Consider the following 72,089-nt stretch of genomic DNA (forward strand, 5'->3'; position numbering starts at 1 on the left):
AGGGTGGTAAACCTTTAGTGCACGTTTAGTCTTAACTGGCCATCAAACAGTTAAGACATATAGGAGAGAAACTTTTTAAATGTATGTGGCAAAGCCTTTAGTTACAGATTTTATTTTACAGTTCATCGGAGAATTCATCCTGGAGAGGAACCATATAAATGTGATGTTTGTGGCCAGCGCTTTACTCAAAATGCGAGCCTTGGAATTCTTCAGAGAGTTCATACTAGAGAGAAAACTTACAAATGTAATGAGTGTGATCAAGATTTCAATGCACGTTCAGCTCTAACCAACCATCAAGCAGTTCATACAGGAAATAAATCGTATAAATGTAATTTATGTGGCAAAGCCTTCTGTTACAGGTTTTATATTACGGTTCATTGGAGAATTCATACTGGAGAGAAACCATATAAATGTGATGTGTGTGGCCGGTGCTTGACTCAAAATGCACACCTTGGAATTCATCTGGGAGTTCATCCTGGAGTGAAACCATATAAATGTGATATATGTGGCAAAGCCTTTAGTCAAAATGCACACCTAACAGTTCATCAGAGAATTCATGCTGGAGTTCAGTTCAGTTCAGTTGCTCAGTCGTGTCTGACTCTTTGTGACCCCATGAACCACAGCATGCCAGGCCTCCCTGTTCATCACCAACTCCCGGAGTCCACCCAAACCCATGTCCATTGAGTTGGTGATGCCATCCAACCATCTCATCCTCTGTCGTCCCCTTCTCCTCCTGCCCTGAATGTCTCCCAACATCAGGGTCTTTTCAAATGAGTTAGCTCTTCACATCAGGTGGCCAAAGTATTGGAGTTTCAGCTTCAACATCAGTCCCTCCAATGAACACCCAGAACTTATCTGCTTTAAGATGTACTGGTTGGATCTCCTTGCAGTCCAAGGGACTCTCAAGAGTCTTCTCCAACACCACAGTTCAAAAGCATCAATTCTTCAGTGCTCAGCTTTCTTTATAGTCGAGCTCTCACATCCATACATGACCACTGGAAAAACCGTAGCGTTGACTAGATGGACCTTTGTTGGCAAAGTAATGTCTCTGCTTTTTAATATTCTGTCTAGGTTGGTCATGGCTTTCCTTCCAAGGAGTAAGCGTCTTTTAATTTCATGGCTCTAATCAGCATCTGCAGTGATTTTGGAGCCGAGAAAAATAAAGTCAGCCACTGTTTCCACTGGTTCCCCATCTATTTGCCATGAAGTAATGGAACCAGATGCCATGATCTTAGTTTTCTGAATGTCGAGCTTTAAGCCAACTTTTTCCCTCTCCTCTTTCACTTTCATCAAGAGGCTCTTTAATTCTTCTTCACTTTCTGCCATAAGGGTGGTGTCATCTGCATATCTGAAGTTATTGATATTTCTCCCAGCAATCTTGATTCCAGCTTGTGCTTCTTCTAGCCCAGCGTTTCTCATGATGTACTCTGCATATAAGTTAAATAAGCAGGGTGACAATATACAGCCTTGATACACTCCTTTTCCTAATTGGAACCAGTTTGTTGTTCCATGTCTAGTTCTAACTGTTGCTTCCTGACCTGCATACAGGTTTCTCAAGAGGCAGGTCAGGTGGTCTGGTATTCCCATCTCTTTCAGAATTTTCCACAGTTTATTGTGATCCACACAGTCAAAGGCTTTGGCATAGTCAATAAAGCAGAAATAGATGTTTTTCTGGAACTCTCTTGCTTTTTCGATGATCCAGTGGAGGTTGGCAATCTGATCTCTCATTTCTCTGCCTTTTTCTAAATCCAGCTTGAACATCTGGAAGTTCATGGTTCACGTATTTCTGAAGGGTGGCTTGCAGAATTTTAAGCATTACTTTACTAGTTTGTGAGATGAGTGCAATTCTGTGGTAGTTTGAGCATTCTTTGGGATTGGAATGAAAACTGACCTTTTCAAGTCCTGTGGCCATTGCTGAGTATTCCAAATTTGCTGGCATATTGAGTGCAGCACTTTCACAGTGTCATCTTTCAGGATTTGAAATAGCTCAACTGGAATTCCATCACCTCCACTAGCTTTGTTCATAGTGATGCTTCCTAAGGCCCACTTGACTTCACATTCCAGAATGTCTGGCTCTAGGTGTGTGATCACACCATCGTGATTATCTGGGTCATGAAGATCTCTTTTGTACACTTCTTCTGTGTATTCTTGCCACCTCTCCTTTAATATCTTCTGCTTCTGTTCGGTCCCTACCATTTCTGTCCTTTATTGAGCCCATCTTTGCATGAAATCTTCCCTTGGTATCTCTAATTTTCTTGAAGAGATCGCTAGTCCTTCCCATTCTATTCTTTTCCTCTATTTCTTTGCATTGATTGCTAACGAAGGCTTTCTTATCTCTCCTTGCTATTCTTTGGAACTCTGCATTCAAATGCATATATGTTTCCTCTTCTCCTTTGCTTTTTGCTTCCCTTCTTTTCAAGGCTATTTGTAAGGCCTCCTCAGACAGCCATTTTGCTTTTTTGCATTTCTTTTTCCTGGGAATAGTCTTGATTCCTGTCTCCTGTACATGTCATGAACCTCCATCCATAGTTCATCAGGCACTCTGTCTATCTACTGGAGAGAAACCATATAAATGTGATATATGTGGCAAACCTTTAGTCAAAGTGCAAATGTTGTAGTTCATTGGAGAATTAATACTGGAGAGAAACCATATAAATGTGATATTTGTGGCCAGTGCTTTACTCAAAATGGAAACCTTGGAAGTATTCAGAGAATTCATACTGGAGAGAAACCTTACAAATGTAATGTTTGTGACAAAGCCTTTAGTCGGATTTCTGGCTTGTAGTTCATCAGGGAACTCATACTAGAGAGAAATCATACAAATGTAATTAGTGTGGCAGAGCTTTCATTGCACATTCATCTGTAACTGACCATTAGGGAAAACGATATAAATGTAATTTATATGTCAAAGCCTTCAGTCACAGGAATCGTTTTGCAGATAATCAGTGAATCCATACTGGAGTGAAACCTTACAGATGTAATAAATGCAGTAAAGTATATCATCCTTTTGACCTTCAGGAAAGTCAAACTGTAGGAAAACTGCATAAATACAGTGGGTGTGGCAAAGCTTTGGATTCTGAGTTCAGAACTAACTAACCGTAATGTAATGAATTCTGAGATCTTACCCATGTAGTGATTGTGGCAAATGTTTTAGAAGGCATTCAAATGTACATGAGAGAAAGGATGTAAATGTAATATATGTGACCAGTGCTTCAATACAAGTCTCATTAGTTACATCATCAGGGAATTCATAATCCAGAGAAAGGAAATGTAATAAGTGGGGCAAATGCATCAGGTAGCATTCAGGCCTAAAAAGACATCAGGTGATCCATACGCAAGAGACCCTACAAATGTACTCATTGTGGTGAGGCTTTTGTCAGGTGTTTCCATTTAGCCTTCATGAGAAAACTCATACCCTGATACTAGAAGCTATGTTGATGTAATGAGTGTGTCTTGACAACAGTCTTATAGAGAGCTTATAGACAACAGTCTCAATTGAACTGTGGTGTTGGAGAAGACTCTTGAGACTCCCTTGGAGTGCAAGGAGAGCCAACCAGTCCATTCTGATGGAGATCAGCCCTGGGATTTCTTTGGAAGGAATGATGCTAAAGCTGAAACTCCAGTACTTTGGCCACCTCATGCGAAGAGTTGACTCACTGGAAAAAACTCTGATGCTGGGAGGGATTGGGGGCAGGAGGGGAAGGGGACGACAGAGGATGAGATGGCTGGATGGCATCACCAACTTGATGGATGTGAGTCTGGGTGAACTCCGGGAGTTGGTGATGGACAGGGAGGCCTGGTGTGCTGCGATTCATGGGGTGGCAAACAGTCGGACACAACTGAGTGACTGAACTGAACTGAAAGAAGTCATTCGAGAAGGCTATGGCACCCCACTCCAGTACTCTTGCCTGGCAAATCCCATGGACGGAAGAGCCTGGTAGGCTGCAGTCTATGGGATTCCGATGATTCGGACACGACTGAGCGACTTCCCTTTCACTTTTCAATTTGCTGCATTGGAGAAGGAAATGGCAACCCACTCCAGTGTTCTTGCCTGGAGAATCCAAGGATGGGGGAGCCTAGTGGGCTGCTGTCTATGGGGTCACACAGAGTTGGACACGACTGACATGACTTAGCCACTTAGCCAAAGAAGTCATTCTGAAGGACAAGCTTACAAGTGATAATGAATGTGTAAAACCTTCACTGGGGGCTCATATTTCACCAATCATCAGATGATCCATACTAGGGAAATCCTTACAAGTGTATGTAATGTGGCAAGGCTTTTAGATGCTGCCTTAAACTCAGGATTTATCAAATGCTTATACTTAAAAATGCAATGACTATGGCAGCTTTTACAATTACTACTCACTCTTTAGGTATGTAGGAATATATATTCTGGAGACAAGCCACACAAATGTGTTTGTAGGAAGGAATTTTCTGAAAGAGCAAAGTTTGGGGATGATACTACAGCAATGCTTTACAGATGCGATCGGAGTGAAATAAGTTCTACCTTGAGTTGAAGTATTATGCAATAAGAGTCCATATTGAATAGAAGTTATGAACTGTGTAGGCAAGGGCTTTCTCAAGACATCAGAGTGTATTAGACTTAAAAATATATGTCTTTCAAAGAAACCACACAAAAGTTGTGCATGCTATTTCCTCTATCTAACTTCTTCAGGAAGAAGACAAGGGTGCCCACTCTCACCACCACTATTCAACAAAGTTTTGGAAGTCCTAGCAGTCAGAGAAGAAAAAGAAATAAAAGGAATCCAGATTGGAAAAGAAGTAAAATTCTTACTGTTTGCAGATGACACGATCCTCTACATAGAAAACTCTAAAGATACCACCAGAAAATTACTAGAGCTAATCAATGAATATAGTAAAGTTGCAGGATATAAAGTTAATACTCAGAAATCTCTTGCATTCCTATATACTAACAATGAAAAAAGAGAAATTAAGGCAACAATCCCATTCACCATTGCAATGAAAAGAATAAAGTACTTATGAATAAATTCACCTAAAGAAACAAAAAGACTTACGTGTACAGAACTATAAAACACTAGTGAAAGAAAGATGACACAAATAGATGGAGCAATATACCATGTTCGTGGATTGGAAGAATCGATATAGTGAAAATGAATATTCTACCCAAAGCATTCTATAGATGGGGAGGTGGTCATGTATGAACTTTGAGTTGTAAAATGAGTAAGTTCTGGGGACCTATGTGCAGCATTCTAACTGCAGTAAATTCTTCTGTGTTACTACATACTTTAAATTTGCCAGTAGAGTAAATCTGAAGTGTTCTCACCATACAAACATGGAAACTGGGAGTTCATGGATGTGTTGATGACTGAATTGTGATAATATTTCACAGTGTATACATCTGTCAAGTGGCACATCATGCCTGATAAGTATACACATATCCATTTCATTAGTTCTATCTCAGTAAGGCTGGAAAAGAAGAAAGTAGGAGGTGGGCTGGGTTTGCCACCTTTAATGGTGTTCAACCCATGTTTCCCATGAGATCCATGAAGCATTTTGCAAAACCATGTGTGGTGCCCCCTGCCCTATCAGATGTCCTCAGATACCTGTGTGGGTCCTAGTCCCAGGTATGTTCACAGTGCAGCAAATCTGATCTGGATCCTACATTGAGAACCAAGGCTCTTAGGCTCCACTTCTGAGACTGAGAACAGCCCCAGGGATGAGGAGGCCACTCTGCTCTGAGTGGGGATGGACCAGGGCCTGCTGTGTGACCTGAAGGGGATCGTGGGGTCAGCGGAGGTGCCCCCTGCTGCTGGGTACGTGAGGCCTCACCAGGAGGGGAGTGTGATCCGAGGGAAAGTGTGGGAAAGCTCCTCTGTTGGTCTCTGTGCTGGAACTGACTTTCCTGAGTCCCTCCTGAGATAGTGGGCACAGAGGACTGTCTGTTCCCCATGGAGAGCTTCCCTTCGTGAGTAGCTGGGGCTCAGGAAGGGGGAATGTTGATTGTAGGTATTAAACAGCATGTTTTCAACTTTCAGTATCCATCTCTGCAGGATGCCTGAGAAAAAATATGGAAGAGGGGAGAAAAAGTGTCAGGAATGGCTCTTTCTCAGGTGTCATATTCTGAGTTGATTCTCAGTCTGTCCTTCTTGAAATGCCCATCTCTGGACTCACTAATAGTGTCTGACTCTGGAGTACCCTGTCTGTCTCCTGTACATGCATATTCACCAGGGGCCCTCTCTGAGGGCCTGTCATCTCCACTTAGATCCCGTCTCCCCATGACCTAGTGACCTGGACCTTGTGAGGAGGCTCCCCTGGGCACCGTCCTGGGCAGGGCTTCTCACCCATGGGTTGGAGACGTGGTCTCAGTGCTGTTGGGCAACAAGTTTGCTTAGGGCCCATTTGGATGTGCTGTCTGCTCTCTGTCAACCAGAATAAAGAAGCTGCATGTGGACATCAGGTATTAACACTCACAGTACGTGGTAAAATCTGGAAAAGGGCCAATAAGGGGAAATCAGCCCTGACTATTTATAGTACATTTAAGGACCTCCTTGAAAATCTTGGTGTTTGAGAATGGAATGGAAAGTTCAGAAAGAGACCTCAGGGCTAGGGGGCTTTTCATTCCATCATCTATTTTTCACTATGAAATCCAAGTTTACTGATATTTTTTTGTCTTCTTTGCCACATGGTGCAGCTTGCAGAATCTTAGTTCCCTGACTATGGATTGAACCGGAAACTCCTGAAATGGAAGTGCGAGGTCTTAATCATGGGACTGCCAGGGAAGTCCCCAACTTTACTAACCTTGGTTCATTGTTTTATTATGGAATTAACAAATAGACTTTGGTTTTTGTTAATAACTACAGAACTAAAGTTAACTGCAGATAAAATCTTTTTTTTTTTTTAGAAAAATTATTTATTTAGGTGTTCTGGGTCTTTGTTGCTGCTTGGTCTTTTCTCTAGTTGCCAGCAGTAGGGGCTGTTGTCTAGTCGTGGTGTGTGGGATTCTTGTGTCTTGGTGCAGAGCATGGGCTGTATGATGCTTGGGCTTCAGTAGTTTCAGTGCGTGGGCCTAGTAGTTTGGGCTCTTGGGCGTTACAGCACAGGCTCAGTAGTTGTATCACTTGGTCTTAGTTGCCCTGAGGTATGTGGCGTTATCCTGGAGCAGAACTCATGTCTTCCGCATTTGCGGGTGGATTCTTTAGCATTGCACCAGGAGACATGCCTTCATATTATTTTTGAATATAGGTATTTTATAGAGATAGGACTCAAGGTATTCTATATATGTTTTTTATATGTCTACTACTTTTTCTTTTTTTTTTAAACTAATATAGTATTAGAGTTGAGATGTCCCTATTGGTATAGTGGATAAGAATGTGTCTGCGAATGCAGGGGATATGGGTTTGATCTCCCTGGTCCGAGAAGATTCCGCATGCCTGGGAGGAACTAAGCCCATCCACCACAACTACTAAGCCCATGCTCAAGAGCCTGTGAGCCAAAACTGCAGACCCCATGTATTGCAACTATAGAAGCCTTGTGCCTGCCGTTCACCTACAACCTGTTCTCTGTAACAAAAGATGCCATTGCAGTGAGAAGCCCACTCACCACAACTACAGAGTATCTCCAGCTCAGTGCAACTAGAGAAAGTCACACAAAGTAACAAAGACCAGCACAACCTAAATAAATAAACAACCTTTAAAAAGAAGTACTATTGGCAAACTTAAGTACAGTTGATTCATTTTCATGGCCCCAGAGATGCTGAAATACATATGACTAAAAGTGATAATGAGAAAATGACTTAAAAATGTGTCAAGAGGCAACTCTTCGTTTCAGTCAATTGTGTATTTACATGTGCATGCGTGTGTGCATGGATATGCAACTCCATGGTTTTATTACAAAACATCATCTCATAAATAAGCTTTGTACTTTTGCTGCTGCTGCTGCTAAGTCGCTTCAGTCATGTCCGACTCTGTGCGACCCCACAGACGGCAGCCCACCAGGCTCCCCCGTCCCTGGGATTCTCCAGGCAAGAACACTGGAGTAGGTTTCCATTTCCTTCTCCAATGCATGAAAGTGAAAAGTGAAAGTGAAGTCGCTCAGTCGTGTCTGACTCTTATCGACTCCATGGACTGCAGCCTACCAGGCTCCTCCATCCATGGGATTTTCCAGGCAAGAGTACTGGAGTGGGGTGCCATTGCCTTCTCCTTTAACAGTTGAAATTATATCCTAAATATATTATGTAGCCTTAAATTTTTTTCTACCCCAGCACAGGAATGATTTAAATAGTAATAAGATTACTGATATTGTGTGGAGGGGAGGGGTTGAGGAGTGACCCTATACAATGACCTTTTATGGCCTTCCATTGCTCTTCAAATTCCTTGATGTTGTTTGAGGTTTCTCAGGGAACTCTTATTGATGGACTTTTATGCTCTGTTACTTAACTGTTTGATTCCTTAGGTTCAAAGGAATTCGACTTGACTTACTCCCTCCTCTTTTATGTAAAAGGGGACTGAGTTCTAACTCGGGTAAGATGGTTTTGGGGGTACAGTCCACCATATTTTCGGTTTGCTGACTTTCTGAATAAAGTCGTTATTCCTGCCCCAGCAACTTGTCTCTCAATTATTGGCCTGTTGTGTGGAGAGCAGTAGAAGCTTAGAATGTGAACTAAAGGAACAATGCGGTTTTCATCAATTTTTAAAGATGTATTGCTCTTTTTGCCACATGATGTGAAGAGCAGACTCAATGGACAAGACCTTGATGCTGGGGAAGATTGTGGGCAGGAGAAGAGGGCGACAGAGGATGAGATGGTTGGATGGCATTACCCACTCAATGAATACAAGTTTGAGAAAACCCTGGGAGATAGTGAAGGACAGGGAAGCCTGGTGTGCTGCAGTTCATGGAGTTGCAGAGTCAGATTCGACTTAGCAACTGATCAATGAAAACTGCTCTTTTTATTTTTTTTTTAATTTTATTTTATTTTTAAACTTTACATAATTGTATTAGTTTTGCCAAATATCAAAATGAATCCACCACAGGTATACATGTGTTCCCCATCCTGAACCCTCCTCCCTCCTCCCTCCCCATACAATCCCTCTGGGTCGTCCCAGTGCACTAGCCCCAAGCATCCAGTATCGTGCATCAAACAAAACTGCTCTTTTTAAAGTAATGGTTGGTAAACTTTGTCAATTTCAAAATTAAAAAAAAAAAAAAAAAAGGTACTGACGGACGTTCCCATCACATACCTTAGTCCTTCAGTCTCAGACTGTAGGTTTTGACCTTGTGTCTCTGGAACTGAGCCATGTGGAGTTTGGCCTTCCAGCTGAATGAAGAACAAAGAGGAAAAGTTGTTATACAGGATGTCACTGTAAAATGGCACGTTTTCCCCAGGGATAGTTTTGTATTTCTTATTTTAGTTTGCAGTACAGAGAGAAATCCAGAAAAAATTTCTTGTTTTCTTAAGATGGTTCAAGTATTCTAATGGCAGGAAATGTTCTGCATCCAATTATCGCCCTACAGGAACTCTTTGGAGACCCAGGTTCCCAACCCCTGAATTGCCAGGAGCAGGACAGGCAAGAACCTGCTCACAAAAACATTTATTTATTTATTTATTTATTGCACTTGAAAATATGTGGGTTATTTTCAAATACTTTTTGGTATTGATTTCTCACATAGTTTCACAGTAATAAGAGAATAGGCTCTGAATGATTTCAATACTCTTTATTTAGGCCATGAAACTTTTGCACCTTGTTTTACGTCATGTGCCAGTGTCTCCTGGTTAATAGTCTATGGGAACTTGAATAAAATTTGTATCCTGCTCTTGTGTGAAAATTGTATAAGTCTTAATTATGTTGAATTGGTTCACAATTCTTTTCAGGTCTAGTATATCCTACTTTCCTGTCCATTCTATTAATTTTTGAGAGTTTAATATTGAAATTCCAACTAAAAATCTTAATTTGTCTACTCTTAAAAAAATTGTAATATATAGTGGAACTGTCTGTAACTATTTTCAAAGCCTCATGTAAATGTGTTGTCATACTTTCGTAATTTCAAACAATTTTAAAAAGGAAAATAAAATCTTTATTGAAACTTTTCTACTTGTTAGGAGGACATATCCTAGTTTCCAACATACTGGTCTACAAAGTTATAAGCTTTTGTCTTAAAAGTGTAACGCGGTGACACAGCAACCTGGGAAGGCTGGCCACCTCTGCCGGCATGGTGGCGGAAAGCCCCACCGCAGCAGTGCCTCTGGTCTGCGGAACCCACCAGCTTCCTCCTCTCCACTGTGCCCAGTGCATGTTTTCCTCTCATCCCCAGGGGGAGCTCAAAGCGGCCCAAATCCTCACAATTTCCAGGAGGCTGTGGGGGAATGTATAAAATTCAAATTAAATCGGAAGAATTTAAGGAGGAGACTACTGCCTAGCAGCCAATAGGCACTCAAAGAAGAAATCAAAGGTAGGCACGGATTGCAGATTTTTAAGTCTGTCCCCAAACACTGACCATATCGTGGCTGCTTAGATGTTGTTGCTAAAACACTGGATGAATCTTACTAAGAGGGGCTTCCCTTGTGGCTCAGCTGGTAAAGGATCTGCCTGCAATGCGGGAGACCTGGGTTAGATCCCTGGCTTGAAAAGATCCCACGCAGAAGGGAAAGACTACCCACTCCAGTATTCTGGCCTGGAGAACTCCATGGACTGTATAGACCATGGGGTCGCAGAGTTGGACATGACTGAGTGACTTTCACTACTACCACCGTTCTTTCCTGAACATATGACAAAAAGTTTATTTTGTTCAGAGACATTTCCATACTGTAATTATAGAAGAATATGCTATGTATTTAGATGTTAAAGCAACACATTTAAAAAAAACAGGATGTAATTTATGGGGAATCACAGGACTGTTAAACACCTCCCTGCCCCTTGCCCCGCCTTGCTCTCGCTCTGCAGACCTGGATGCTCGTCGCCCCTCCCCTCGCCTGCAGGGATCAGACCTGCGTGGCTACCTCTAAGCTCCGCCTCGGAATCTGCACCTGTGCAGTTTCCTGAGGAAGCGGAGGGCCACAAGGGAAGGTCACCGGGCACCCATTGAATTTTTACTTCTAGTGTAAACGTCAACAAAAACAAGACTGGGAGCTGACTGTGGCTCAGATCAAGAACTCCTTATTACCAAATTCAGACTTAAATTGAACCACTAGACCATTCAGGTATGACTTAAATCAAATCCCTTATGATGATACAGTGGAAGTGAGAAATAGATTTAAGGGACTAGATCTGAGAGTGCCTGATGAACTATGGACTGAGATTCGTGATATTGTACAGGACACAGGGATCAAGACCATCCCCATGGAAAAGAAATGCAAAAAAGTAAAATGGCTGTCTGGGGAGGTCTTACAAATAGCTGTGAAAAGAACAGAAGTGAAAAGCAAAGGAGAAAAGGAAAGATATAAGCATCTGAATGCAGAGTTCCAAAGAATACCAAGAAGAGATAAGAAAGCCTTCCTCAGGGACCAATGCAAGAAATAGAGGCAAACAACAGAATGGGAAAGACTAGAGATCTCGTCAAGAAAATTAGAGATACCAAGGGAACATTTCATGCAAAGATGGGCTCAATAAAGGACAGAAATGGCATGGGCCTTACAGAAGCAGAAGATATTAAGAAGAGGTGGCAAGAATACATAGAAGAACTGTACAAAAAAGATCTACACGACCCAGATAATCATGATGGTGTGATCACTCACTTAGAGCCAGACATCCTGGAATGTGAAGTCAAGTGGGCCTTAGAAAGCATAACTACGAACAAAGCTGGTGGAGGTGATGGAATTCCAGTTGAGCTATTCCAAATCCTGAGAGATGATGCTGTGAAAGTGCTGCACTCAATGTGCCAGCAAATTCAGAAAACTCAGCAGTGGCCACAGGACTCGAAAAGGTCAGTTTTCATTCCAATCCCAAAGAAAGGCAATGCCAAAGAATGCTCAAACTACCGCAGAATTGCACTCATCTCACATGCTAGTAAAAGTAATGCTCAAAATTCTCCAAGCCAGGCTTCAGCAATACGTGAACCGGGAACTTCCAGATGTTCAAGCTCGTTTTAGAAACGGCAGACAAAGCAGAGATCAAATTTTCAATATCTGCTGGATCATGGAAAAAGCAAGAGTTCCAGAAAAACATCTATTTCTGCTTTATTGACCATGCCAAAGCCTTTGACTGTGTGGATCACAATAAACTGTGGAAAATTCTGAAAGAGATGGGAATACCAGACCACCTGACCTGCCTCTTGAGAAATTTGTATGCAGGTCAGGAAGTAACAGTTAGATCTGGGCATAGACTGGTTCCAAATAGAAAAAGGAGTACGTCAAGACTGTATATTGTCACCCTGTGTATTTAACTTATACGCAGAGTACATCATGAGAAACTCTGGGCTGGAGGAATCACAAGCTGGACTCAAGATTGCTGGGAGAAGTATCAAGAACCTCAGATATGCAGATGACACCACCCTTATGGCAGAAAGTGAAGAGGAACTAAAAAGTCTCTTGGTGAAGGTGGAGAGTGAAAAAGTTGGCTTAAAACTCAACATTCAGAAAACGAAGATCATGGCATATGGTCCCATCACTTCATTGGAAATAGATGGGGAACCAGTGGAACCAGTGTCAGACTTTATTTTTGGGGGCTCCAAAATCACTGCAGATGGTGACTGCAGCCATGAAATTAAAAGACGCTTACTCCTTGGAAGAAAAGTTATGACCAACCTAGATAGCGTATTGAAAAGCCGAGACATTACTTTGCCAACTAAGGTCCGTCTAGTCAAGGCTATGGTTTTTCCAGTAGTCATGTATTGATGTGAGAGTTGGACTGTGAAGAAAGCTGAGGGCGGAAGAATTGATGGTTTTGCAGAATGGTGTTGGAGAAGACTCTTGAGACTCCCTTGGAGTGCAAGGAGATCCATCCAGTCCATTCTGAAGGAGATCAGCCCTGGGATTTCTTTGGAAGGAATGAGGCTAAAGCTGAAACTCCAGTACTTTGGCCACCTCGTGCGAAGAGTTGACTCATTGGAAAAGACTCTCATGCTGGAAGGGATTGGGGGCAGGAGGAGAAGGGGAAGACAGAGGATGAGATGGCTGGATGGCATCACTGACCCGATGGATGTGAGTCTGAGTGAACTCTGGGAGTTGGTGATGGACAGGGAGGCCTGGCGTGCTGCAATTCATGGGGTCGCAAAGAGTCGGACACGACTGAGCGACTGAACTGAACTTAACTCACTGAGTGTAAACGTGTGCTGCGCGCTTAGCCGTCCAACCCGCCCTCGCCACGCCCGTCTTCTGCGTCCCGCTGGTTCTGCGAAAGTTATATCCCAATACCCCGCTGTCCGCCCCAAATAAACCCAGAGGCCGCGGTTGCAGGTCGAGTATTCGAAATCGCTCTGAGGCTTGTCCTTGCCGTTTGCTTTTCGGCTTTCGGCCCCAGAGACACCGCCTTTCGGGATATTTTCCTGCTTAAAACTTAACCGTTAGTACCTATGCCCGTGGCACGCCCACCTCCACCGCCTCACCCTGTCGGCCCCTGGAGGTCGCGTCGACAGCCCCGCTCCCGGAGAAGCTGCGTCCTTTCCCCGGTCCTGCGATTCTGGAGAGCCCGCCCGGCCCGAGACCCCCCCTCGCTCCCAGCCTCTCTGCCCTCGCGTCTCCTCAGGCCGATCGTTCTGCCCGGCAGGCCTCCCTTCCTGGTCAGTCCCTTTTCCTCACCCCTGGGCTGGACGTGTGACAGCCAGTGTTTTTCCGTCACTAGTCCATCTGGTTGGAAAATGTGCTCTTTTGATAGGTGGGTATTTCCTTTACTCAACATTTCTGTAGATACGTGGGCGAGGGGGATCAGAAGAAGCGGTGACTGAGAGTGAAAGGCAAACTCAGAAGTGGAAAACAATAAGCGACGGGGTCGCCCAGGATGGCTGAGGCAGTTGCAAAGGGATGGTAAAATGAAATAGAGTTAGCCCTTAAAGTAGCGGGTGGGTGAAAGAATAACGGACAAAGGCATGGGATCTCCAGGAGCTGGAGACAAGGAGACAGGGGCCCTGCGTCTGCGGTAGGAGGGCTGACAGGGGTGATCCTAGGAGAGAAACAGGGATAGATGTTGACTAGAAGAGAAGTGAAGGAAGTAAGCCTAGACACCTGGAGTGCCCCAGAGTGGGAGTGTAACAGGGAGAGAAGGCGTGTGACAAGAAGGCAGAGAGGGAGCAGAGTTGGAGAAAGAGACAGATGTGTAGATATTTAGGACAATTAGAAGGGTGGGGGTGGGGAGAAGAGCAGCAAGAGGAGAACAAGTTGCAGAGGGGGGCAGGACAGGTGTGAGGGAAGAAATAGGAGGGCAGAAACAGCATCCCACCCGAGGCAGTGAACACCAAAGGACTGTTCCACACAGTGAGGTCTTCCTGTTTTTGTGGTTGTGGCAAACGAAGGGGGGATGTTGATTCTAAGCCTTAAGCAGCCTGTTTTCCACTTGCAAGATCAACTTCTAAAAACTTACATTGTCTGAGGAAGAAGCTGGGAAAAGGAGGAAAAAAGGAAAGAAAACAGGAATGGCTCTTTCTCAGGTAAAATCATATTCTCAGTTGATTCTCAGTCTGTCCTTCCTGAAATCCCTTCTTTGGACTTACTAGTCAAGTCTGACTCTGAAGTATCCTTCCTGACACCTGTACATGCACACTCACCAGGGAACTTCCCTCAGGGCCTGTCGTCTCCACTTGGATCCCATCTCCCCATGACCTAGTGGCCTGGATCTTGTGTGGAGGGCACCATCCTGGGCAGGGCTTCTCACCTACAGGCTTGAGAAGGGGTCTCAGTGCTGTTGGGTAGCAGGGATTGCCTCGGGTCCTTCTGGATGTGCAGTCTGCTCTCTGTCAGTCAGGATTAAGAAGCTGTGGGTGGAAGTCAGGTACTAACATGCAGAGTACCTGGTAAAATCTGGAAGTAGACCCAAAAAGAGAAATTTGTTCTAACGTAATTGAAGCTAAGTGAGTGAGTCACTGACTTCAAAATCTTGATTGGAAATGGGATGGAAAGTTCAGAATCAGGTATCAGTGATAGAGGATGTGCTATTCCATCATCTGTTTGAAACTGTGACATGAATCTAAATCTCTGAAAGCTGGAAATTCACTTTCATTGCCTTCATTCTTCAGATTTTGTCTTTTCACGGTGTTCATTTTGTGGTTTGGCACAGAGATGCTTTTACTTTTGATGCAGGTGAGGTTTCCTCTTCATTGTTTAACTCATAGATTCACCATTTATTATGGCAACTGTCTTTTTTCCACTGGGTTTTCTTAGCATCCTTGTCATTAGATTTTAAATATATGCAAATGGTTGTTTGTGAACATTCTCTTCTGTTCCCTTGGTGTATAAATCTGTGTTTATGCCAATACTACACCATCTGGATTATATTGTGATATGGCTTGAAATTTTAAAAAGGGTGGCCTTCATCTTGCATCTTTGTACTTATTGAAGAGTATTTTTGCAGTTTGTGGTCCCATTGAGAATCTTTATGACTTCTGACAAGTTTTTTCTATTTCTGCAAACACTTCTATTGTAAGTTTCATAATGAATTCATTAAATCTGTGGAGCACTTTGAGTAACTTGGAAATATAGAGTACTGAGATTTCCAGCCCATGACTACTAGATTTATTTGTTTATTTTGGGTTTCTTTTAGAAATGGTTAAGTAGTTTTCAGTGTATATATTTCACCTCCTTGGTGAATTATTCCTAAATATTTCACCCATTTTTAATACAGTAGTAAATAAAATTGTTATGTGATTTTCTTTTAACATTGTTCATTGTGTATAGAAATGCAGCTGATTTACACGTTGACTTTTGTATCCTGCAAGTTTGCTAAAGCTGCTATTTGATGTGGCAGGGGTTTTTTGTGTCTGTGTGGGATCTACAGTTTATACATAAAAGACCTTGTCCTCTAGGGAAGAAGATAACTTTCTAATTTTTCACTTTGGGAAGCTTTGATTTCTTTTTCTTGTCTAATTGCTCTGGTTAGGGGTTTTTAGTCCTTTGTTGAACAGTGATGCAGAGTACGCATCCTTGCCTTCTTCCTGATCTCAGAGGAAAAGTTTTCAGTCTTTCACCACTGAAAACAATGTTAGGTGTGCTCTTTTCATACATCATATATTTTAGTTTGAGATACTTGTTTTGGAAACAAAACATATCCCCCAAATGGACGGGAATGTATCAAAAGTGTAAACAGAGATGAGATCTCGGGGCAGAGAGGAAAGCACAACATTAATAGTGGTTGGAAACCTCTTGTAATGTACATAGAGATGATAGCTTACAGTGAACAATGTCAGATTCATGATCTCCAAAGAAGTAGATATAGCTTTGGGACCAGGGACCAGGCTTGATCACTCAAGAGCTTTGGTGTAGCAGAGTTTTATTAAAGTATGAAATGGGACAGAGAAAGCTTCTGACATAAACATCAGAAGGGGGATGGAGAATGCACCCCCCCCCCCCCCGCTAGTCTTAGCAAGGGAGCTATATACTTTCTCAATTAGTTATTACAGCAAGTCAAGAGAATGTCTCAAGGTTGTAAAGGTTTTATGAGACCCATGCCCAGAATTTACATTTCAAGATGCCAGGATTAATCAGAAGGTTCTCAAGAAGGAGAAACATGTCCTCAAGCAGGATTCATTGTTGTTATATTATCTTCAGTTCAGTTCAGTCGCTCAGTCGAGTCCGACTCTTTGCGACCCCATGAATTGCAGCACACCAGACCTCCCTGTCCATCACCAACTCCCGGAGTTCACTCAAACTCATGTCCATCGAGTCGGTGATGCCATCCAGCCATCTCATCCTCTGTCGTCCCCTTCTCCTCCTGCCCCCAATCCCTCCCATCATCAGAGTCTTTTCCAGTGAGTCAACTTGAAAGGTTCTTGTTGAATCAGGCAAAGACACTGGGATTCTTAGCCCCCAGAGGAGAATTCAATCTGGGGCCAGAGACGAGGCTTGATCGCTCAGAGCTTTTGTGTAATAAAGTTTTATTAAAGTATAAAGGAGATAGAGAAAGCTTCTGACATAGGCATCAGAAGGGGGCAGAAAGAGTACCCCCCTCTTAGTCTTCAGCTGGATGTTATATATCACTAGCAGTCTGTTAATGAAAGAAAGGAATGTCTTAAAATTCAGAATGGCACCAGGCCCCTCACTCATAAGATGTATTTCGGGATAATCTTGGCAGCAAATTGTTTATCCTGGGCCATCAAATGATTAACTTGAATCTTGAAGAAAGGCAGACCACCATACAAATAGTTTTATTTACATAGATTAGGGGAACAATATCTGAGTATAACATACTGGTATGTCAAGTAGGTTCTGAGCCAAGAGGCTGAAGGGACTTGAAGACAGAGTTTGGGGTAAAAGCATAGTCCATTAACATAACTTAAGACAAACATTTCCGTAAGAAAAAGGCATTGGTTATCTCTAGGTTTGAGAATAGTTCACTTCAGGTGAAACCAGGTGTCATTATGGCAACACAGTATTTTAAGAGAAACCTCCTTTTAAATTTGTATAGAGAAGGAAAAAATATCACTAGTTTGTTTCCTCCTGCCGCTTAAGAGAGAGAAAAATGTCTGACACTTGCAGGCTATTTCCTCCGTTTGGAGACCCCTGGCCTTCCTGCCTGTTACCCTCTTATTCCCCCCTTTTCTTTTAGGAGAATTATGTTGCCTAGGGAAAAGGGGCATCTTTTTTGTTCCATAACTGCTTCGGAGCTGACAAGGGGCATTGTCCCTAAATTGGTGAGGCAACATATTCTCCTAATCCTCATATTGAGGATATCTGATCCAGGGGCCCCAAGTAGTAGTTGGAGGAAGCTGTAGCAGTAGCAGGAGTTTGAGCAACCATTTGTAACTTAAAAGCTTTTATGTGGCTAGAAACAAATCTAGTTACACAGTTACAGATGTAAGGCAACATAGTCATTAAAACAAGTTAAAACCAAAATTTAAATTCACATTATGTGTATAGTTAAAGTGAAATGTGTTGCACTAGTTCATTTTAGGGTTGGTAGATGTCATCAGATGAAGAAGAGGTATCGCATGTGATTATTGTTGAAGGTATTTAGAGACTTGGAGAAAGTCTTTTCTTTTAAGTGGAGATGTCCACCATGGGAAACCTCCCACTGATGAAGAGGGGAGTGTTCTACAGACCCAGCAGTTAGACCGATTGTGGAATGCAGGGTAGGAGTGAGCCCAGAAGAAGGCATTGTCTTGAGGATCAAACGGTACACTCAGGATTTCTGGAGTCAGCAGAAGTAGGCTCACCTAGGTTATCAGGCCCATCTGAAAAGTACAAAGTCAGAGTACAGAAAGTAAAGATATAAACAGATGTCACTTAGTTTTGGTCATGGTATCACCTCTTGAGTGTGATGTACCCACGAATCAATTTCTGGCACTTTGACAGCTGTGGGAGAAGAAAGAATAACCTGGTAAGGGCCTTCCCAGAGGGGCTCGAGGGATGGGCCTCCAGATCCCAATGTTTTTATGAGGACCTCAGTTTTTGGCTCAAATAGAGGCTTGTTTGACTCAGAGGTGGGGTCAGGAGTTGTCTCCCAGAGTTCTGTTAATGCCTGTTGAAAAGCTGAGAGCTGAGTTACATAACTAGTTAATACCAAGGCTTTAGGGTCTATAACAATGTCTGTGCGTAAGAAAGGCCTTTCATAAATATATTTAAAGGGGGACAGTCCCTCTTTTTTAGGGACAGTTCGAGCCCTCATTAAAGCTATGGGTAGGACTTTAATCCAATTGTCCTGCGTCTCTTGGGTTAATTTGCGCAGATGTCTTTTGATAATGTCATTAGCTTTTTCAACCTTTCCTGAGGATTGGGGTCTCCAGGAACAGTGTAAGTGATATTTTATTCCTAGAGCTTTAGATACCCCCTGAGTTACAGCAGCTTTAAAGGCAGAGCCATTGTCACTCTGAAGGCTCCGTGGCAGCCCAGACCTGGGGATAATTTTATGGATTAAAATCTTTATAACCTCCTTAGCCTGTTCACTACAACAGGGAAAAGCCTCAATCCATCCAGTAAAAGTATCTACCCAAACTTGTAAGCAAGAATATCTATTAGCTTTTGGCATATGAGTAAAATCAATTTCGCAGTCCTCTCCACTTCGTTGTAATCCAGATTTTGCTAGCTTTTTAGTCTTTGGGTTATTTTTCTGACAAACCTCACACCTTTTGATAATATTTTTTAAAGTTTTCATTACATTTTAACCTTCACACAAACGAGAAGCCATTTGGTAAGTACTGTCTGCACCCAAATGAAAGCTTTGATGTAAGCCCTTAAGAATTTTTCCACTGAGCGTTTTCAGGAATTATTAATTGTCCATCTTCGGACTGTAACCATCCTTTATCAGTAATCTTTGTTCCTCGTTTCTCATATCTTTCTAATTTTTCCTCAGTATATTGTGGTTTTTCCTGTTCCACAGGACCTGTCCAAATCAAAGGCGTCTGCAGTGAAGGGGTTTCATAAAGTGTCGCTCTTCTGGCTTGGCAGTCAGCCAGCTGATTACCTTCGGCTACTTCCATCCCTGCTGTCCCCTTTGCAATGTTTAACAGCTACTTCTTTAGGACAATATATAGCAGTTAAAAGTCTTTCGACCTCTCTGAAATGTTTAATAGGTTCTCCTGTTGCTGTTTTAAACTGTCTTTCTTTCCATATTGCAGCATGAGCATGTAAAGTCAAATAAGCATACTTAGAATCAGTGTAGATATTTACCCACTGCCCTTTGCTTAACTCTAGAGCTCTGGTCAGGGCCACAAGCTCCACTAACTGAGCACTGGTTTCCTGGGGGAGAGATTTTGTTTCTGAAACCTATTCAACAGTCACCAAGGCGTAACCTGCTTTACGCTTTCCATCCCGGACAAAAGAACTGCCATCTGTAAATATTTCCATGTCAGGATTGTCTAATGGGGCATCCATTAGATCTTCCCGAGCTGCATAGTTTAAAGTTGGGAATTGGGAACAATCGTGATCAGGTGTTGCATTTTCCTTCTCAGGAAGGAAAGTGGCAGGATCACAAACTTTAAGCTTAGTTATGGGTCCTTCTAACAAGAGTGACTGATATTTAAGAAGCCTACTGTCTGTCATCCAAATATTAACCTTAGTATTTAAGATTCCACTCACATCATGGGAAGTCAGTACAGTAAGGTTTTGTCCATTAATTATTTTTAAAGCTTCAGGTGTTAATAAAGCCGCTGCCCCAATTACTCTTAGGCAGTGGGGCCACCCACGTGAACTTACATCTAATTTTCTGCTTAGATAAGCAATAGGTTGCTGGTGAGGCCCTCAGGGTTGTGTCAAAACTCCCAAGGCCATACTTTTTCTTTCAGTGACAAACAAATTAAATTGTGACCCTGTGGGCAAGCTCAGAGCTGGAGCTTGCAAGAGAGCAGTCTGAAGAACCTTAAAAGCCTTTTGAGTTTCTGGAGACCAAACCAGTTTGTCAGTTTGGGCCTGCTGAGTTTTAGCTATAAGTTTATGTAAAGGCTGGGCAAGTTCTCCATAACCCAGAATCCAAATATGACAGTAACCTGTGATTCCCCAAAATCCTCTCAATTGTCTTAAAGTCATGGGTAGGGGATGATTTACTATAGGTTTAATTCTCTCAGGGCCTATGGCCCTAGTCCCTTCTGATATGATTAGGCCCAGATATCTAACAGATAGTTGACAAAGCTGAGCCTTTTCTCTTGATGCCTTGTAACCACAGCCTGCCAGAAAGTTTAAGAAATCTTCTGAGGCTCGCGAACAAGCTTCCTCTGTCTCAGCACAGAGGGAAATATAATCTACATATTGTAACACCACCGCTTCAGAGCTATTGAAGTTTTGTAGATCCCGTGACAAACTTTGTCCAAATAAGTGGGGACTGTCACGAAATCCCTGGGGCAAAACTGTCCAGGTTAACTGAGAAGCTGGCTGTGTAGGGTCTTCAAAAGCAAATAGAAATTGACTTTCTTCTGCCAAAGGCACTGAATAGAAGGCATCTTTTAAATCAACTACTGAGAAATATTTGGCTCATTCAGGAATTTCAGACAATAGAGTATAAGGATTAGGCACCACGGGGTGTAAAGGAACTACAACCTCATTTATTATTCGTAAATCTTGAACTAGTCTCCATTTACCATTTGATTTCTTTATACCCAAAATAGGAGTGTTGTAAGGACTGTTACAGAGAACTAATAGTCCGTGCTCCTTTAAATTTTTGATGATGGGTTTTAACCCTTCCTTAACCTCACGTTTTTCAGTGGATACTGCTTCTTATGTGGAAATAAGTGCGGTTCTTTGAGCTTGACAACTACAGGAATAGCATTTTGTGCTCGACCCACAGATTTTCCATCAGCCCATACTCTAGGATTTATATTTTGTTCAACTAAAGGGAGAGAAAGGGAGGGCTCCATAATCAGGAAAACAGAGGCATGGACCTTGTTTAGTATATCCCTCCCCAAAAGGGGTGAGGGAGATTCTGGCACGATCAGAAACTCGTGTGAAAATAGAATCCCAGTTGCAAAATAAAGAATAACTGAAATAATACCTTTTGGCTCGTCCAGACAGTCCCATTATGTAAGCAGATCGGGAAGAAAGTGGGCCAGGGGCTTCAGTAAGCACAGAGTAAGTTGCCGCAGTATCTAAAAGGAAATCGACGGATCGGCCCCCCACAATTATTAATACCCGGAGTTCCTCAGGTGTAATTAGGACGGGAGCTTGTGTGGGGACCCCCAGGCACCTTCAGTCCTGATTGTCTTGAGAGTCCGGCCCCGGAGACCTAGGCTTTTGAGGGCAGTCTCTCTTCCAGTGTGGTCCTTTGTAGACCGGACATAGAGCCGGGGTGGCTTAGATGCCTGAGGCGGCTTACATGCCTGAGGGCAATCCCGCTTGAGGTGCCCCTCCTTTCCACAGTAATAGCAAGCCCATCCCTTTTTACCTGGGCATTTTTTTCAGGCTGTTTAAGAACGATTTTCATAGCCATGGTGAAGGCTTCCGCCTTTTCCTTTGTCTTTTTTTGCCTTTCTTTCTTTCCCTGATATTCCCTACCATAATAGACTGTCTGAGCCAGTTGTAACAGAGTATCTAAAGACTGATTTGGTCTATACGCCCGTTTTAATAGCTTACGGCGGATATCTGGAGCCAACTGAGTGAGAAAGCTATCTTTTAAGATCACTTTTTCCTAGTTCCTTACAGAACCAGTCTAATTGTAAAACAGTATTATACTTAAGAGACCTTCCAACTGGCCACCGTTCGCCGTCCTCCAATGGATACCGTGGCCATGCAGTATCACATAGGAAGACCAGGTGTGTCTTCTTTAAGCCCTGGGGATCAAATCTATCCCAGTTTTTCAGGATACAGTTCAAAGGAGTGAGGCTGGAATTGTTAGCTCCCGTCTGTAAGAGAGAAAAAAAGCAACCAGCGCCATTTTTTCTACTGGAGGCGTCCCTCCGTGCGCTAGATGGGGGTGTAGACAGACTTTACACCAAAAGCTTTTCCTTCCTGGTCGGATTTAGTCTGTCCCTTACCGACGTAGGCGCTGTCCGCGTCCCTCCCGGTTCTACAACCGAGATGGGGTGGGGATGTACCAGGGGTAGATCTGATAGCATCCCTACTTGACGTCCAGCTCTTCACCTTTAACCTTGCTTGCCTCTGATGTCACCAGGGGTGAATCAGAGTAACCTTCCGGAATGTCTCCCAAGCTAAGACCTGAGTGCCTGTGCACGACCTTGAGCATATTCCTGACCACAATAAGACTGATACGAACATGAAGTTGAGATGTTCTTACCAAGCATCACCACACCAATATAAGAGCCTCCATCTGGTCCACTAAGAGCCAGCGTTACCAAAGGGAAAAAAAACCATTGCAGTCCCAATCTGAGTAACCTTTAACCTTAGAGATGTTCTTGGAGCTAGAGCTCCATCTAGCTTCCGAACTTTTGATTCCTAGCGAGGCTAGGCGCTTTCTTGACTACCAATCTAAGTTTGGGACCTAAGCCACAGTACACAGTAACAGTATAGATCACCAGTCCCTTGAAAGTCTATGATCTGATAGATTAGGTTAGTACTTCTAATTCCCAAGGAGTTATGAAACGGTCAAAGAGACGGAAAAGTTTGACCGAGAAGGGAGAGTTCGGTCCACACGCGTTGTCCATTTCTGGTCAGTTTCTGAACATTGGGTGCCTCTTGGCATTGGCAGGTCGGTATAAACCCCCGACAGGTTTCTGCCATAAGCCGTATGAGATCACCGTGGAACCGCAGAGTAGGGCTCCTCACTTGCTTCGCGCAGGGCATGTCATTCATTCACACAAGCACACCGTAGCGTTAGTAAAGCACACCAGAAAACGTGTTCGCTAAGAGAACAAAGAACTAGAGCTCCAAGCGTCCTTACCTTGTCCTGAAGGATCCCGGACGAGCCCCCAAGATGAAAGGTTATTGTTGAATCACGCAAAGACACCGAGATTCTTGGCCCCCAGAGGAGAAGAATTCAATCCGGGGCCAGAGATGAGGCTTGATCGCTCAGAGCTTTTGTGTAATAAAGTTTTATTAAAGTATAAAGGAGATAGAGAAAGCTTCTGATATAGGCATCAGAAGTGGGCAGAAAGAGTAACCCCCTGCTAGTCTTCAGCTGGATGTTATATATCACTAGCAGTCTGTTAATGAAAGAAAGGAATGTCTTAAAATTCAGAATGGCACCAGGCCCCTCCCACGTAAGATGTATTTTGGGATAATCTTGGCAGCAAATGGTTTATCCTGGGCCATAAAATAATTAACTTGAATCTTGAAGAAGGGCAGACCACCATACAAATAGTTTTATTTACATAGATTAGGGGAACAATACCTGAGTAAAACATACTGGTTTGTCAAGTAGGTTCTGAGCCAAGAGGCAGAACCGACTAGAAGACAGAGTTTGGGGGTAAATGCATAGCACATTAGCATAGCTTAAGACAAACATTTCCATAAGAAAAAGGCATTGGTTATCACTAGGTTTGAGAATAGTTCACTTCAGGTGAAACCAGGTGTCATTATGGCCACACAGTATTTTAAGAGAAACCTCCTTTTAAATTTGTATAGAGAAGGAAAAAATATCACTAGTTTGTTTCCTCCTGCTGCTTAAGAGAGAGAAAAATGTCTGACACTTGCAGGCTATTTCCTCCCTTTGGAGACCCCTGGCCTTCCTGCCTGTTACCCTCTCAAACTCTTTGCACGTGGTGGCCAAAGTATTGGAGTTTCAGCCTCAGCTGAAGCTTTAAGTTTTACCTGAGCTGTGTTACAGAAGGTAACTTAGTGCTGTCAAGGTAACAGGCCCCGCCCCCTTCGCGGCCCGCTCCTCCCACGAACTCTGCGCGCAGCCGGTGCTCGTCCCCGCCCCCGATCGGAAGCCTCAGCTCAGCTCTAATACCAAAACCCCTTTCACACAGAGCCGGAAGTTGGAGAGCGCGGACCCGAGGTCCCTGAGCTGCGCCTAAGCTTCCTTCTAGAGTAAGTTTGAAGAGCACGCCACCCCTCAAATCCACACCTCCGACCCCGCTCACTCGTCCTCATGGTGTGCGACTGCCAGCGACCTGAAAACCGTGGCACCCGGTGCTCAGCACCGAAAAAACGCTGCCGCTGCCGTTGGCGGCCCAGTTATCTTTTCGTTTGGGTTTTAAGTGTTGCTGAGGCGGTTTCGGCTCTCGGTCCGCGTAGGCACCGCCTCTGGCGACATTTTCCGGCTTAAAACCCTTTTTTACCTCTGGCCTCGCCAAGTAAAGCCCTCTCTCGCGAGTTGGAGTCGCGCCCGCCGCGTCGTCTTCTCGACCGCTAGAGGCAGAGCCCAGATAGGCCGCGCGCCCTCTCCCCGGTCCCGGGATTCCGGAGAGTCCGTCTCGCTCCTGAGCCCCGTCCCTCCCAGCCCGTCTGTCCTCGCGTCTCCTGAGGCCGGTCCTTCTGCCCCGCAGCAGCCCCCTTTCCTGTCAGCCCGTCCCCTCACCCCCCGTAGGGTAGGTGACCTGGGCCAGCCATGTGACAGCCAGTGCTGTTCCATGCCCAATTCATCTCGGTCGGAAAAGGTGATCTTCCGGTCCGGGGACGTCTCGTTCTGTCGCCCACTCAGTAAATTCAGGAGGCAGGAGGATCAGAAGCAGAGTCAGAAGGACTGAGAGAAATAACTGCAACTGAGGAGAAAAGCATCAGGGAGAACCAGTGGGAACACTGAGAATGGCTGAGGGACTTGCAAAGGGATAGTCATGTCAAAGAGGTTAAGCCTTGAAAATAGCCAAGTGAGTAAAATAGAGAAGTATTAATAAATTAGAAAGCCAGATCTCCAGGGATTGGAAAACAGCGTAGGGAGAACTGCCCTGTATCAGTGATGAGAGCGGGGAGGCGAAGGGCGATGAGGACATCAGAGGTGGAGAGTCCCTAATTGGGTTTTGGCCGGGTTTGAGTCCAGGCCTCTTGGGTTACAGTCCGGGGTTGTGTTTTCACCCGGATGGAGTCCCGCCACAAGGGTTCACGTCTCAATCCGAGGTGGCCGGTTTTATGGTGCTGGCAGAGAAAGAGGTAAGAAGCAGAGGAAGAAAGGGGCTGGAAGGAAGCATAGCCACATGGCCTGCCAGAGAGTGGGGAGGAAGGGAGAGTCACAGCGAGAGAAGGGGAGTAATCTGGAGCGCAGAGAGGGAGCCGAAATGGGGGAAGAAAGAGGCAGACATAGGTATGGATTTTTGAAAGACTCAGGAAGGTTGGAGAGAGAGAGCATTTCGAGGGGGAACGAATTGCAGCAGCCTGGGACAGGATACGTGTGAGGGAGGAAATAGGACAGGAACAGCAGGAGAGCAGAGGGGGAGAAAAAGAGACCTAGATGAAACAGGTAGATAGGTGAACAGAGGGGTAAGCTCGATCCAGGTGTGGCCAGTTGTTTGGATACAGATGATTTTTTTAGTTATACAGAGGAGGCTGAGAATTTCAAAACTCCTGTCTATAAGGCTTGTGCCTTTTTTTTTTTTATTACTTGTGGCAGAAGATAACTTTCATTTGCAAACCCTGTTGAGCCTGGGGCAGTGGCTTGATTCACTGAGTTGTGAGTGACCCCCTTCCCTTGTCCTATCGTAAGATAGAGATCAGGGAAGAAGAGACCTGGGGCAAGAAATGACTGACTCTAGAGTGTCACCCTGTGGTAACTTTTTTTTTGTTTTTAATTAATTTTTTGGCTGTGTGTCTTCGGTTCTGTGCCCTGGGCTCAGGAGTTGAGGCTCCCAGGTTCTAAAGCACAGGCTCAGTAGTTGTGCACAGGCTTAGTTGCTTGTACTTGTGGGATCTTCCTGAACCAGGGATAGAACCCATGTCCCCTGCATTGTCAGGCAGATTCTTATCCACTGTATCATTATTGGGTAGCGTTTTTAAGGGGACACTTTTTTTTTTAAACGGATTCACATTTTCTCCTTTCTTTATGTATGGTGCTTTTTGTAGCTTGGAATAGGTCTTAATTCATTCAGTTTCTGTAATCATTTTTAACTTTAGAAATAACCTTTGTTAGTTTCCAGTATTCGACTTGTATCATCCTTTTCTAAATATGATTATTCTCCACATTTTTTAAAACTTTGACACCAGAATTTTAGATTAAAAATATTTCACAGTTTTTTTTTTCCAACTTTTTTTCAGATTCATTCCTTGCCTGAGTGCTTTCTTCCCTTCATCTCATAAATTTGAAATTTTCTTTGGTAAGTAGTAAATCATCTTAGACTATTTTGTGGCATACTTAGCAAAAATGTCACCTCGTTTATCAGTTCTAATGAGGTAGATGAACCTAGAGCCTATTATACAGAGTGAAATAAGTCAGAAAGAGAAAGAGAAATACTGTATATTAATGCATATATATGGAATTTAGAAAGATGGTACCAGTGACCCTACATGCAGGGCAACAAAGGGAGACACAGATGTAAAGAACAGACTTTTGGACTCAGTGGGAGAAGGTGAGGGTGGGATGATTTGAGAGAATAGCATTGAAACATGTAAATTACCATATGTAAGATAGAATGATCAGTGCAAGTTCAATGCGCGAAGCAGGGCACCCAAAGCCAGTGCTCTGGAACAACCCAGAGAGATCTGGTAAGGAGGGAGGTGGGAGAGGGTTCAGAATGGGGGGACTGCTGCTGCTGCTATGTCGTGTCAGTCGTGTCCAACTCTGTGGGACCCCATAGACGGCAGCCCAACAGGCTCCTCTGACCCTGGGATTCTCCAGGCAAGAACACTGGAGTGCGTTGCCGTTTCGTTTTCCAATGCATGAACGTGAAAAGGGAAAGTGAAGTCGCTCAGTCGTGTCCGACTCTTAGATTCTTAGCGACCCCATGGACAGCAGCCTACCAGGCTCCACCATCCATGGGATTTTCTAGGCAAGAGTACTGGAGTGGGTGCCATTATAGTCAGTAGTAGTCTGTAAATGAAGGAAAGGAATGTTTTAAAACTCAGAATGGCACCAGGCCCCTGGTCCATAAGATGCATTTTGGGATAATCTTGGCACCAGATGATTCATCCCAGGCCATAAAATGATTAACTTGAATCTTGTAGAAGGCCAGATTACCATACAAATAGTTTTGTTTACATAGATTAGGGGAACAGTATCTGAGTACAACATACTGGTTTGTGAAGTAGGTTCTGAGCCATTAGGCAGAACCAACTTGAAGACAGAGTCTGGGGTAAATGCATAGTCTATTAACATAGCTTAAGACAAACATTTCCATAAAAAACATGCATTGGTTTACTCAAAGTTTGAGAATAGTTAACTTCAGGTGAAACCAGGTGTCATTATGGCAACACAGTATTTTAAGAGAAACCTCCTTTTAAATTTGTATAGAGAAGGAAAAAAATACCGCTAGTTTGTTTCCTCCTTCCACTTAAGAGAGATAAAAATGTTTGACACTTGCAGCCTATTTCCTCCATTTGGAGACCCCTGGCCTTCCTGCCTGTTACCGTCTCATTGCCCCCTTTTCTTTTAGAAGAATTATGTTGCCTAGGGAAAAGGGGCATCGTTCTCGTTCCATAACTGCTTTCGAGCTGACAAGGGGCATTGTCCCTAAATTGGTGGGGCAACATATTCTCCTAACCCTCGTACTGAAGATGTCTGATCCAGGGGCCCCAAATAATAGTTGGAAGAAGCTGCAGCAGTAGCAGGAGTTTGAGCAACTATTGCAGGAAGGGGGACCCCTGCCAGGGCCTGAAACTGGGCTCTTGTCTAACACTCGGAAATGAATTGTCCGAGGAGACACGTGTGCTGACAAAGCAAGAGATTTTATTGGGAAAGGGCACCCGCGTGTAGAGCAGTAGGGAAAGGGAACCCAGGAGAACTGCTCTGCCACGTGGCTCCGAGTCTCGGGTTTTATGGTGATGAGATTAGTTTCCGGGTGGTCTTTAGCCAATCATTCTAATTCAGAGTCTTTCCTGGTGGCACATGCATCGCTCAGCCAAGATGGATGCTAGCAAGAGGGATTCTGGGAAGTGGACAGACACTCCGTGTCTCCTTTCAACCTTTCCCGAACTCTTCAGGTTGGTGGTGGCTCATTAGTTCCATATTCCTTATCAGGATCTCCTGTCATAAAACAACTCATGCAAATGGTTACTATGGTGCCTGGCCAGGGTGGGCGGTTTCAATCAGTGTGCTTCCCCTAACACAACCATTTGTCACTTAAAAGCTTTCATGCAACTAGAAACAAATCCAGTTACACAGTTACAGATGCAGGGAGCAAACAGCAAAAACAAAACAATCAGAATTATTGTAAGTCAGATAGTTTTCCACCATGGGGCACTAGTTACCATCTCCCAAAATGAGGCAATTGAGGCTTCAGGAATATCCATAGCCCCAATCATCTTGTTCATGTGTTCAGTAAAATGAGTAACATTAGTGCTCCTATCAGGTATATATGTACAGCATTGGGTATGAATAATGGCACAAGTTCCTCCTTGTGCAGCTGTCAGAATATCTAAAGCCAATCTGTTTTGTAAAACCACCTTTCTAATTAGTGCTTATTCAGCATTAAGAGCTGAAATAGCTTTTTGAGAATCTTGTAATGCCTGTTGAGTAAAGTTAGTCAAAGCATCCACTCGTAGCATAACATCTGTAGTTCCCAAAGAGGGAACAAAGACTTCAGCCAAATAATCATACCAGTGAAATACAGACCTTGCCCACCGAGTTTTAAGGTGGTGTAAATTAGCAGGCTTTTCTGGAAGCTCTGAAAATATAAAGCTGTGAGTAAAGGCTAGACCCAGGGTGCATCTCCCTATCCAACCAGGGGGAAGCCATGCCCATAGGTAAGAGCCACATATCCAATAGGTCCCTTTTGGAGCAAGCCACCTGACTGAGATATCCAGTCCCAATTAGTGCCTGGCCAGACAAAGGGAGGACCTGAATTGGGGTTGGAAAACAGGGGAATGATTATGTTGCATATTCCCTGAGGCAAAAATCCCAATTGTTTCCAATCATTGTAATTAAGTTGTTGGCTAACTTTTGGGGATGGCTCTGTTTGTTCCCAGCATATAGGGGCAGTAGATACTTGATGTCCTTTTTCAGGAGTTAGCCATATAACCTCATCCCATATTTGATAAACATCAGGTAAAAAACCATTAGATCCAGACCCATTTGTGTTATGTGTAGCACAATAGTCATTAAACCGAGACAATGTATAATCAAAATTAAACGTCATGTTATGTCCATAGTTAAAGTACAAAGTGTTGCACCAGTCCATTTTAGGGTTGGTAGATGTCATCAGATGAAGAAGAGGCATGACATATGATTGTTGTCAAAAGTATTCACAGACTTGGAGAAAGTCTTTTTCTTGAAGTGAGATGTCCACCACAGGAAGCCTTTCACTGATGAAGAGGGGAGCGCTCCGCAGACCCAGCAGTTAGACCAATGTGGAATGCAGCCTAGGGGTGAGCCCAGGACAGGTAGGCATTGTCTTGAGGATCAAACGGCACACTCAGGATTTTTGGAGTCAGCAGAAGTAGGCTTACATAGATTACAGGCCTATCTGAAAAGTACAAAGTCAGAGCATAGAAAGTAAAGACATAAAATGAAGTCACTTAGTTCTGGTCAGGGTGCCATCTCTTAACTCAAGTGTGATGTAACCACGAATCAATTCCTGGCACTTTGACAGCTGTGGGAGAAGAAAGAATAACCTGGTAAGGGCCTTCCCAGAGGGGCTCGAGGAATGGGACCCCAGATCCCAATGTTTTTATGAGGACCTTGGTTCCTGGCTCAAATAGAGGCTTGCTTGACTCAGAGCCTGGGTCAGGAGTTGTCTCCCAGAGTTCTGTTAATGCCTGTTGAAAAGCTGAGAGCTGAGTTACATAACTAGTTAATTCCAAGGCTTCAGGGTCTATAACGATGTCTGTGCACAAGAAAAGCCTTCCATAAATAGATTCAAAGGGGGACAGTCCCTCCTTTTTGGCGGCAGTTCGAGCCCTCCCTAAAGCTATGGGTAGGACTTTAATCCAATTGTCCTCCATCTCTTGAGTTAATTTGCAGAGATGTCTTTTGATAATGTCATTAGCTTTTTCAAACTTTCCTGAAGATTGGGGTTTCCCAATCTTCATTTATCACTGTAAGTGATATTTTATTCCTAGAGCTTTAGATACCCCCTGAGTTACAGCAGCTTTAAATGCGGAGCCATTGTCACTCTGAAGGCTCCTTGGCAGCCCAAACCTGGGGATAATTTCATGGATTAAAATCTTTAGAACTTCCTTAGCCTGCTTACTACGACAGGGAAAAGCCTCAGTCCATCCAGTAAAAGTATCTACCCAAACTTGTAAGCAAGAATATCAAATAGCTTTTGGCATATGAGTAAAATCAATTTCCCAGGCCTCTCCAGGATACTTTCCACTTTGTTGTAATCCAGATATTGCTAGGTTCTCAGTCTTCGGGTTATTTTTCTGACAAACCTCACACATTTTGATACGTTCTTTAAAGTTTTCATTACGTTTTTACTTTCAAACAAACACGAAGCCATTTGGTAAGTACTCTGTGCACCCAAATGAAAACTCTGGTGTAAACCCTTTAAGAATTTTCCATTGAGCATTTTCAGGAATTATTAATCGTCCATCCTCAGACTGTAACCATCCGTTATCTGTAATCTTACTTCCTCTTTTCTCATATCTTTCTAATTCTTCCTCAGTATATTGTGGTTTTTCCTGTTCCACAGGACCTGTCCAGATCAAAGGCCTCTGCAGTGAAGGGGTTTCCTAAAGTGCTGCTTTTCTGGCTTGGCAGTCAGCCTGCTGATTACCTTCAGCTGCTTTACTCCCATCCCTGCTGTGCCCTTTGCAATGCATAACAGCTTCTTCTTTAGGACAATATATAGCAGTTAATAGGTTCTCCTCTTGCTGTTTTAAACTTTCGTTCCATATTGCAGCATGAGCATATAAAGTCAAATAAGCATACTTAAAATCCATGTAGATATTTACTAGCTGCCCTTTGCTTAACTCTACAGCTCGGGTCAGAGCCACAAGCTCTGCTAACTGAGCACTGGTTCCCTGGGGGTGAGATTTTGTTTCTGAAACCTATTCAGCAGTCACCAAGGTGTAACCTGCTTTATGCTTTCCATCCCAAACAAAAGAGCTGCCATCTGTAAATATTTCCATGTCAGGATTGTCTAATGGGGTATCCATTAGATCCTCCCAAGCTGCATAGTTTAAAGTTAGAAATTGGGAACAGTCGTGATCAGGTGTTTCATTTTCCTTCTCAGGAAGGAACGTGGCAGGATTTAAATTTCCACAAACTTTCAGCTTAGTTACTGGTCCTTCTAACAACAATGACTGATATTTAAAAGTCTACTGTCTGCCATCCAAATATTAACCTTAGAATTTAAGATTCCATTCACATCATGAGAAGTCAGTACAGTAAGATTTTGTCCATTAATTATTTTTAAAGCTTCAGGTGCTAATAAAGCCGCTGCCCCAATTACTCTTAGGCAGTGGGGCGACCCAAATGAAATTACATCTGATTTTCTGCGTAGATAAGCAATAGGTTGCTGGTGTGGGCCTTGGGCTTGTGTCAAAATTCCCAAGGCCATACCTTTTCTTTCAGTGAGAAATTAAATCCTGACCCTGTGGGCAAGCTCAAAGTGGGAGCTTGCAGGAGGGCAGTCTGAAGAACCTTAAAAGCCTTTTGAGTATCTGGAGACCAAACCAGTTTGTCTGTTGGGGCCTGCTGAGTTTCAGCTCTAAGTTTATATAAAGGTCAGGCAAGTTCCCCATAACCCGGAATCCAAATACGACAGTAGTCTGTGATTCCCAGAAATCTTCGCAATTGTCTTAAAGTCATAGGTAGGGGATGATTTAGTATGGGTTTAATTTTCAGGGCCTATGGCCCTAATCCCTTCTGATATGATTAGGCCCAGATATCTAACCGATGGTTGACAAAGCTGAGCCTTTTCTCTTGATGCCTTATAACTGCAGCCTGCCAGAAAGTTTAAGAAATCTTCTGAGGCTCTTGAACAAGCTTATTCTGTCTCAGCACAGAGCAAAATATCATCAACATATTGTAACACCACCACTTCAGAGCTATTAAAGTTTTGTAGATCCCGTGACAAACTTTGTCCAAATAAGTGAGGACTGTCACGAAATCCCTGGGGCAAAACTGTCCAGATTAACTGAGAAGCTGGCTGCGTAGGGTCTTCAAAGGCAAATAGAAATTGACTTTCTTCCGCCAAAGGCACAGCATAGAAAGCATCTTTTAAATCAACTACTGAGAAATATTTGGCTCATTCAGGAATTTCAGACAATAGAGTATAAGGATTAGGCACCACAGGGTGTAAAGGAATTACAGCCTCATTTATTATTCGTAAATCTTAAACTAGTCTCCATTTACCATTTGATTTCTTTATACCCAAAATAGGAGTGTTGCATGGAGTGTTACAGGGAACTAATAGTCCCCGCACCTTTAAATTTTCGATGATGGGTTTTAACCCTTCCTTAACCTCAGGTTTCAGTGGATACTGCTGCTTATGTGGAAGTAAGTGCTGGTCTTTGAGCTTGACAACTACAGGAATAGCATTTTGTGCTCGACCCACAGATTTTCCATCAGCCCATACTCTAGGATTTATATTTTGTTCAACTAAAGGGAGAGAAAGGGAGGGCTCCATAATCAGGAAAACAGAGGCATGGACCTTGTTCTGTGTCAGTTCAGTTCAGCTGCTCAGTCGTGTCTTACTCTTTGCGACCCCATGAATCGCAGTACGCCAGGCCTCCCTGTCCATCACCAACTCCCAGAGTTCACTCAGACTCATGTCCATCGAGTCAGTGATGACATCCAGTCATCTCATCCTGTTGTCCCCTTCTCCTTCTGCCCCCAATCCCTCCCAGCATCAGAGTCTTTTCCAATGAGTCAACTCTTCGCATCAGGTGGCCAAAGTACTGGAGTTTCAGCTTTAGCATCATTCCTTCCAAAGAAATCCCGGGGCTGATCTCCTTCAGAATGGACTGGTTGGATCTCCTTGCAATCCAAGGGACTCTCAAGAGTCTTCTCTAACACCACAGTTCAAAAGCATCAATTCTTCGGCACTCACCCTTCTTCATAGTCCAACTCTCACACCCATACATGACCACAGGAAAAACCATAGCCTTGACTAGACGGACCTTTGTTGGCAAAGTAATATCTCTGCTTTTGAATATGCTGTCTAGGTTGGTCATAACTTTCCTTCCAAGGAGTAAGCGTCTTTTAATTTCATGGCTGCAGTCACCATCTGCAGTGATTTTGGAGCCCAAAAAATAAAGTCCGACACTGTTTCCACTGTTTCCCCATCTATTTCCCATGAAGTGATGGAACCGGATGCCATGATTTTCATTTTCTGAATGTTGAGCTTTAAGCCAACTTTTTCACTCTCCACTTACACTTTCATCAAGAGGCTTTTTAGTTCTTCTTCACTTTCTGCCATAAGGGTGATGTCATCTGCATATCTGAAGTTATTGATACTTCTCCCAGCAATCTTGATTCCAGCTTTTGCTTCTTCCAGCCCAGCGTTTCTCATGATGTACTCTGCATGACATACTCCTTTTCCTATTTGGAACCAGTCTGTTGTTCCATGTCCAGTTCTAACTGTTGCTTCCTGACCTGCATATAGATTTCTTAAGAGTCAGGTCAGGTGATCTGGTATGCCCATCTCTTTCAGAATTTTCCACAGTTGATTGTGACCCACACAGTCAAAGGCTTTCGCATAGTCAGTTAAGCAGAAATAGATGTTTTTCTGGAACTCTCTTGCTTTTTTGATGATCCAGCGGATGTTGGCAATTTGATCTCTGTTCCTCTGCCTTTTCTAAAACCAGCTTGAACATCAAAAAGTTCACAGTTCACATATTGCTGAACCCTGGCTTGGAGAATTTTGAGCATTACTTTACTAGCGTGTGAGATGAGTGAAATTGTGCGGTAGTTTGAGCGTTCTTTGGCATTGCCTTTCTTTGAGATCGGAATGCAAACTGATCAGTATATTCCTCCCCAAAGGGGTGATGGAGACTCTGGCACAATCAGAAACTCGAATGAAAATAGCACAGAATCTCAGTTACAGCATAAAGAATAACTGAAATAATACCCTTTGGCTCGTCCAGACAGTCCCATTACAGAAGTGGATTGGGAAGGAAGTGGGCCAGGGGATTCAGTAAGCACGGGGTAAGTTGTCCCAGTATCTAAAAGGAAATCGACAGATTGGCCCCCCACAGTTATTAATACTTGGGGTTCCTCAGGTGTAATTAGGATGGGAGCTTGTGTGGGGACCCCTGGGCACCTTCAGTCCTGGTTGTCTTGAGAGTGTGACCCCAGGTATCATTATGACAACACAGTATTTTAAGAGAAACCTCCTTTTAAGTTTGTATAGAGAAGGAAAAAAATATCGCTAGTTTGTTTCCTCCTGCCACTTAAGAGAGATAAAAATGTCTGACACTTGCAGCCTATTTCCTCCATTTGGAGACCCCCTGGCCTTCCTGCCTGTTACCCTCTCAACATCGTGTAATAAAACAGACATATTTTCAACTGTGGTTTTACCAAAGACATGAATTGTGTGTATGTTGTTATGTGTGCACACACAAATGGATATTTCTGGTCTTAGCTCTTTACCAGAGAATAACGGAGGTATGACATTAGATCTTATGAAATTAAAGGCATTTCTTTGAGAAATGGGGGGAAAAAAGAACATTTAACATGATAAAACCAACAAAATAAAATGCTTCTACCGGCATCCAGCTTCAGCAGCCAGGGATTCAACCTGAAGGGGTGAGCGGTGTCAGCACGAAACGAGACAGCCTCTCAGTTTTCTTGGACTGCCTATTTATTTCAAGCTTATGATTCTTTTTTATACTTTTACAAAAACATTAGGTCAGGGGTTTGACATTTTCAGTTCCCCCTGACCCAGATTTGTTGTCTCCATAAATCATTGTTGCCCCTCAAAAGGAGTTCTTGCCTCAGAGATTCTCTTATTTACTTCTTCTCTTGTGTCCTTGTGAATACGTTGTAACTCATGCTAATGTCTGGGCTGCATACCACATCCCTCAGTTTATTTCTTATCTTTCTAAGTCCTGTTTGCCCCTAGTATCCTGGCTCACTATTTCTTAGAAAGGGCTTCTAGCTGTTAATATCTCTAAAGTCCCTAAACTCTATAAGCTATAATAGAATATGCTAAGATTACAACATGCCTTAAGTCTTTAGCTTCTAACTATTTTAAATATTCCTAAGCGCTAAATTCAGCAAACTCCTTTGCCAAAAACACTTTCCTTACAAATAGGCTTCAGATAGCAATCACTCTTTGGTAAAACTCCTTGAACAAATGTCAATGATTAACTTTATGAATTATTCGCTGAGCACAGCTGCAGAAGGCTTTGTGCCTTCTCATGCAGTACTCTTGCCTGGAAAATCCATGGACAGAGGAGCCTGGTAGGCTGCAGTCCATGGGGTCGCTAAGAGTCGGACACGACTGAGCGACTTCACTTTCACTTTTCTCTTTCATGCATTAGAGAAGGAAATGGCAACCCACTCCAGTATTCTTGCCTCTAGAATCCCAGGGACTGCAGAGCCTGGTGGGCTGCCATCTATGGGGTGACACAGAGTCGGACACAACTGAAGCGACTTAGCATTAGAATGCTCCTCTCAAGAACAGTAAGCACCTTAATATTCTTTTCTGTCAACTCAGCCAAGGAAAGGAAAAAGCAAGTCAGAATCACAAAGCCTAACCTCTTCATCTGGGTTCTGTGCCTGCGGGGCAAAGAGAAGGGGTTGTGGCCATGCCTCCATTTTGTCAGTAATGCTTAACGCGGCTCCCAACATGCTTCATTCTTTCCTTTCAAAAAAAGAAAAACAAAACAAAACACCTAGTTTAACTGGTTAGTTTAGTGGTCTGTTTTCTCCATTTTCTATGATCAGTGAAAAAAAAAAAGTGAGCTGTGTGGTGATATGAAGATGTTTCCCTCAGGTCCCTTTTTGACTTTTCTGTGCAAATGAGGAAGGATGGACTGGATTGACTTGGAACCTTCCAACAGAGCCTCTCTATTCATAATGAAAAAGATTGCTCAGATCCTATTTCTAAGCTGACCCGTTACACTGTTTTTTGTACCAGTGGATATATATTTGCAATTCTTTATTTTAAAAATATTTTACTGCAGTCTTATAATAAAGAATTACCTGCTTGGTATCATTTGACCCAATCTTGAAAGAAAAGTTTCTTTTGCTCAGATACATGACAGATGTTCATGGTCTTAAATGGGATGGGCAGTAAGGACAAACTTGGCCCCCTTGCCCTTCAGCCTCCCATTTCATTATTCAGTTATACCCAGTTGTCTTCACTCAGCTCAGACCTTCTCATAAACGGCTTCTCTCTGGGCCTGAGGGAGCCCACTTGTAACATGCAGATGAGAGACTAGACCGGAAACTCTGAGCGTGAGCAACACTGACCCCTGAAATGATTAGCCAAATTGGCTGTGTGTCTGTGTGTGGCAGTTCTGGTTTGGAGGGAGTTTCTGGTGGTAATTCGAATTTTAAATAGATCCCAATCCTCCCTCAGTGAAAAACGAAAAGGAAAACTGTAAGATGGAGGCAGGATCACAGGCTCAGAATTAGATGACTTCTATGAATAAGGCTAAATCTGAAGGGAGTTTTTTTTTTTTTTTTAACGTCCTGACATTCAGACCTCCACTGGCTTTCATTTGTTCTTGGGACAAAAGCTTACTCCTTGCTGTGGCTCCACAACCCTCTGTCAAGCTCAGGGCCCTGTCAGTGTCTCCAGCCTCATCCCGGGAGCTGACCCTTTGCTCATGGTTCAGCCTGTCCTGGTCTCATTTACCTTTTCTCTGTTTCTAAATACCAAAACCATTTCTGTCTGGCATCATAGTTCCTTTTCTCACCTTCAGGTCACCCTGGCTCAGGCCCTTTGTCACCCTTCAAGTTTAGGCTCAGAGAGGTCTCCCCATCCCCTCCTAACAGTCTCTCTCATGTTACCCAGGTTTATTGCCTCTGTATCAGTTGCCATCAGCAGAAATTAAGGCCCTTCTTCATGGGTTATTTTGAGTCCTTCCTGGTTCCCCTCTTTTTAGGGCTGATAGTGTTCTTCTTCTTCCCAGTGTGGCTGCAGTACCTGATACTGGAAATGTCTTTAGATGACTGGACTATGGGTCGAGCTGAATAATCCTCAGGGAAGACCAAGAGAACAGGGCAGGTGATGAAGATGTTTCCCATGTTCTGGACATTTCAGCTATAATGTCTCCAGGTGGTGGCAGACTTTCCCAAGAGGGCCAGTCTCATGGTGTCCAACAGAGTGTCCACAGAGCCCACAATGAGCCTCTGACCCTCTTGTACAAACACAAAGCATTCCAAGCCCTGATAACTCATGCATGAGGCAAAATACAAAAGAGGACACCCAAGGATCCACAGACACAAGACACCATATTTTCATTTACAGTGAGTGATCCAGGTCAAACATCAAAATCTCCAAAGACTATGAAAACGACGGATCATTCCAATGATGCACATGGCCCACACATCTTGTGATCCCCTTTGCCAAGAAATCCCTGTGTGCTTTAGTCTTGCTTAGTTCAGTCATGCAGGGAGGAGAGATAGACAAATGGGGAAAGTGGAGGGAGCCTGGTGGGGTCTGCAGGAGGCTTGGAGCAGTATTTGGGGGCATCAAGGTGAGCCCAGTGAATGGAGCATGCACCCATCCCAAGTGTAGTTGCAGGGACAAGGCAGGTGTGGATCTGTTGGAAAATAGTGTCTCAGTTCAGGTTGCAGAACCTGGAAGTGGGTTTGTTGGAAAGCCCGCATGGAATGGTTTGAGGTTCCAATGCCTTAGCTCGTGTTCCTGGGACAGCAGTGCTGAGGCTGACACTTGCCTGCGCAGGTTTGATTTGACAACTTGTGACCACACGTGAGCAGCAACGAAGGACGTGGAATTCAGCCAAGAGAAGTCTTTTCCACTGTTAGAACTGTGGCCTGGGCTGAGCCCGCAGATACCTGTGTGTGCAGGAGGATGGGAGCCTTGGGCTTGAGGGGCTGGTTCTAGCAGGTGCCCCCAGCATCCACTCACTCCCTGGCTTTTGTTGGCTCTTTTAGCAGGCAGGCACCATAGAGTAACAGGGAACATCTCAGGTCATTTTTTGCATCAACTTTGGTATCATTGTGTACTTGGGGTTGCCGGTGAAGAAAGCTTCATGTGCATTTGGGAAGATGCCAAGAGAATCTGGAGTGTTTCCTTGGAAGATGCTGAGGTCTCAGTGGGCCATGTGCATCATTGGAATGATCCGTCGTTTTCATAGTCTTTGGAGATTTTGATGTTTGACCTGGATCACTCACTGTAAATGAAAATATGGTGTCTTGTGTCTGTGGATCCTTGGGTGTCCTCTTTTGTATTTTGCCTCATGCATGAGTTATCAGGGCTTGGAATGCTTTGTGTTTGTACAAGAGGGTCAGAGGCTCATTGTGGGCTCTGTGGACACTCTGTTGGACACCATGAAAGTTTGTAAGTTTGTTTGAGTCCCGCCGGGAAAATAGGAGTACTAAGGTTAAGATCACAGAATGCTTGTTATAAGGTGGTCCTGCTCGATAGCGATCTCTGGGCCCAACCTGAGAAGAGTCATAAAGTCCTGTGATGTAGGGGAGGATGGCTCCAAAAAATCAGAGGGCAGTGATGCCACAGTGATCTGCAGCCTGGAGGCTTGTCCTCTAGAAGATGCAGCTGCAACTGTCTTGCTGCCAGGCTGTGTTCTCTGTTATCCACTACTGTCCCTCCCCTAGTAAGCACACATACAGGCACAGTACAGAAAACACGGAATCTTAACTGCACTGTTGGTGGTAATGTAAATGGTACTGCTATGTGGGAAAATAAAATGGAAGTTCCTTAACAAATTAATATAGAACAGGCCTGCTGCTGCTGCTAAGTGGCTTCAGTCGTGTCCGACTCTGTCCGACCCCATAGGCAGAAACCCACTAGGCTCCCCCGACCCTGGGATTCTCCAGGCAAGAACACTGGAGTGGGTTGCCATTTCCTTCTCCAATGCATGAAAGTGAAGAGCGAAAGTGAAGTCGCTCAGTCCTGCCCGACTCTTAGCAACCCCATGGACTGCAGCCTACCAGGCTCCTCCATTCATGGGATTTTCCAGGCAAGAGTACTGGAGTGGGGTGCCACTGCCTTCTCCATTAGAACAGGCCTACAGGCCTACAGTCAATCAAACCCATTTCTGACAGATATCCAAAGGAAAAGCAATCAGTTTTTCAGGGATATGTCCACAGTCCCATGAGTGTGACTGGATTTACAGTAGCCAAGGCATAGACATAGCCCAGATGTCTCTTGACGAACGAATAGGTTACAAAAGTGTGGTATAGAAATATTTATTATATATTGTATATTCATGAACTATTTTTTCTCTGTATATAAATATAAAAATCAAGGATCCTGCATTTATGCCAGAATGAATGAACCTAGAGAACATTATGCCAAGTTAAATAAGCCTCACAAAGGAGGACAGACACTATGTGGATACTAGAATTGTCAAACTCATAGAGCCATCGAGTAATAAGGCTATTACCGGGAGCTGGGTGGAAGGGGAAATGGGGCACTGGTAGTCAAAGAGTAGAGATTTTCAATTGTAAAATAAGTAAGGTCTGGGGATCTGAGGTACTGCATGCTGCCTGTAGTGTTTCTATATCCTTGAAATTCGCCCAGAGAGAAATAATACAGTGTACTCATAGGTGGATGTGTAACTTACTCGAGTATAATAATTATTCAGTGTACGAGTCTATGACATGATCACTTTGTACACAGTACATTTATACCATTTTTGTTAGTTACACCTTAGTAAGGCTGGGAAAGAAAAAGAGAGTTGGGGGGTGCTTTTCTCCTCTGAATGGTGCTCAGTCCGGGCTTCACGTTTCATTGATGACACATTTTGCATACACATGTGCCAGAGTCCAGCTCTAGCAGCCAGGGAATCAGCCTGAAGAGATGAGCAGTGTCGGCGGAGGATGATGCAGCCTCTGACTCAAGGTACGGGACTGCATGTTTATTTCAAGCTTCAGGTTCTCTTTTATACTTTGACAAAAGCATTAAGTCAGAGGTTTGGCATTTTCAGTTCCCCTCACCCAGATTTATTGTCTCCATAAAACATTGTTGCCCTTCAAACAGAGTTTCTGCTTCAGCGATTCTCTCAGAATCCTGTTTAACTTGTGATTACATTGTAACTCATGCTTATGTCTGGGCTGCATACCACATTCCTCAGTTTATTTCTTATCTTTCTAAATCCTGTTTGCCCCTAGCATCCTAAGCTCACTATCTCCTGAAATGGCTTCTAGCTGTTAATATCTCTGAAATTCTTAATCTCTATAAGCTATAGTAAAATACGCTAGCACTACAACATTCCTTAAATTTTTAGCTTCTAACTATTCTTAATTATTCCTAAACCCTAAATTCAGCAAACTTCCTTTGCCATAAACATTTCCCTCACAAATAGGTCTCAGATGACAATCCTTCCCATGGCCTCAAGCTGCAGCCTACATGCTCATCCTGGAACACTCTTTGTAAAGATCCTTGAACAAATGTCAATGGTTAATTTTATGGCTTCTTCTCTGGGCACAACTGCACAAGGCTTTGTGCCTTCTCATCCTCCTCTCAAGGACAATAAGCACCTTAACATTCTTTTCAGTCAACTCAACCGAGGAAATGAAAAAACAGGTCAGAATCACAAGACCTAACTCCTTCATCCCGGGTCCATACCTGTGGGACAAATAGAGGGGTTTGGGGCCGTGCCTCCATTTTGTCAGTAATGCCTAACGCAGCTCCCGACACACGTTTTGTACCCTCTGACCAGAGATTCCCCTTCAGGTAGTTTGTGTTGGTCCACAGCTCGAGAGTGTTTAAGGTGCCCCAGTTGATTCCAGTCTGGATCCCTCACTGAGCATCAGGACTCTGAGTCCTCCCAGTCCTGAGGGCTCAGATCTGGGCTGAGGAGGGGATGCTCTGTTCTGAGTGGGGATGGATCAGGGCCTGCTGTATGACCTGAAGGAGATTGCCTGGTCAGCAGAGGTGCCTCCTGCTGCTGTGTACATGAGGCCTCACCAGGAGGGGAGTGTGATCTGAGGGAAAGTGTGGGAATGTCCCATGTTGGTCTCTCTGCAGGTTTTGACTGTCCTGAGTCCCTCCTGAGACAGTGGCCACAGGGGACTGTCTGTTCCTCATGGTGAGGGCTTCGCTGTGTGTGTGGCTGGGGCTCAGGAAGAGGATGTGTTGACTCTAAGCATTAAACAGCATGTTTTCAACTTTGATAATAGACCTCTGAAGACTCGTGTTGCCTAGGAAGCCCTGAAGTTAAGGAAGAGGAAAGAAAAGGAGTGAGGCATGGCTCTTTCTCAGGTAAGGTCATATTTAGTCTGTCCTTCCTGAAATGCCCTTCTCTGGGCTCGCTAATCATGTCTGACTCTGGAGTGTCCTGTGTGACTCCTGTACACGCACACTCACCTGGGGCCTTCCCTCAGGCCCTGTCATCTCCACTTAGATCCCGTCTCCCCATGACCTGGTGACCTGGCCCTTGTGAGGAGGCTCCCCTGGGCACCATCCTGGGCAGGACTTCTCACCCACGGGCTGGAGATGGGGTCTCAGTGCTGTTGGGCAGCAGGGATTGCTTAGGGCCTATCTGGATGCACTGTCTGCTGTCAACCAGGGTAAGGAAACTGCATGTGGAAGTCAGGTGTGTGCACAGTAGCTGGTCAAATCTGGGAATCAGATCAACTGAGCCTGTCCTTTCCCTTTTGTGTATCTTGACATCCTTGTGAATATACTTTACATATCCATAAAGAATTATGTCTGAGTACTGTGTTCTGTTCAGTTGGTTTATTTGTCTGTTTTTATACCGGTACCACATCACCTTGATTACCTTGTAATAGATGTTGAAATAGAAAGACCTCCATCTTCCTTCTTCAAGAGTTTTGCTGTTTGCTCTTTGAATAGGTCTATGAATTTCACCATGTTTTATTCTGCTTCTATAAAGATTATCTTGGCAGTTTTGATAATGAATTAATTGGTTGATTGATCCTTTGTGTGGTTATTAAAGAATCTTTTTTCATATAGTATGTTTCTTTTGTAATCTTTATGATTTTTACTGATGAAACTTTGTCTTGTGGGAAAGAAGATAAATTTACTTCTTTTTCAATTTGGGGACCTTTGATTTCTTTTTCTCATCTAATTGCTCTAAGGGTTTCAGTGCTTTGTTGAACTGTAGTGCAGACTGTGCATCCTTGCCTTCTTCTTGACCTCAGAGGAAAAGCTTTCATTTTTTTCCCCATTGTTGTGCTCTTTTCATAATGGCATTTATTATGTTGATGTTGGTATAATGTATTGTTTGTAGTTTATTGAGTGTTCCATCTTGAAAGGTTGTCAAAGTTTTGTCGAATGGTTTTTTCCTTCATCGAGATGATCCTGTTTTTTTTTTTCCCCTTTAATCTGTTAATGTAGTGTGTCATATTAATTGATTTTTGTATGTTGACTTCTCCTTGCCTTATATGAATAAAATCCATTTGGTTATGGTGTCAGATCTTTTTATTTATTTATTTAAATTATTTTAATTGAAAGATAATTGCTTTACAGAAGTTGTTGTTTTCTGCCAAATACCAACATGAATCAGACATAGGTATACATATGTGCCCTCCCTCCCATCTTCCTCCCTATCCCACCCTTGTAGGTTGTTAAAGAGACCCTGTTTGAGTTCCCTGAGTCAGTCAGCAAATTCGCATTGGCTCTCTACTTTTATATATGGTAATGTAAGTTTCCATGTTACTCTCTCCATACATCTCACTCACCCTCTCCTTCCTCCCCTCCCCCCCGCATCTGTTCTGTTTCCATTTCTCCAGATCTTTTAAATATGTGTTGAAGTTGGTTTGTAAGTATTTTAATTTTGCATCAGTATTTGTCAGGGGTATTGGTTTCTAGTTTTCCTTTCTTGTGTCTTTGGGAAATCAGCAAACTATTAGAATCATGCTTGCTCCATAGTGGTAATTCTTTTGTAAATGTTTGGTAGGATTTGGTCCTGTATTTTTCTTAGAGGTTTCTGACTACTTTTTAAATCTCTCTAGTTATAATGGGCTTCCTTAGTGACTCAAATCATAAAGAAACTGCCTGCAGTGTGGGAGACCCAGGTTCCATCCCTGGGTTGGAAGATTCCCTGGAGAAAGGAATGGCTGTCTAGTCCAGTATTCTTATCTGGAGAAATTCCATGGACAGAAGAGCCTTGTGGGCTACAATCCATGAGGTCACAAAGAGTCAGACATGACTGAGTGACTAACACTTTCACTTTCAACACTTATCAATTTTTTTATTTCTTAATAAGTAAAATAGTTTGTATGTTTCTGAGAATTTGCCATTATCTCCTATATTCTGTCATTTATTGGCATTATTGGTCATAGTACTTCCTTATCTTTAGAAACTTTCTTTGACCTCAGTTGTATTCACTCCTGTTTCATATCTGTTTTTAGTTACTTGAATCTTTTTTTCTCTTTTCCTTAGTCTAGGTGGGGATTTTCCTATATAGTTTTTTCAAAACATCAACTCTTGGTTTGTTGATTTTTATATTTTTCTACTTTCTGTTGTATCTCTGGTTTAATCTTTCTTATTTACATGTTTCCTTCTGCTAAACGAGTTTAGTTTGTTTTCTGTTTTTTGCTTCCTAAAGGTCTAAAAATAGATTTCAGATATCAGATCTTTTCTGTTTTTTACTGTAAGCATTTAACAGTTCAGACTTTCCTTTTAGTACAGTGCTCTCTGTGTGTTATAAATTTTGTAATGTTTTCTTTTCGTTTTCATCCATGTATTTAAAAATTTCCATGATTTTTTTCTTAGACCCATTTGTGGTGTAAGAGTGAGCTGTTTAATGTCCACATTTGAGGAATTTTCTTTTTTTCTTGTGTTTATTTCGTTGTTGTCAGGGAAGATACTTTCCTGCTATCAGTCTCTTAAGATGGTTAATTTTGGCCTAACATGTGGTCTCTGATAGAGAATGCTTTATGTGTCCTTGAGATACATGTGTTTTATGCTTTTGTTGGGCCATGTGGTCTGTACATGCCTGTTCAATGTTTGCTTCATTTTTCTGAGATATTTAATGTTAGATGTATATATATATTTTACTTGTTACAGCTTTTTGGTAAATTGACCATTTTATCATTATACAATATTTATCTCGTTGCAGTTTTTTTTTTTTTTTTTCCAGTTTATTTTGTCTGATATAACAGTCTCCCCTGCTCTCTGTAGGATGGACTGTCTTTTTCCATCCTTGCACTTTTCACCTTTCCATGTCCTCACAAACATGAGTACTACCTGTTTCACCTCTCTGACAAACTCTGTGTCTCTTGCCCTGGGATTTTCCTCCTGTTACTTCTGGTGGCCCCTGCTCATGTGCATCGTATTGTGGTGAAAGGCCTCCTGGACTGCTCCTTTCATGCCACTGTAATTTCAGAAAGAATGTATTGAATGTTTCCTTCCTCTCATGATGTTTCTTGAGATAGTCTTGCTTAATAACTATATTTTTTTCCATATTCTTTTTTGCCATGATTTTTAATTCTCCAAGAAGTTTTTTTACTTTGCTATTGTGATAATTTTTTTTGTCATAATCTAATGACTCTTCTAATTTCAAATCACTGTTTTATTAATGGAAAAAAAAAGTAAAGAAAGTCTTTGGCTTCTGTTAATGCCTTGCTATGTAAATTTAAATGGATAAAATTTTATTTGTATCTTTGTATATGGTAATTTTATTATGAATTGAGTTCAAGTATTCTTTTTTTTTTTTTTTTTTTACTGTTTTTACCTGTTTTCTCTTGGTAGCCTAGTATAGAATCCTGTTGACAAACTCAACTGAGTACAAAGGATACATTTTTATCATCTCAAAGGTGTTGAAATACATGTAAATAAAAGGATGATATAAAATTGTCCAAAAAATCTGTCAAAAGACAAATCCTCTCGTGTCAGTTAATTTTTTATAGATAAGCATGCATACATGTGCAAGTCTGTGGTTTAGATAGAAGACATCATGATTTAAAAACTACGTATCACCTTTTTTTTTTAAGTTGAAATTATGTTATCAGTATAATCTGTGGCCTTGGAATTTTCTAAACAATCCTGTTAGTGCTTTAAGTAGTAAATTACCAACAGTTGTGTTTCTGTATCCACGTCTATAATGACCTTTCATGCCAGTCCAAATTGTTCACCGTGGACTTTTTTTTTTTTTTCATATTAATACAATATTTATTTGTTTTCCTTCTGTCAAACCCTGAGCCCACCACTTTCCCCAGGCTGCCTGAGGAGTTACAGGAAAGGGAACATACAGGGCAGACAAAGGAGAAAGAACTATGGGAGGTGGAAACAGCTCCTTCATATCGTGAAGAAGATGAGCTAGACCACCATCAGGCAAAAGAGCCCCATGGCCTTTGAGGGCCAAGCCCATGGCATAGAAGAGCTATTGTTTGAGAGAAGGGTTCCTGGCATAACAGTGATGAAGTTCCCGAACACAGTCCCACTTCCAGGCCTGGAGCCAGCCACCCTTGCTGTGGCAGCTCCAGCTTCAGGGAACTTGGCTGCTGTGTCAAAGTCCTTTGATATGGCACTGGTTAGGAAGCTGAGGCTAGGAATAAGTGAGATGGTCGGGGGACCTGGGGCTGCCAAGCTGCTGTGGCTCTCATCGGTCAGTATCTCCAGTCCTTCACCACCACTGTGGACAGTGATCACTCAACAGGGAGGAGGTTCTCCTGATCAGGGAGGGGGTAGAGACTAATTTGGCGCAGGTGTCCATTTTCAAGGGATGAAGGCCTAAGGCCTGAGAGCTGCTCCCCTTGCAGAGAAGACAGAGGGGCAGGGAGGAGGCTCACCTTGGACTTCTTTCAAGTTTTCTTTAGAAGCCCTCTGTCAAAGGACTTATAATGTTCTCTGTATTACTTAACTGTTAGATGTTTAAGCTTCAGTTGCTGAGCCCAAGCTTTTGAGTTCAGGTGCTTCATGTAACATTTCTTACCTTCTTGATCTGAGTCGAGTTTCTCAGAGTGTCTGTGACACAGGTTTTCTTCTGTAAGGTGGGAACAGATCATTGTTTAATGAGCTATTACATTGATGACAGATTCTTGCCTGTACAGTACTTATTTAATGTTTAGAGTAGTATTACAGTAATTTAGAGCAACAGGAAGCCTTCAGACACTTTTGGTCCTTGCTGCTGTTATCAACATCATAACTGAAAATTTTGACCTTTCCATTAAAAGTGCTGTGGATCTCATCATCTCTGAAGACACCACTCATGCTGTACCTCATCTAGATAATGAATTGCACTCACTGGGTAGAACATAATATCTGACACTTCTGTATAGCCACAACAGTTTTGAGCTTTATTTATTTCATGGATTTTGAACAATGATGAAAAATCCATATTAATTGGAGGATCTCATAAGGTCTTAGGGAAAAGCATAAGAAATTAAAATTAGAGATCCATAATTTCTCCAGGTACCCCTGCATGGATCTGTTAGAACACATACTTGAACGAAGTCAATCCTTAGCCCTTACTACCCTTTCTCTTTTGCATGAAAATGAGAACTTTTCATGGCCCTTTTGGTGACGTGTGGTTTCATTTCAGGAACGACTGACCTGTGAGGATGTGGCCATCGAATTCACTCACGAGGAGTGGGTATTTCTGGACCCTGCTCAGAGGGCCTTATACAGGGACGTGATGCTGGAGACCTATAGGAACCTGCTATCTGTGGGTGAGGATGACTTCCTTCCCGAGCTGCCCTTGGGTATCTGCATTTTCCCTGTGTGCCCCCTTGGGAGGCCCTGATGTCTTTCATCTGAGAGTTCTGGTGACTGGGGCATGACACAGCTTCACAAGGTTAAACTGACCCTCTTCAGATGCTGTGTCTGTTTCATGTCATGTCTGAGGTTGTCCCAGAGCTTAATCATGTACAAAGCTCACTGGCAAGTGTTAAAAAAAATACCAAAAAACCCGATTTCCTATTTTCTACCTTTTGACTTTTGGCTCAGTGTTTTAAAAAATCCACAGCACTTTAGATTTCTCTCTTCTGATAACGCTGAATATCTATTTGTTTGTTTTTGCTTGCTTGTTTACTTTTTTTTTTTTGCTGTGCCATTCTGCATGTGGGATCTTAGTTCCCTGACGAAGGATGAAACCTGCACCCCCTGCATTGGAAATGCAGAGTCTAAACCACTGGATCACCAGGGGAGTCCCAGAATTTCTGTTTCTGATCTGAATAGTATTTCAACATTGGAGCAGGAGAAAAAGCTCTGGACAGTGGGGAGTGATGTAAAAGTAGCCAAAAATACAATGTATAAAGAAAAACGAGTATTTCAAAAGGGCTGTTTTTTTCTGTTTAGGAGTGGGACAAGTTGGTGGATTGGATCCTCTGTGGTTGTTACTTAGGAAAATGTAAGGAGAGTGGATAGAGAGATCGTCTTTTTGATCCTAGATCCTACGAGGGGAGCATATGTGAATCTCGCAGGCTCTTAGCTTGCCACCTGTAGGTTGAGAGCATGGTCACATCTCAAGATGCTGTGATGTCTGACGTTCATGTTGTATTATTTTTACTCTTGTACTGCCCTACCCAGTCTAGGAATGTGAACTGTTCCTGATGTTACATTCTCCTTACTTTGTATCCTTTTTCCTCTTAAATTTCTTTGAAATATATTCCTGAGGGTCTGAAATTTTATCTAGTTTCCTTGCTGTGATAATCCACCTATGTTTAATTGGCAACCTCTGGTGAGTCTCTGTGGAGTGGATTTACTAGGTAACAGAAAACTGTGATGGAGACACTATCCCTAATGTTATTTTCTTGCTCTGTACAAAGTCACCACTTGAAGCTATCCAGTAGAGTGGTCAGTATGTTCTAGGATTATGAGAGAGAAAGTATCACGAGAGCCCGATACATCTTTCCAGGTTATTTTATGGCTTTGAAGACTCTGTCAAGGGCACCGTGACAGTGTTGTTCATGTGTATCAAGGACCATATATTTTAGCCTCTGTAAATGGTATGGGAATTTATCCCAGGACAGCTTTGTCCAAGTTCACATTCTCATATCTATGAGGCTATTGGCTGCACTGTTGTTCTGGGCATTGTAGGTATTTTTTATTTTATCATTAAGTTCAAATTTCTGTATTACTCTTAATGTTTCTGTTTTGTATTTGCAATGCGTTGGATGGTTGATTGGGAAATGGTCCCTATGGTGGAACTGGTGATCAGTCCCTCTTAAAATTCTTTATATATTCTTTGTACTCATTTACTATCAGATGTATGACTTCCACATATTTTCTCTTTTACTGTTGATTGTCTTTTCAAACTCACTGCACTTTAATGCACAGTAGTTTATAATTTTGATATAGTTCAATTTATTGATATCTGGTTTTATTTTGTGGCCTGTGCTTTTGGTGTTATATCTGGTAAATCATTTGTGGGTCCAATTTCCAGAAACATTTCCTGCATGTTTACTTCCAGGAGTTTTATACATTTGGGACTTAGGTTTAGGTCTTTGAACCATTTTGAGTTCATTTTTGTCTATAGTGTAAGATAATGTTCCAAGTAAATTCTTTTGCTGGTGGGTATTCAGTTTGTCACCATGTCTTGTTTCATAGACTGCTTCCCCTATTTAGTAGTTTTTACACCCTTGCAAAACATCTTTTGAACATTTGCACAAGAGGTGTTTTTGTTTTTGTTTTAACCATTCTTTTTAGGTATGATGCTGCTGCTGCTGCTAAGTCGCTTCAGTCATGGGTGCCTCTGTGCAACCCCACAGACGGCAGCCCACCAGGCTCCTCTGTCCCTGGGATTCTCTAGGCAAAAACACTGGCATGGGTTGCCATTTCCTTCTCCAATGCATGCATGCATGTACACCAAGTCACTTCAGCCATGTCCGACTCTGTGCGACCCCATAGATGGCAGCCCACCAGGCTCCTCTGTCCCTGGGATTCTCCAGGCAAGCGTACTGGAGTGGGCTGCCATTTCCTTCTCCAGTTTTTAAGTATAGTTAATTTACAATGTTGTGTTTCAGGTATACAGCAGTTTACAAGATACTCAATATATTTCCCTGAGCCATTATATCGTAGGTTCTTGTTGTTTATCTATTTTGTATATATATTAGTTTGTATATATTTAGACTCCTAATTTATCTCTCCCTTTCCTGCCCCCATCACCATCCTGTACTATCCCATTTGGTAACCATAACTTTGTTTTTTATGCTGGTGAGTTTATTTTTTGAATAAGTTCATTTGTATCATTTATTTCAGTTCAACATATAATATCCCATGATATTTGTCTTTCTCTGTCTGATATCCATTAGAATAATCTCTAAGTCTGTCTATATTGCTGCAAAAGGCATTACTTCATTGTGTTTTATGCGGTGGAGGTGGCAACCCACTCCAGTGTTCTTGCCTGGAGAATTTCATGGACAGGGGAGTCTGGCAGGCTGCAGGCCATGGGGTCTTAAAGAGTTGGACATGGCTGAGCTACTTTCACTTCACAATATTCCCTTGTATATATGTACCACATATTCTTTATCCCTTTGTCTGTCAGTGAACATTTAGGTTGCTGCCATGTTTTGGCTGGTATAAATAGTGCTGCTAACAACATTGGGGTGCATGTATCATTTTGAATTAGTTTTCATCCTTTCTGGATACATGCCCAGGATTGGAATTGCTGGTTCATGTGATAGCTCTATTTTTAGTTCTTTATGGAACCTCCATGCTGTTCTCCAAAGTGGCAGTACCAATATATGTTCCTTCCAACAGTGTAGGAGGGTTCTGTTTTCTCCACACCCTCTCAAGCATTTATTGTTTGTAGACTTTTTGATGGTGGTCATTCTGACCAGCGTGAGGTGATACGTTTTTGTAAACATCTTTTCAGGCGACTGGTGGCCATCTGTTTGTCTCCTTTGGAGAAATATCTGTTTTGATCTTCTGCCCATTTTTTGATTGGGTTATTTGTTTATTTTGATATCAAGCTGTATGAACTGTTTGTATATTTTGGAAATAAATCCCTTGTAGGTATCATTATTTGCATATATAGTCTGCTAGTCCAAAAGTTGAATTTTTGTTCTTTTTTCGGTTTCCTTTGCTTTGCAAAAAGGTTTTAAATTTAATTAGGTCTCATTCGTTTGATTTTGCTTTTATTACCATGACTCTAAGAGATAGATCCAAAAAAAATTTGCTGACATTTATGTCAGTGTTTTGCATTTGTTTTCCACTATGAATTTTATAGTATCTGGCCTTGCATTTAGATGTTTAACACATTTTGAGTTTATTTTTGTATGTGGTGTTAGAGAATGTTATAATTTCATTCTTTTTCATGTAACTATCCATTTATGCCAGCATCACTTATTGAAGAGACTTCTTCATTCTATATTCTTTCCTCCTTTGTTACAGAATAATTGACACTAAGTAAATTAGTTTATTTCTGGGTTTTCTCTCCTGTTCTACCGATCTGTGTTTCTGTTTTGTGCCATCATCATACCACTTCCCTGGTGGCTCAGACGGTAAAGCCATCTGCCTACAATGCAGGAGACCCAGGTCCAGGTTCAGTCCCTGGGTCAGGAAGATCTGCTGGAGAAGGAAATGGCAACCCACTTCAGTATTCTTACCTGGAGAACCCCATGGACAGAGGAACCTGGTAGGCTACAGTCGATGGGATCACAAAGAGTTGGACACGACTGAGTGACTTCACTTTCACTTTGTTGACTGTCAGTTTGTAGCATAGTCTGAACTCAGGGAACATGATTCCTCCAGCTCTGTTCTTTGTCAAGATCATTTTAGATATCAAAGTCTTTTGTATTTTGGTACAAATTAAGTTTTTCTTTGTTTTATGAAATATGTCATTGTTAATTTGATAAAGGTTGCACTGAAAATGTTGATTGCCTTGGATAGTATGGTCATTTTGACAGTGTTATTTCTTATGTATATGTTTGTGCCATCTGTTTGTGTCATCTTTGGTATCAGTCATCAGCATCTTATAGTTTTATGAGTACAGTTCTTTTGACTTCCTAGGTAGGTTTATTCCTTAGAATTTTATTCTTTTCTATGAGATGGTGAATGGGATTGTTTGATTAATTTCACTTTCTGATATATCATTATTAGTGTATAGAAATGCAGCAGTTTTCTATATATTTTGTATCCAGCAAGTTGACTCATTGATGAGGTCTAGTAGTCATCCGGTGGCATCTTCGGGATTTTCTGTCTGTAGCATCATAGTGACAGTTTTACTTCTTTTTAAATTTTTTTAACTTGAATTCCTTTTGTTTCTTTTTCTTTTCTGATTGTTGTGGCTAGGACTTCCAAAAATATGTTCAATAAAAGTGGCAATAATGAACATTCTTGTCTTATTCATGTTGTTAAGGGGAATAATTTCAGTGTTTCCCTGTTGAGTATGATGTTAGCTGTGTGTTTGACATATACAGTCTTAATTATGTTGAGGTGGGGTCCATCTGTGCTGACTTTCTGAAGGGTTTTTTATCATAAATGGCACTTGAATTTTGTCAGAACCTTTTCTGCATCTATTGATGATCATATGGTTTTTAGTCTTCAACTGTTAATGTGGTGTATCATAGTGATTAACTTGTGGATACTGAGAAATCTTGCATCCCTGCAATAAATCCCACTTGATCATGGTATGATCCTTTTGTGTATTAGTAACTGTTTGAATCTGCTCTTTTGAACTCAGGGAAGGTCTAGGAGAATAAAGCCTTTTTCTACGAAAAAGAGTTGGGTGCCTCAGAAAGGCTTTTGTAACTGGGAAGGTCTTCCAGAGTCAGTTTCAGTCCCTCCTTTTCTTTGATACTCCTCGATCTGGAGATGAACATGTGTGGAAGAAGAAATGAAATAAATGTCCAATAGAGAGGTTAATCATACTTGACAGAGGAACCCAGATTTAGATAGCCTTTTCCTGGATTTTCCTTCTGATTTCTGCTACTAAGATTCTTACACAATATCCTGAAATATTGTGTATGTTTTTCTTGAATATAAGCATTCCATTGTAACTTACAAAATTCACAGTTGGATACATTCCATTGTAAATAGTATAACAGGTATTATCCTGCTTTCTCCATATATCACAGTCATTTTTAAAAATGTCTCTGTTTCTGTCCCATACCCATAGTATAAAACCCATAAACTTACTCAACCAGTTCTTTTCTTTTAAGATCAGTATATTAGTTTGTGCTCTCAGTTATTTTCCCAAAGACATGCAGTCACAAGCTGATATCTGACATAAACCTGTGTACCCTATGCTCCACGCAGGCCCTTTCTTTGTCCTGACCATTTGTCACAGAGTACCTTGATATGGATGGAAACATTGTTCTTACCTATCACATCCCTCCATGTTCTACATACTCTCACTGTAAAGATAATATCTGGTCATTTATTGAACAAGTTTCTCAGGACATGACCTAAATCACTCTGTGCATCCATGATAACTCACAACCCATTTTGAGATGGGATGGTTGAATAATAGTTAAACAGACTACTTCTGACTTGTATCTTCCTTGACATTTTCTTTCTAAGTTCCTTGTATGTTTTTTTTTTTTTCTTTTTTTTAATATTTTCTAGTCTATTCATTCTGTGGGTCGTCATGTTTACAAATAAGTTTTCTCAGTCTGTAGGTTCAGATTCATATCCTGGTTCTCTTACCACTTAGTGCGCCAATTGGGTGTGTCTCCTGCTCTGATTAGAGAAAAACATGTTATTTTACCTCAAGCCTTTTAAAGCAAATTAGTGCTGTCAGTAGTACATGTTTTATAGTAAATACTCAAAATGTATTTTTGTTTAAAAACGGTAATATCTATATTCTGTCATGTTCTTTATGATACGACTTTATCTATATTTTATCTTTTTAAATTTTTATTTATTTTTTAATCGAAGGATAATGGCTTTACAGAATTTTGTTTTCTGTCAAACCTCAACTACATTATATCTTGTATGCTTTTCACTTGCAACATTTTTCAGCAATATTGTGTCTGATCCTAGTCAATAAATACACAAAGCACTCTTTATTATATTTTGGTGCCATTAAACTAGGTAATTAAGAATAGTGCATGGCTAGACATCAGTCTTCCTTGATGGCTCAGTGGTAAAGAATTCACCTGCTAATGCAGAAGATGCAGGTTTGATCCCTGAGTCAGGAAGATCCCGTGGAGAAGGAAATGGCAACCCACTCCACTATTCTTGCCTGGGAAATCCCATGGACAGAGGAGTCCGGTGAGCTACAGTCCATGGGTCGCAAAGAGTCAAACACGACTGAGCGACTGAACAACAACAACATAGGTAGGGATTGCTTTGTTTATTGGCTGTAAGAAAACTGGTGAATATTTTACGTCTTAATTTATGTATCATTTACAGATGATGGTCTTTTAGCGTGTATTCTGCAATACAGCTGACACATAACTACTTGTTAACATTGTAAAATGCCTTTTCTTTTTGGGTACGTAGTTCTATAGCAGATTTAGAAAACTACGTTGTTTCCAAAAAATTGTTTTAGTCATATTCTTCATTTTCTCATTTGTTTTTAATTGTAAACAACCAATTATGAATAGTTATTAATTGGGTAAGCTTCAATTAGAATTATTTACTGTTATAATATATAATATTGTGTTTAGAATTTATTTATGTATAGTAAGTATGGAGAATACAGTGATAGTGTAATATTTTTCTTTTCAATTTGAGACAACTATTGATTGATACCTTCCTAAGGGTCCTGGTAGAAAAATACTCTGTTTTTGAGAGTTGGCGTAAGATTGTCCAATGTGAGTGTGTTTGGCATATGGTTTTTAAAACTAGGCTACCTTAAAGGTGAATTTATACTATGCTTTCTTAAGTTAAGAATTCTATTCCTTTAGTGTTTCTAAAACTTAAGGTCATCATTGTGGTGTTTCATAACTTGGCACAAGTATTACTTTTGGTATAATATATATTCAACATGAAACATTTATTTTTGAATTATTGTGAGCAGGATACCTATGATTCTTTTTATCTTGTAGATATCTCTCCTACACATGTGATCAAGCATTTACAACTGGAAGCGAACAGTGATAAACTAGAAACATTCCAAACATTGATGCTGGGAAGACCTGAAAGCTGTGAAATCAAACATTTTCATCTTTGGCAAAGTGAGGAAAATATGTGTGACTTTGAGTGTCAGGGGAGAGATGACAGAAGCAATTACAAAGGGACATCTGTAAGCCTTAATGGAAATGTGCCTGATGGAAGAGATTTGCATGATAGAAAGGATGCAGGAATCAAGCCCTTTGGAAACAGGTTTGGATTTAACTTTCAAGATAAACTGCAGATATTTCAAACTGGCAGGATAATTTCTGAATATAATGAAGTTGAGAGGTCTGTCAACAACAGTTTCTTATTTAAACCACTTCAAAGAATTCCTCCTTGTGTCCAAACCAGTGTTTCTAATATATATGGGAATGATTTTATGAATCCTTCAGTAATAACACAAGAACTCAAAGCACACAAGGAAAATCCTTACAAATGTGATGAGTGTGGCAAGGCTTTTAGTCACAGCTCACACCTCAGGAGACATAAGAAAATTCATACAGGAAATAAATTATTTAAATGTGATATATGTGGCAAAGTCTTCAGCAGAAATTCAAACCTTGCTGTTCATCAGACAGTTCATACTGACGAGAAACCTTACAAATGTGATGAGTGTGGCAAGGCCTTTCGTGTAAAGTCATCACTTCTAAGTCATCAGACAGTCCATACTGGTGAGAAACCTTACAAATGTAATGACTGTGGCAAGGCCTTTCGTGTAAAGTCATCACTTTTAAGTCATCAGACAATTCATACTGGCGAGAAACCTTACAAATGTGATGAGTGTGGCAAGGCCTTTCGTGTAAAGTCAATCCTTTTAAGTCATCAGACAGTTCATACTGGAGAGAAACTTTACAAATGTGATGAGTGTGGCAAGGCCTTTCGTGTAAAGTCATCACTTCTAAGTCATCAGACAGTCCATACTGGAGAGAAACTTTACAAATGTGATGAGTGTGGCAAGGCCTTTCGTGTAAAGTCATCACTTCTAAGTCATCAGACAGTCCATACTGGTGAGAAACCTTACAAATGTAATGACTGTGGCAAGGCCTTTCGTGTAAAGTCATCACTTTTAAGTCATCAGACAATTCATACTGGCGAGAAACCTTACAAATGTGATGAGTGTGGCAAAGCCTTTCATGTAAAGTCAATCCTTTTAAGTCATCAGACAGTTCATACTGGAGAGAAACTTTACAAATGTGATGAGTGTGGCAAGGCCTTTCGTGTAAAGTTATCACTTTTAAGTCATCAGACACTCCATACTGGTCAGAAACCTTACAAATGTGATGAGTGTGGCAAGGCCTTTCCTGTAAAGTCAACCCTTTCAAAGCATCAGGCAATTCATACTGGTGAGAAACCTTACAAATGTGATGAGTGTGGCAAGGCCTTTCCTGTAAAGTCAACCCTTTTAAGGCATCAGACAGTTCATAGTGGTGAGAAACCTTACAAATGTGATGAATGCGGCAAGGCCTTTCCTGTAAAGTCAACCCTTTCACAGCATCAGACAATTCATACTGGTGAGAAACCTTACAAATGTGATGAGTGTGGCAAGGCCTTTCGTTTAAAGTCAGTCCTTTTAAAGCATCAGACAATTCATACTGGACAGAAACCTTACAAATGTGACGAGTGTGGCAAGGCCTTTCGTGTAAAGTCAACCGTTTTAAGTCATCAGGCAGTTCATACTGGTGAGAAACCTTACAAATGTGATGAGTGTGGAAGAGTCTTCCGTAAAAAACCACAGCTTCAACGTCACTGCAGAATTCATACTGGAGAGAGACCTTTTAGATGTAATGAATGTGGCAAGTTCTTCAGTCAAAATTCACACCTTAAAAGACATCGGAGAATACATATAGAGAAACCTTTCAAATGTTTTGAGTGTGGAAAATCCTTTACTCAGGTCACAGCACTCACTAAACATCAGAAAATCCATACATAAGAGAAACTTATGTGAATGTGGTATATAGTAGAAGTCTTCAAACTTCAAAGTTGAAAATGCACACCCTACTGTTGGTCAGAGAATTCATACTACTGAGAAACCATACAAATATCGTGAGTGTGGCGACATCTTAGGCTTCATGAGAAAATTCATACTGCTTAGAAGCCAGATATATATGTATTGATTAGTCAGGTCTTTAGAACATGAATTCATTCTAGAAAGATTACTCACTGATTTCATAAATGTTAAAAAAAGAAAGAAAACCCTATCCTCACATCTCACATCTCACCAGTAGTATCAGAGTATGTATCCTGGAGAAAACACACAGCAATGGAGCCATACTTCCCAGACTCAGTGGTTGTGGCAAATCCTTTACCTTTTTCACTCTATGTATTCTCTGATGACTTTAGTTCAGGTACTCAGCAACTGCAGTAAGTCCAGATTTGAAGAGAAGCTACAGAGATCTTTTTGTGTAAAAGAAACCCGAATTCTAACTCAGCAAAGATGATTCTTTGGGACAGTAGTCCACCATTTTTTGGTCTCCTGGCTTTCTGAATAAAGTCACTATTCCTTACCCAACAAGTAGTCTCTCAGTTTATTGGCCTGTTGTGTGCTGAGCTCTATGAGCTTGGCTTTGGTAATACATTGATCAAATGCATTTGCCATATGCGTTTCATGATGGTCTCTGGGAAGGAATCAGTGAGATGAAGGGGCCGACTTCATTAGATACAATTCATTCACATCCACGTTTCTGGAAAAACACACAGCCTGAATTACAAAATTCAATAGTGTGTGTGAATTAGCAACAGGGAGGGCAGAAAATAATGTAAAACTAGGACATGACTCCTCATGGTCAGTAGGATCAGGAAGCCCTTCCGTACATAGTCCAGCCTGTTATAAAACATAATGTTCTACCAACTGACCTTGAACAGACTAGGCAAGATGTTAAAAGGACTGGGCTTTTTGTAGGAGAGGGACAGTTACCAGGGACTGATGGTGTGCTAGGAACAATGCATAGGAAAAGGGTCATGTTCTCCATTGGATAGAAATAACTGTTGTATATATGATTAAAGAAGAGTTACTCTTATTTGTGGAATTTGAAGACAGAACTGTCACGATCTTTGTAGACCGACCGGGACCTGGGGACTGGAGTTGATGAGAAGAAGGAAGCAGGGGACCCAAGTCTCGAGTGAAACAAGGGTGCTTTATTTGCAGAAACGCATGTTTATGTATCTTTATACAAGGCAGCTTTAGGCAGTAAAAAATTGAGCGAAAACAAAGCCAAGCAAATAATAATCTTGAAAGGGCCAGAAAGCATTCCATATCTTGAGTAAGAGAGGCATAACTGAATAGATTACCTTTAAGTAAAAGGTCACTGAAGAGAATCCAAGCAGATGCTCTTTCTCATGACTTCAGTCCTGAGAACTGCGTGCAGCTTTGCTCATTCCTGTTCTCCAGGAACTGATAAGGAATAGAGTCCTTGAGAAATGGCTCACAAAAGAAGAAAATATCATGTTGGATCGTTTAAAGTTGAATGTCCCCTGATAGTTCCCCCCTTTTTATTTTTTCATAATTGAGGATTACTGTATGACGGCGCACAAAGCACCAGTGGCTGCGACGGCACACAGAGTGCGGCCAAGAGGAGCTACCCCAAGTCCTGAGGTCAGGGGCAGAGGCCAGGAGGACCCCATGACCAAGGGGCAGCAGCCAAAAGGATTTACCCCACGTCCGAGGTCAGGGGCAGCGTCTGAGAATGCCAGGCTGTGATGGCGCAGGAATGCCTGGAAGGAGCTACCCCACGTCCAAGGTCAGGGTAGGAAGCCGAGAGGAGCTACCCTGCATCCGAGGTCAGGGGTGGCTGCCCGGAGGACCAACCCCACGTCCAAGGAGTGGTGGGTGCACGGGTGCTGGAGGGCCTAAGGAGCTTTTCCATGTTCGAGGTCAGGAGGGGCGGCAGTGAGGAGATACCCCTCGTCCAAGGTAAGGAGCAGTGGCTGTGCTTTGCTGGAGCAGCCGTGAAGAGATAACCTACGCCCAAGGTAAGAGAAACCCAAGTAAGATGGTGCTTGTTGCAAGAGGGCATCAGAGGGCAGACACACTGAAATCATAATCACAGAAAACTAGTCAATCTAATCATGCTAGGACCACGGCCTTGTCTAACTCAGTGAAACTAAGCCATGCCATGTGGGGCCACCCAAGACGGGCGGGTCAGGTGGAGAGGTCTGACAGATTGTGGTCCACTGGACAAGGGAATAGCAAACCACTTCAGTATTCTTCCCTAGAGAACCCCATGAACAGTATGAAAAGGCAAAATGATAGGATACTGAAAGAGGAACTCCACAGGTCAGTAGGTGGCCAATATGCTACTGGAGATCAGTGGAGAAATAACTCCAGAAAGAATGAAGGATGGAGCCAAAGCAAAAACACTACCCAGCTGTGGATGTGACTGGTGATAGAAGCAAGGTCCGATGCTGTAAAGAGCAATATTGCATAGGAACCTGGAATGTCAGGTCCATGAATCAAGGCAAATTGGAAGTGGTCAAACAGGAGATGGCAAGAGAGAACGTCGACATTCTAGGAATCAGCAAACTAAAATGGATTGGAATGGGTGATTTGACTCAGATGATCATTATATCTACTACTGCGGGCAGGAATCCCTTAGAAGAAATGGAGTAGCCATCATGGTCAACAAGAGTTCGAACTGCAATAGTTGGATGCAATCTCAAAAACAACAGAGTGATCTCTTCGTTTCCAAGGCAAACCATTCAATATCACAGTAATCCAAGTCTATGCCCAAACCAGTAATGCTGAAGAAGCTGAAGTTGAATGTTTCTATGAAGACCTACAAGGCCTTTTAGAACTAACACCCGAAAAAGATATCCTTTTCATTATAGGGGACTGGAATGCAAAAGTAGGAAGTCAAGAAACACCTGGGGAAACAGGCAAATTTGGCCTTCGAATACGGAATGAAGTAGGGAAAAGACTAATAGAGTTTTACCAAGACAATGCACTGGTCATAGCAAACACCCTCGTCCAACAACACAAGAGAAGACTCTACAGATGGACATCACCAGATGGTCAACACAGAAATCAGATTGATTATATTCTTTGCAGCCAAAGATGGACAAGCTCTTTACAGTCAACAAAAACAAGACCAGGAGCTGACTGTGGCCCAGATCATGAACTCCTTATTGACAAATTCAGACTTAAATTGAAGAAAGTAGGGACAGCCACTAGACTAGCTATGACCTAAATCAAATCCCTTATGATTGATTATACAGTGGAAGTGGGAAATAGATTTAAGGGAGTAGATCTGATAGATAGAGTGCCTGATGAATTATGGATGGAGGTTCGTGACATTGTGCAGGAGACAGGGACCAAGACCATCCCTATAGAAAAGAAAAGCAAAAAAGCAAAATGGCTGTATGGGGAGGCCTTACAAATAGCTGTGAAAAGAGAAGTGAAAAGCAGAGGAGAAAAGGAAAGATACAAGCATCTGAATGCAGAGTTCCAAAGAATAGCAAGAAGAAATAAGAAAGCCTTCCTCAGGGATCAATGCAAAGAAATAGAGGCAAACAACAGAATGGGAAAGACTAGAGATCTCTTCAAGAAAATTAGAGATACCAAAGGAACATTTAATGCAACGATGGGCTCGATAAAGGACAGAAATGGTATGGACCTAACAGAAGCAGAAGATATTAAGAAGAGGTGGCAAGAATACACAGAAGAACTGTACAAAAACGATCTACACAGCCCAGATAATCACAATGGTGTGATCACTGACCTACAGCCAGACATCCTGGAATGTGAAGTCAAGTGGGCCTTAGAAAGCAATACTATGAACAAAGCTAGTGGAAGTGATGGAATTCCAGTTGAGCTATTTGAATCCTGAAAGATTATGCTGTGAAAGTGCTGCACTCAATGTGCCAGCAAATTTGGAAAACTCAGCAGTGGCCACAAGATTGGAAAAGGTCAGTTTTCATTCCAATCCCAAAGAAAGGCAATGCCAAAGAATGTTCAAACTACTGCACAATTGCACTCATTTCACACGCTAGTAAAGTAATGCTCAAAATTCTCCAAGCCAGGCTTCAGCAATGCGTGAACCATGAACTTCCAGGTGTTTAAGCTGGTTTTAGAAAACACAGAGGAACCAGAGATGATATTGCCAACATCTGCTGGATCATGGAAAAAGCAAGAGTTCCAGAAAAACATCTATTTCTGCTTTATTGACTATGCCAAAGCCTTTGACTGTGTGGATCACAATAAACTGTGGAAAATTCTAAAAGAAATGGGAATACCAGACCACCTGACCTGCCTCTTGAGAAACCTGTATGCAGATCAGGAAGCAGCAGTGAGAACTGGACATGGAACAACAGACTGGTTCCAAATAGGAAAAGGAGTACGTCAAAGCTGTATATCGTCACCCTGCTTATTTAGCTTCTATGCAGAGTACATCATGAGAAATGCTGGGCTGGAAGAAGCAGAAGCTGGAATTAAGATTGCTAGGAGAAGTATCAATAACGTCAGATATGCAGATGACACCACCCTTATGGCAGAAAGTGAAGAGGAACTAAAGAGCCGCTTGATGAAAGTGAAAGTGGAGAGTGAAAAAGTTGGCTTAAAGCTCAACATTGAGAAAACAAAGATCATGGCATGTGGTCCCATCACTTCATGGCAAAGAGATGGGGAAACAGTGTAAGAGTGGCTGACTTTATTTTTCTGGGCTCCAAAACCACTGCAGATCGTGACTGCAGCCATGAAATTAAAAGATGCTTACGCCTTTGACGAAAAGTTATGACCAACCTAGATAGCATGTTGAAAAGCAGAGACATTACTTTGCCAACTAAGGTCCGTCTAGTCAAGGCTATGGTTTTTCCAGTGGTCATGGATGGATGTGAAAGTTGGAGTATGAAGAAAGCTGAGCGCCGAAGAATTGATGCTTTTGAACTATGGTGTTGGAGAAGACTCTTGAGAGTCCCTTGGACTGCAAGGAGATCCAGCCAGTACATTCTGAAGGAGATCAGCCATGGGTGTTCTCTGGAAGGACTGATGTGAAAGCTGAAACGCCAGTACTTTGGCCACCTCATGCGAAGAGTTAACTCATTGGAAAAGACTCTGATGCTGGGAGGGATTGGGGGCAGGAGGAGAAGGGGACGACAGAGGATAAGATGGCTGGATGGCATCACTGACTCAATGGATGTCAGTCTGAGTGAACTCTGGGAGTTGGTGATGGACAGGGAGGCCTGGCATGATGGGATTCATGGGGTCGCAAAGAGTCGGACACAACTGAGCTGAACTGAACTGAACTGAACTGTAGATACTTTTGTGAACAAGGCCCTGAACAAGTGAGTTTGTTTAGTTTGAACAATGTTACTTGAAAGGCATTGGTATGTTACAAGTATAATCACCAAGATTATTATCAGCATTATAGTTTCAGATCCAATACTATGTATAATGCCTTGAAACCATCTTTGAGGGTCTAGCCCAGATAAATGATCAGCTAGCTGTTCAGCTAAGGTTTCCAAATTGTTGGAAGAGGGTAGACTCTTCTAAAAGATTTCAAGGGTTTCCTTTTGCAACAATTGTACATTTCAGGAAGCATTATTATGCATATCTTGCAAATGAATTTTTTTTTCCCAATTGTAAGCACTATGGTTGAACCTAAGAGGAGTGATACAAAATTGAGTAGAATTCCAATCACAATTTAGTAATACTTGTTTTTGTAAATCTATTAATTGATCTCCAACCCATTGGATGGCTGTTTTTAATTCCTGAATTTTATCTTGAACTTTTTCATCTTTCTGAACCTGAGTGACCCATAGAGTATGAGCATCTTCAGTCCAATTTTGAATAGTTTTGTGTTTGAATTGAAGTTTGTAAAGCAGTATATGCGACAGCAGCAGTGGTGCAAATGGCTAATAACCCCAAAATGCCAAGAATGAACCATCTAATTAATCACTTAGATCGTCAGAGTAATTTAGTGAGTAACTGGGAGGTCAGTCCTGCCATGGGACCCTCTTTCCAGGGTCATTGGAGATCTACTGGCAACCACAGATTACGTCGAGATCGAAGAATCAAAAGGGATTCGTTTTTTAGAGAAATAGAGGAAATAAGACAAGTATACAATTTGCAATCTATACAAGTCACAGAACGTAAAGTCTTATTAAATTGTAAGTTTCCTATGGTGATAACCAAAGGAAGGGGAATGCAAGCTTGTATAAAATATGAATGAGTGTAATGGAAGGAATAGTTACTATGACTATGACTGGTCCCTGTGAAATATCCCGTCCAAGTTCCAAGTTTTTCAGTATTTGGAGCAAGTTTCCAGATGTATCATTGTTCAGGCCCAATTTGTTTATTGAGGACAATTTGAGGGCGAGGAGGTGCCATTCAACCATCAAGCCAGCCAAGGAGTCCTTTGTCATGGAAGTGTTCCATTGAACTCTTGGTAATCTTCCATGTTACTTGAGTAACATAATCCCACATAGTACTGTTAATATCATCTGAGTAGTTAGATAACCACATGCCATAGGGTCCCCAATCAACAATGGTGTAATTGTTCACAAACATTAATTTCCATGATCTAGCTGGACATCTATCTCAATAAATAGGAGTATATTTAAAACCCTTATAAGTAAACCCCTTACATTCCAATTTTTGTCCTTTTCCTAGAGTTTTGGTAGTATTGACATGGTTCTCATGAAAGGACAGGGCAGTAAACAGTCTAAACAATGTGTGGAAGTTCTTTCTTGGAGGCAGGATGAAAGCCCATGTTTGTCGACTAACATTTATACATAATTCGGCTGGGCCCATGCATAAAGGAAGGATTTTATAGCCTAGAGGAATGTTAATCAATCTTCCTTCTTCCTCAGGATGAGAAGTCCCCTCCAAGCTCCAAGGAGGAGGCATATGTACTGAGTCATTAGTGGATACAACTGGTCCTATATCTGTCCATTCTACAACCTGCAATAAAGGGGGGTTAGGTATATAAGCCCAATAAGTGTGATTAATCAAGTCAGCCTGAGTGGGGGAAGCAAAAGCAAGCATAACAACAAAAATATTTTCAGGATTCCAAAGCATTCTCTGTTGAGAAACCAGATTTTCAGCTTGATTAGTAAGGGTGTTTTTCTGTCCCCAAGTGGGGAGGTCATAAGGTCGATGACCTCAAGTGCGGCGTTTCTTGGAAATTTTTAAAGTCGCCATGGCTTGTACTGGAAACTCCTCCTCCTGGGGATTTTGCCATTTCTTCTCTATCCTGAATGCCGGTGGCTCCCCTGGGCCGGATCTTCTGAAGAGGGAGCCACCTGATTTCGTTGGGTCCATCTGGAGAAATATAAGCATATCCCTTTCCCTGTAATATTAATTTTCCAGATTTCCATTGTTCAGTCAACCCGTCTTGATACCAAATGGGCAGAGGAAGGGAGATATCCTTCAATGCCTCAAAATGTTTTTCTGCTTTGTCAAAATATCCCCTTGCAGCAATTTGTTTAAAATTTTTAAACAAATAAAGCTGTATTGACAATAGTTATAGGATTAAAGAATATATTGCGTTGGAATCTGTTGGGGTCCTTTAATGGACCAGAACTTGGCAGTCCGGAGTCGATGATAAGAAAGTGAAAGAGAGAGAAAGAAAGACACGGGGACCCAAGCTCTGATGGAGCAAAGGTGCTTTAATGATCTTTCTGTGAGTATATATAGGCTGTTGTACAAGAAATTTCTTTAGATAATGATAAAGATCAGAAAACCAAACGTATAGCAACTGTTACCAAGGGAACAAAGGATTAATAATGGTCACAAGGTCAGGAGACAATCCGTATCTCAAGAAAGAGGATCGAGACTAAGCAGTTTTGTCGTAAGGAGAATGTTTACTGAAGGCGTTTCAAGCCTGTCTCATCCTATGACCTCAGTCCTGGGAGTGGTGTGCCATTCCATTGGTTTCTGACAACAGAAACTGGTAAAGAACAGAGGATTTATGAGGAACAACACATTGGAATCCTCCTGTTAAGCATTCCCTGACAATTCCCCCTTATTTATATTTGTAAAAAGGGTTCTGACCATTTGAGTTTGTTTAGTTTTAAAAATTTTTTGCATGAAGGCAATGGTGAACGACAAATATAATTGTCAAGACAATCACCAAAATTACAGTTCCAGACCCAGGGCTTTGAGTAATGCTTTGAAACCATCAGCATGGGTCTAACCCAGATAATTGATCAGCTAGTTTGTTCAGCTGAAGTTTCCAAATTCGTGGAAGAGGGCAGATTTTTAGAAAAGGTTTCAAAGATTTCTTTTTGTAATAATTGTACATTCAGAGAGGCATTATTGTGTGTTTTGTAAATGAAATTTGATTTGTTCCCAGTTGTAGGTACTATTATTGAATGGAACAGGTGTAACACAAAATTGAGTAGAATTCCAATCCCATTTTAGCATCACCTGTTTTTGTACATCTATTAATTGATCTCCAACCCATTTGATGACTGTTTTTAGTTCCTGTATTTCATCTTGAATATCCTCATCTATCTGAGCCTGAGTGGCCCACATAGTATGAGTATCTTTAGTCCAATTTTGGATAAAATTATGTGTTTGAATTGAGGTTTGTAAAGCAATGCCAGTGATGGCAGCAGTGGTGCAAATAGCTATTAATCCCAAAATGCCAAGAACCAGCCATCCAATGAATCCTTTAGATCACTGGAGCACTTTAGCAAGTAACCGGGAAGCAAGTCCAGCCATGGGGCCTTCTTCCCAGGGCTGCTGGAAATTTATTGGTAACCACAGACTACATCGAGATTGAAGAATCAAAAGGGATTCATTTCTTAAGGAAACAGAAGAGTTAAGACAAGTATATAATTTGCAGTTTATACAAGTTACAGAACATAAAGTCTTATTGAATTGTAAACTTCCTATAGCTAGAACAAAAGGAAGGGGAACACAAGCTTGTATGAAATATGATTGATTATCATGAAAGAAATAGTTTCTATGACTACGATTGGTCCCTGTGAAATGTCCAGTCCAAGTCTCAAGTTCTTCGGTGCTCGAAGCAAGTTTCCAGGTGTCCCATTGTTCAGGCCCAATCTGTTTATCAAGGAAATTCGAGGATGAGGGGGGTGCCATTCCACTGTCAAGCCACCCTAGAAGTCCTTTGTCATGGTAATGTTCTATTGTAGTGTTACTAACCTTCTATGGTACTTGAGTAGCATAATCACACATAGTGCTGTTAATATCATCTGAGCAGTTAGATAACCACATACCATGGGGTCCCCAATTGGCAATTGTATGATTAGCCACAAACATTAATTTTCCTGATTTGGCCTGACATTTGTCCCAACGAACCAGAGTATATTTAAAGTTCTTATTAGTAAACCCTTTGCATAGTGTTCTTTGTTCTTTCCCTAACGTTTCAGTAGTATAAAACATGGTTCACGGACAAAGAAAGGGCAGTAAATAATCTAAGGAATGTCCGAAAGTCCTCTTTTGGAGGCAGGGCAAAAGCCCAAGTTTGTCTGCTAATGTTTATGCATAATTTTGCTGGGCCCATACACAAAGGAAGGACTTCATAACCTAGAGAGATATTAATTACTTTCCCTTCTTCAGGGTATGAGGGCCCTTTAAGGCTCCAGGGAGAAGGCATATGTATGGAATCATTGGTTAATACGATTGGTCCTTTCTCCGTCCATTCTACAACCTGAAGTAAAGGGGGGTTGCGTATGTAAGCCCAGTAAGTGTGATTTATTAGTTCAGCTTGAGCGGGGAGGGGTCGGGGAGAGGCGCAAGCAAGCAAAGCAAGCAGGGCAAGAAAAATATTTTTAGGACTCCGAGGCATTCTCTATTGAGAAACCTGATTTTCAGCTTGATTAGTAAGGGTTTTTATTTGTCCCCAAGAGGTGAGATCATAAGGTTGATGCCGCCGAGGGTGGTGCTTTCTGGAGATCTTTAGAGCCGCCATGGCCTGTATTGGAATTTCTTCCTCCTGGGGTTTTTGTTGTCTCACCTCTATATTGAAGCCGGGGGGGGCCCCCTTGGGTCGGATCTTCCAAAGAGGAAGCCATGTGAGTTCGTTGGATCCATCTGGGGAAACACAGGCCTACCCCTTTCCCTATAAGATTAATTTCCCAGATTTCCATTGTTTATTCAACCTGTCTTCGTACCAAATGGACAGAGAAAGAGAAGAGTCCTTCAATTCCTCGAAATGTTTTTCTGCTTGTGTCAAGATATCCTTGCAGTAAGTTTAAAAAATTTAAAACAAATAAAGCTATATTAACGATAGTTATAGGCTTAAAGAATGTATTGCATTGGAATCTAGTAAAGTCTGCTCTGGATGAGGAAGATAAAAGTGTTTCTGTGTATTCCCCCTTATTTAATTTTTATTTGTAGTTCCAGTGTGTAATGTGTTTGGTTAACTATGTCTTGTGCTTGTGGATTATAAGAAATGCCTGTAATCTGTTTAATAGAGAATGAATGTAAGAATTGTTTGAACTGCTTTGAAATATAGGCAGGGCCATTGTCTGTTTTTATAGAATTAGGTGTTCTCATTATTGCAAAGTAAGCTAACAAGTGAGTTATAACGTGTAGTTTCATCTCGGAGAGGTATGGCCCATATAAAGGAAGACTTTGTATCGATCGAGACATGTAAGAAGAAAGAGGAAGAAAGTTCAGAGCAATGAGTTACATCCATTTGCCATAAAATTCTCTTTCATTTGTCAGAAACCTTTTTTATATGTTTGTGTTCATCATTTTGGAGTTCCCTGGTGGCTCAGGTGGTAAATCGTCTGTCTACAATGCCGGAGACCCGGATTCGATCCCTGGCTCGGGAAGATCCTCTGGAGAAGGAAATGGCAATCCATTCCAGTACTATTGCCTGAAAAATCCCATGGGCAGAGGAGCCTAGTAGGCTACAGTCCATGGAGTCGAAAAGAGTCAGACACGACTGAATGACTTCGCTTACTTATTCATCATTTAATTTGCCATTTCTTATATCTTTTTATTGAAAGCATACATCTTACTTTTCTTTAGCAACTATGAAGTGTCTTGTATATTAGCATTTTATAGATTGGTGAATATATTTTATAGTATAATATATATTTTTTATTAAATATATATATTTCTATGTATTTATTAATAGCCTAAAATCTCTTTAGTTTTTCTGTAAGAAAAACTTTTTGTAAGAGGAAGTTAGTGTTCAGTAGTTAATGTTTTAAAATCTTACTTTATTTGGAAATGACCTAGCTATTTAATGAAATTTTATTATTTTGTTTAGTACAATTTTATGAATTTAAGTTACCCCAATCCTAAGAGATTATTTTAGACAGACATTTTTAAAATATAATTATTTTTATTAGAGTTTATCTAAAAGTTTTCATCTCATTTACCTATTTATATATATATATAGAGAGAGAGAGAGTTACTTTTTTGTTGACAAACTTAATTTACCTTAAATCTAGGCACAATAAAAGTATTATATAATGATGATTTAAGACATGTCTTAATTAGATTTGCAAACAATTAAATTATATTTATATTTAAGTAAACATTATATTTAATATTGAATATTTTTCAGTTCACATGAACTTGAATTTAAACAGAGCTCATTAATTTCATATTATCCAAAAACAAAGACATACATTGAGACATAGATAATTTTAGATAGACAGACACAGTTTTCCACTTGACATTTAAAATATCTTTTTGATATATATATATATATATATATATTTTTTTTTTTTTTTCTGAGTTCCAGCAATTTGATTATGGCTGGAGTTCCAGATAGAGTGGGCTGTGTATTCCAAGGACATGCTAAGAGTTAACTTTAGGTTTTTTCTTAGGCCTGTTTTTGTTTCCCAGGCAGAATTGGAGCTCCAAAAAAGTATTTTAACAAGTTAACCTTTTCCTAACTGCACGTGTAAGAAGAACCGGTTTTGCAATTTCAAAAAAGATTTTATTTTAATCAGTTTTTTCTGGAGTCTAAAGAATACCATGGCCATTCAGTGTGAAAAATATCACTTCTCCTTTTTGTAGTTACGGTATATTATTAATGATATATGCATGAGGGAATTGCTGTCACATTGGATATAAAGCCTTGGCTACAAAATTTTGACAAATAGTAGGACTGTTAAGTATACCTTGAGGTAACACAGTCTATTGAAATCTTTTATGAGGCCCAATGTGATTAGGAAAAGGGAGAGAGAAAGTGAATCTCTCTCGGTTTAAAGGGTGTAAAGGTATATTTAAAAAGCAATCTTGTAAATCAGTAATAATAATGTGCCAATTTTGAGGAATAGTAGTAGGTGATGGGATCCCTGGTTGTAGTGCACCCATGGGTTTCATAGATGCATTAACTTTTCTGAAGTCTGTTAAGAGATGTCATTTGTTAGATTTCTTTTTTATAACAAAAATAGGATAGTTCCAAGGAGAGTAAGATTCCTCAATATGTTTTAATTCTAATTGTGTGTCTGTAAGTTCTTTAGTAGCCTGTAATTTTTCTTTCGTAAGGGGCCATTGTTCTGTGGAAATAGGCTCGTCATTCTTCCAAGTTATTTTAATAATTGCTTTGTTTGTTAAATGAGCAGTTACCCCTAGGAAAAATGTGGAATGTATATCTGAGTTTGCCATTGCATAGGTATGTCCCTTCTATTAGATTAAGGGATGCATCTATCACATAAGGTCTTAATGTTGCAGGCTGGCCTTTTGGTCCTTCATATGGGTAGATTTGAATATTTTTATAAATTTCTTGTACTTTGGTTTGAGAAATGCCTGCAATTTGGCAAGAGATTTTTTGTATAGGCCAGAATTTGGGCCATAAGTCTTTGGAAATAATAGTAATATCAGATCCAGTATTGAGGAGACCAGAAAATCTTTACCATTAATTTTGATATTTACATTTGGTGGGGGCATATTAGGATACCACTGATGTCCATAAGGATTGTTTTTGATCTGCCGAATCTGCTTGTCCATACATTATTAGAGGAGTTAATACAAATGTAAGGCAAAAGAAGTAATTGAGCAATTTTGTCCCCCTTTTTGAGTTGCCATAGAATCTGAGATGACATCATACTTTGAATGTGTCCTTTATAATCTGAATCAGTTACTGCAGGGTGAACAGTAATTCCTTTAGAAGTCAAACTAGATTGGCCAAGTAAAAGACCAAAGGTTTGTGGGGGCAGGGGTCCAAAAAGTCCGGTAGGTACTCGAGAAGGGACTGCTTGAGGGTAAAGGAAAAAATCATTTAGGGCTGGTATATCGATGGCAAAACTGCCAGATGTTGAGGGTTTGAGGTAACAGATAGAATTTGCCCCTGGTTTTTGTTGTAGGGGACCTGGGGGTCGCCTGTTTGGAGTTTCCCAGAATAGGTTTTCCTTCAATATCAAATTTAGATTTACAGTCTTTGGCCCAATGCATTCCTCTATGGCAGCGAGGGCAGACTCTTTGAAGTTTTTTATTAGCCTTCTTGGGACAGTCCCTTTCTAAATGGTATTCATCTCCACATGTAAAGTATCCTTCATTCCCCTTTCTAGAAGGCAGTAGCCATTGCCTTAGCTAGTATTTGCATCTTTTGAGTTTCTGATTCTAGATGCAACAAGCCTTCAAATAATAATAGTCCCAGTCTCACGAATTGGAACGATAGCTCTTTGACATTCCTGATTTGCATTCTGATAAGCAAGTAATTTCTCTAGCTGTTTGTTGCAGCATGAGCATATAAAGTCAAATAAGTATACTTAGAATCCATGTAGATATTTACTTGCTGCCCTTTGCTTAACTGTACAACTCGGGTCAAAGCCACAAGCTCCGCTAACTGAGCACTGGTTCCCTGGGGGAGAGATTTTGCTTCTAAAACCTGTTCAGCAGCCACCACAGTGTAACCTGCTTTATGCTTTCCATCCCAAACAAAAGAGCTGCAATCTGTAAATATTGCCATGTCAGGATTGTCTAATGGGGTATCCATTAAATCCTCCCAAGCTGCATAGTTTAAAGTTAGAAACTGGGAACAATCGTTATCAGGTGTTTCATTTTCCTTCTCAGGAAGGAAAGTGGCAGGATTTAAATTTCCACAGCCTTTAAGCTTAGTTAGTGGTCCTTCCAACAACAATGACTGATATTTAAGAAGCCTACTGTCTGTCATCCAAATATTAACCTTAGAATTTAAGATTCCACTCACATCATGAGAAGTCAGTACAGTAAGATTTCATCAATTAATTATTTTTAAAGCTTCAGGTGCTAATAAAGCTGCTGCCCCAATTACTCTTAGGCAGTGGGGCCACCCATGTGAACTTACATCCAATTCTCTACTTAGATAAGCAATAGGTTGCTGGTGAGGCCCTTGGGGTTGTGTCAAAACTCCCAAGGCCACACCTTTTCTTTCAGTGACAAACAAATTAAATTCTGACCCTGTGGGCAAGCTCAAAGTAGGAGCTTGCAGGAGGGCAGTCTAAAGAACCTTTAAAAAATGTCTTAGGAGAGTCGTCATCAGAATCATTAGGTTCTAACAAAGGAGAGACTTCTGGATTTGTGCCTGTTGGCAGAGGAGGAGCATTTGAAGCACTGGGCAGGGCTAGAAGGAAAATTTTGAAATATTTTATGTTATTCTAATTGGGCCTTTTGTAAAGTTTTATCATCTACTTGATATTCATGCAATAAATGTTCTATCTGTTGTCGAGTATTGGGACGGCTAGAATTTACCTTGAAATGGCAGAATTACAGCTTTAATGAGAGCCCATAGGGGTCAGAAATCAACTGGAATGTTTTTTCCCTGCCTGGTGACTCGTTCAACATTTTCTTTGACCTGGTGCCAAATTTCTAAACCAAAACTACCTTTATTAGGGAACCAAGGATTTCATTTAACCACTGTTCGAAAGCAAGCCTCTATTCATTGGCATGAAACCAAAAGTCCCTGAGCTTTAAACAAATGGTAAAGTAAAGTAGAGAACTGATAGGGCTTTCCAGCCGTTTGACCCATGTCTTAGTACTTACCGTCCTCAATAGGTCCCGACCTCAATAGGCCCTGAGTCCCTCCATCCGAAATGCCACATATACCAGAGTCCCTGTTCAGGCGCCACTTGTTGCAGTCCTTTAATGGCCCTGGAACCTGGCGGTCTGGAGTCGATGATAAGAAAGAGAAAGAGAGAAAAAGAGAGAGAAAGAAAGAAAGACACGGGGACCCAAGCTTTGATGGAGCAAAAGTGCTTTAATATTTCTGTGAGTATATATAGGCTGTTGTGCAAGAAATTTCTTTCGATAATGATAAAGATCAGAATACCAAACGTACAGCAACCGTTGCCAAGGGAACAAGGGATTAATAATGGTCACAAGGTCAGGAGACAATCCATATCTTAAGAAAGAGGATCGAGACTAAGCAGTTTTGTCGTAAGGAGCATGTTTACTGAAGGAGATTCAAGCCTGTCTCATCCTATGACCTCAGTCCTGGGAGCAGCGTGCTGTTCCACTGGTTTCTGACAACAGAAACTGATAAGGAACAGAGGATTTATGAGAAACAGCACATAGGAATCCTCCTGTTAAACATTCCCTGACAGGAATCTAGTAAACTCTGCTCTGGATAAGTGTCAGGGGACGTTCAACTTTAAGGGATCCAATATGTTGCATTTTCTTCCTTTGTGTAAGTTCAAGG

At 41.6% G+C, this 72,089-nt stretch overlaps 1 protein-coding gene, 1 long non-coding RNA gene and 2 pseudogenes across 5 annotated transcripts; 2 read left to right on the forward strand and 2 right to left on the reverse strand.

Annotated features, from left to right (window-relative positions):
* The first annotated feature begins 10,188 nt into the window (after positions 1-10,188).
* On the forward strand, positions 10,189-10,472 carry LOC147354437 (bolA-like protein 3 pseudogene; annotated as a pseudogene).
* A 6,776-nt stretch (positions 10,473-17,248) lies between these two features.
* LOC147354438 (uncharacterized) lies at positions 17,249-24,269 on the reverse strand. 4 transcript variants are annotated; one of them, XR_015146405.1, is made up of 4 exons: positions 23,382-24,269; positions 22,226-22,386; positions 21,540-21,633; positions 17,249-18,291 (listed from the first exon to the last, which is right to left on the reverse strand). It is a non-coding gene; the product is annotated as an uncharacterized LOC147354438 (long non-coding RNA). The 4 variants fall into 4 exon arrangements; XR_015146404.1 differs by having other exon boundaries at positions 21,732-22,386; XR_015146407.1 differs by lacking the exon at positions 23,382-24,269 and adding an exon at positions 22,779-23,321 and having other exon boundaries at positions 21,732-22,386.
* Positions 24,270-24,405: 136 nt separating this feature from the next.
* On the forward strand, positions 24,406-56,358 carry LOC147354439 (uncharacterized). The gene is given in 7 exon segments (XM_086354078.1): positions 24,406-24,472; positions 26,630-26,688; positions 40,398-40,476; positions 41,757-41,838; positions 47,087-47,213; positions 54,480-56,122; positions 56,125-56,358. Coding segments are annotated over 4 exon segments (1,824 nt in total). The 5' UTR covers positions 24,406-24,472; positions 26,630-26,688; positions 40,398-40,476; positions 41,757-41,823; the 3' UTR covers positions 56,164-56,358.
* On the reverse strand, positions 45,862-46,417 carry LOC147354440 (ATP synthase F(0) complex subunit C2, mitochondrial pseudogene; annotated as a pseudogene).
* Positions 56,359-72,089: the final 15,731 nt, after the last annotated feature.

Source organism: Bos grunniens, chromosome 18, assembly GCF_055505025.1.
Source record: "Bos grunniens cultivar Pamir isolate PY7600 chromosome 18, Bosgru_T2T1.0, whole genome shotgun sequence".
Taxonomy (NCBI): Eukaryota; Metazoa; Chordata; class Mammalia; order Artiodactyla; family Bovidae; genus Bos; species Bos grunniens.